The following is a 60948-nucleotide window of genomic DNA, read 5'->3' on the forward strand; positions in this document are numbered from 1 at the left end:
TGATTCAGCAACAGAACGTTACACAAGGTGACTTGGAGAATAAAACAGATTACTGAGAAATTAATATCTTACAAAACACTTTCCTACTGAACCACAGAAATCATGGCTCTCTTACTGTTCCATATATTTGCATGCTATCATGAGCTTAAAAGGATATTGTAAGATCCAAATATAGAGATATCTTAAGTGTTTGTTCTATTACTGACCACTATAGAGATGAGGGTTGCTAGCCTAAAACTAAAAAAATAGTGACTACAATTGGGCAAAGTGTGGGCTGTATAACAGAATAAAAACTAAACAAATGATTCCAAAGATTGAAGCAAAACTGTGGAGCACTAACAGCAATTTCTTCTTTGGGCCATTGTTCCCTGAATGCCTTCATGGGTTTACATTTCAGGCAGGGAAGAAAGCATGGCCAGGAAATCTTAGGAAAGCCCTGTGATCCCATTATTTTGCCCTTGGGCAAGGGAATTCAAGTGCAATCACTCTTTAGCTCCAATTTCTGATGTAGATTGGGAAAAGGAACTGGGGAGACTGGATTAGGAAGAGAACTTGGGCCAGGGAAGAGAGCAGGGCATATATCTCCAGGCATCTATCTCCAGGCTTCTATGGAGACAGCTGAGGAATCAGTCCAGTAGGTGGAAAAGCTTAACCTTCTCCATCTTCTATATTTCTTATGTAATCAAAGAGAGCTCTGCCATAGCATGTGCAGTCTTAAATGTCTTATTAACCAAAATAAAGTGAGACATTGCTTGCCAACTGTGTTTTTCCAATGTCCCTTGGCTCAGCTGTGCACCATCTGTCTTTAAATCATAAATATACTAATAGCATTTACCCTTTAAGACCCTAATCACCTAGGTTTGAATAACCCTCAGATCACAGGCTCATATTCAGCTCAAGTCCACTATCCAGACCAGGTGCAGCAAACAGAGATAAGCTTTGTAAGATTTTGTTGATGAGAATAGATTCTTCTGAGAGCAGAATCTAATTCAGATGGACTGGCTTTTAAGACATGGTGTACATTTTTTTATAACAGGAGTGTTCCCTACAATATATTTTTCCTAAATATTTATTCCATTAGCATTTAAATATTCAAGCAGTAAAGCTTCTGCTCTATTAACTGGGAAATAATTCTACAGAAATCACTACAAAATGAAACCAAAGTTGGATCATGATATTACTTTAGTTTTTATGTTTTACCTCATTTGCCATTTTGAAAAAAAATGTGCTCATACAAATATTAAAAATTTAGGAGACAGCTGAATAGCTTAATGGTTTTAATAATATTTTCTTTTTACAGAACTTCACCATCTACTGCAGCTCCAAGACATCTTCTGAAGAAAGCAGTAAAGAAAGAAAAATATGAGGTTGAAAAATATCAGAGAAAACCTCCTTGTTCTTTTATACCTCCCTGTCAGCAATTCTAGGACCTGTTTTAGCACAGCTCAACTTCTGACATGGTAACACTTCGTGTGCAATACACTGGTAGGGATATATGCATCTGCATAAGAGAGGAGAAACAAAGTAATATCCTCAAGAAAGGATACAGAACAAGCAGGAAAGCTGAGAAAAACTGAAATAAAAGGCCAAAAAGAAAGATTTGCCTTAGCAGAATGTACTCAAATATTTATATTCACTCCATTTGGAAAAGCAAATTGTATCCTCTTTATTGACAGTGAAGCAAGTGTGTCTTTTTTAGTATATGTGCCCACATGTCCTCTCTGTGATAGTGTAAGCAAAAAGACACAAAAACAGAAAAAGAGAGGCAAACTCAGGTCAATTATCTCTCAACTTTTCAAGCAAAACTCATTTTACCTGGTACCGTTGCAATTTCAACTGTCTTTCACAGTCCCTAAATTTGCTTTTAGTAGGAAACAGAGCATATTCTGCAAAGATCACTACCAAAGCTGCTGGACTGTATTATTTTACTCTTCCTAATAGTATTTCAAAGACAACAAATGTAGAAAATGACTGATGGATAAACATTCATAGAAGAGATGCAAAATTAGAGATTGTCTTGTACCTGTGATGGTTTGTTCAGATTTCCTGTATTCATTTTTAATGATACTTTATGCCCTCAGGGTGAGAAGTTCTGTTTATTGTGCAAATTTCTTAAAATTCCTTACCATTTTAAAAGTAGACTCTAATCTTTCCACCTCTGCAAAGGTATAGCAGATAATTATTCGGAACCCTCCAGATATATCCAGACTACTTTGAAACAAAAGTGGTGCCTGACAACAGAATTTCATTTGGGAACAGCAATTAGAATATTTAGCATTGCCTAGTCACACCAAAAGGAAGAAAATAAGGGATAATAAATGAGCAAAACCAAAACTTCAATTAAGATATTATATATTCTTTCTAGCAACTCACTAGAATTTCATTGATCAATCCTGAGAAAGTTAAGAATTTGCATCACATGAACTGTGGGTAGCAAGAAGCCAGTCGTGATTCTTACACGAGATTGTCACTCTCTGGTGTGCTCAGAGTTTTGCTTAAGAGTAATACCCAACACGACATGAGTACAGCAGAGAAACAGAAGTTCCACACACGTTACCAAAAGAGATGTGTGGAACTATTCATATATCGCCCATGAGGTTTCTAAATGATGTGCTAAGAACCACTCTGTGCTATTGTTCTTGACTGTTTGCCTGTTCTTGCAGTGTTTTGACGTTGTCCTCATAAGACAATGCAGTCAACCCTGATGATCCAGACCACTGGAGTAATTTGCGTAACTAAAGTAATTGGTTTTCAAATCACATCTGTGCTGCAGAGTAAAACATTTTCCTAAGTGAGGATCTGTGCAATCATCCATAAGGTCAAAGGGTCACAATACATGTGTTACTACCTCAGAGCAGGTCTGTTTGAGCACTGTGGACAAGTGCTGCTGCGTGCCAGATGGCACAAACACAACGCTGATGTGATGCTCTTCTCCGGCACACAACGGGAGCTTCGCGCTCTTTGAAGACACATGCCACTGATGTGAGCTAGTGCAAATCTGCCCCCTGCAGTCACCAGCCTCTTGCAAACATGGCCTTCATGTCTTTCCTCATGTTTTATATCAGCTGATCCTTGTCATCGTTCAGATATACAAAGGACATATGGTGCGGATCTCTGGCATGCAGGGACTTGGATTTGGCCAAATGGGAAACAAGCCATGAAGGACACAGAGAGAATGTTACTTTCATCACAAGCCAAGACTGTGGGAACTGTTCTAGACATTAGCAGACCTTTATGTAGAGGATTTTCAGCATGGAAGAAGATGCATAGCTTATTTCATGACAGCCAAAGTAAATAGTGCTAGCAGGACTCCCTTACTTCTCTATTTTCACACTAGACATCAGAAACATTTGCCAATGTGATGGTGACTGATATAAATTCAGTGCACAAAATACCATCTTCATTGCTATTCATTGGCAATATTTTAATTCTGCTGCTGACCCTCTTCTGTAGTGACCAGTCAGGACAAAGACTGTTTTACAATTCTTTTTTTTAGGTAAATCATATGAGGGGAAGTCAGGCCAATAAAAAACAAATACCAGAAAATGTTTTTAAAATACTAGGAATCTTTATTTTTACAAAATTATTGAACAGGAATTTTTAGTCATAGCCTGGTTTTCATCCTCAGATACTTTAAAGTCACAAGTATGGCAAGAATTCCTAGACGGTTTGCAGTTTGCATCACTCTGGAGAGACATTGTCTTTTCCATTTCTCTGTCCAGCAGTTATTCAGGACTCACATAACTACTCACAGTGAGTACAGCATTAGAGTGATGCTGGGAAAGTATGCAAGTATCTTAAATATTTTTAAATTAAAAATAAACATTCACTGTTTTCTGTCAAGTTCAGAAAAAGTTACATTACAAAAACAGTTCTCTCTGTCTGATCTCCTGTCCCATACACAGCCACTTAGAGGGAAAGCCAAAACTATGGGATGTCTCATTAGCTATTAACACAGTCATATAGCAAGGATAGTTGGCTTGTTCATGTCTGTCCCGTGTGTAGAAAGAAGCTGTCAAGAAACAAACTTAATAGTTTAGGGAATGAGGAAGGAGAACTGTCATTCAAAATAGTTTTTATAATTTATCCTGGAAGTACAAAGAAGTTTCTGACAGACATACCTTCACATCTGAAATTTCAGATTATCAAGGTTATCTCTATTTTATCAGTACAGCATAAAAAAATCTTAATTTTCTTGCAGGAAAATGTAGGCCCAAAATGTTTTACAGGGCTTCCTAATTACAGAGTACAGCCATTGCCAGTCTCCTGAAGTCTTATTTAGAAAGAAACAAGCAGAGTAAAAAGCATAGGCTTTAAGGTCAGAAAGGTTCATTAGATTATCTAAAATTTTGTGTTTCAGGCCAACACATCTTAATATGTTTAGCTACTTACTAAGCCTAATAATTTATGAATTATCCTAGTACATTTTTTTGAAAACCCTCCATTTTTAATTCTTTCCTAATGCTCGCAGAGAATTGAACATACCTCAATAGATTAACTTTTTTTCACATATCATTAGTGATTTAGGGCCATTCTAAATTTAAATCTGCATAACACCAGCTTCCAGCTTTTAGTCTTTATTGTACCTCTCCATACAAATTTATGAAGTCCCTTTGTGCCTTACTCTTGGGAAAGTAATTAAACATGGAAATCTATTCATTACTTGGTAGCCTTTAAAAACCATCTAGGCAGATGAAGCCCTTTAATTCTGTCATTCTAATGTATACTTTCCAGCTCCCAGACATTTGTATTCTGTCCCTGCTCTCTCTGCTTATGCAACAAATCTTGAAGCTGTACAGATAAACTACAGATATAGAGGTAAAAAGATACGTTAAACACTGTCATTCAACATATCACAAAGGTAGCACCACTTTTTTTTCTCTCAGGAAAAAAACTTCTTAGCACACATAATATGAACCTAGAACTCTTCCCAGGGTTTTCAGGAAGTAATTCTTCACTCTGCATTTATGGCCTATATTCCATATTTCTACATGTATAGCCTTAGTTTTACTAATATTAATGCAATATTAAAGCAGGCCTGTCTTATAAATCAGTCTGGGCATCAAATAATCCATACGATTATATTTTTGTGATTACTTAATATGGCTGTTACCAGCAATAACTTCCTGGTTCCAAATCATAAATCAAAAATATTTAATTAGCTTTAAAAGCATTAGTCGATGTGGAGCCCCTTTTCAACAACTCTCCCAATTAATAATGAGTTGTCATTAGCAGTTCATTTCAGATCAGCCTGTCAGCTGTTTGCAATCTGTCTACAAAGACAAAATGCAGATTATATAGAGTCTAGAAAGCAAAATAAAGGAGGAGATAGAGGAGATAGAGGAAATTATAAAGTTTATTAAAATAAGAAAAGAGCTCATCCTGCCTTCTTAAAAAGAAGCTGAACTGAATTCACCCAATAAAGCACATAAAACTCAGATGGATAAATGAGTCTACAGTTTGGGGGAAGAAATCTGAACAGTCTTGATTTCATGTTGGGCTCCTAATATAGTCATTGTCAGTTAGGATCTCATAGACTGCAAGGCAGTGAAGTGAATAGACATGCTCTCCTCCCACTTCTAATCTGTTTCTCCAGACTCTCAACCTGTTAAAACAAATTGCACTTCTCTGCTTATTTACATACTCAAGTTTGCTCTGGGAGGTGGTAAAAAAGTCGAGACTACATAATTCTTAGCAAAGGCTACAGCCATGGAAGCACTGTGATGCTTGAAACAAGAATACACTTTCCAAGACATGTGGGATCAGAATATCTTAGTTAAAACCTGTGCTGTTACTGGTTTTGCTGTGCCCATGCAAGTCTCAACATTTTCTTCCTGTTCTCCAGTTCCCCTCTTCCATATGATTAGATGTCAAAACATAAACCAAATTAATCTTTTATCAGTGGAATGCTAAATCTTATAGAGTGTGAGTCAGGTCTCAAGGTCACCTCCAAGACTTTTTCTTACCATTGCATTAATTTAGTTAACAAGTGACAGGAATTCTATTTAAGACTGACAGATTTACTGTACAGACAGCTTCTTCTAGTGGAAGTTTTCACTAGATTTCATCTTCTTTGAGATATTTTGCAAATATCATGTTGCCAGTTATTATTAGACCTTATGTTAATTTAGAAATAAAAATTCCATTTGACAAAAATATTATCATACTTGTACCTCCTTTGGCTCAAAGCTATCAATCATCATGATGAAGGGGATATAAGTTATGAGATTTCCATGGAGAAAAGAGTACTGGACCAGTGAGAGAATGTTATAACCCAGCTGTAGCAATAATTCCAAGCAGCTTTTAGGCAGTGAAGTCTTAATAAACTTAAACACTTGTTTAAGCCAGATTTATTGAAGCAGCTTCACATAATGTGGTTCTGGTTTAGGGTTTTCTATTCTGGGCAGAGCACCAACTGGAAAGAAGCCTTGGAATATGCACTTCCTAGTCCACTAGAGAGTCCTCTGAAAACATAATATACCTTTTTCTCTGCTCTTCCCTGTCTTCCCATCACATGTATTACTAATATTAAGTAATAAGGTAGTTCACTATTCTATAATGAAAAAGTAAAATTAAAAGTCCAAAATGATTGTGTTTTATTTACCAAAACAGGATGCATGTTACTAAGCCCACACCTGAGACATCATGTTTTTGACAGTTCCCATGTGAGAATTTGCCTTTGCCTTGGATATTTCTGAAAGCTCTTAGTGTTGTATATTTCACCTTTTTATTTAATAAGGAAAAAGATAAGTACACTCTAAATTTTCTATTTGCATATTTCATGATGCATTGTGTCACTCATGTTATCTTGAACTCTGTCTTTTTTGAAGCATAATTTGCCCTATATTTCTCCCTCCAGAATGGCTTATATTTAGATTTTGTACTTTAGTTGTTTCCAGGAGCTATTTTCATTTGCATGATCACTTTTTCATAGGTTTCTTTCTTCCTCCCTGACTTACTCAGAGGAGTTTTTCTATTGGTATCTATTTCATTTCTGTTTACAAATTTAAAGGCATATAAGATAATTTTGGGAGTTCTAATAATCATTCCTTCCTTTCAAACATAAGCCAGTCTGGATTCTTTCCAATAATAATTTATACACATGAAAACTAAAGATTATTCCTCTTGCAAAGAACATTATTCTTCACCATGTTGTGGGGTCTTCAGGATCTCTTTGAGACTAATAAGATGCTAGTTCAGTTCTAGTCCAATAAACTAAAAGCAATTTTTGAAAAGTGCTGCTTTGTATTGTGCTACTAAGTCTCCAAGTTTTTTTGCTGCTTCTCCAGAAATTAGTATTGTGATGAAAAGATACAGTGTGTGTTTCTTGTTAGTATATAAAGTGGATGAAAACTAAAACTGGAAAGAGAATTCTATCAAACTGTCTCTATTATTGATGCCATCAAGTTTTAATGAAAAATGACTGAAAAAAGTCTTAGTCCAAAGCCTTTTCTAAGCAAAGCAGTGACCGTGACTCTGACACTCTCCATTAGATTTGCATTGGGCTTGAGGAACTGTTATCCATGCTGGCCTGAGGATATCAGACAGTGAAGAGCAAGGCAGTTTTGTCAGAACTCTGATGCTCAGTTTGGTGTTAGCCTCCAGCCATGAGACTGTCCGGATTAACAGCAAGAATTCAAGCAGTATCATGGATACACTTATTTCATTTGGTAAAATGAAATATAATTCCATAAACTGAAAACATCCAGTCTCCCCAAGAGCAATTCAGCCCCAGAACAACTTAAAAACAGATTCCTGTTGTTCAAGTGAGAACAAAATATAATCTGATGGTTTATGTGCTGTGTCAGTCTGCTGTGTAGCCTGGGTCTGTGTGTACTGGATGTGTTCAAACCTCTAGAGTTCAGAAGCAGCCATTCAATATTTTTTCTCTGGTTATCACCTGTAAATAAACCATGAGCTTGGTTAATGTGCCCTGAAAGCTGTACAATTCATGTAACAGAGGTATAAGTTATTCTCAGGTTATGGGAAAGATGAAGGAACTCTTCAGGAGCAGGTAACATTTAAGACCCTTTTACCCCATCTTGAAAGCTTCAGTTTCTGATGTCATCAGTGTCATTTATTACTTTTCTTTGGGGTATATTAAAGGAAGAGACCTCTTAAGATGCAGAATTAACCTATTAGACAAAGGCAACTTTTAATTACCATAATTTAATAAACATAATTCAGTCCTCTAATAAAAAAAATGCTAAAAATTGCCATTAAATGACTCTCTCAGAATGTGACAGTGAAATTATTCAGGGTTTTATACTTTCAAAACATCATCCTGACATTTGTCCATAGTCAGCTCCTATGGAGCTTTTCAGACAGAGAATTACACCATGGAGTTAGTGATAGACACTGTATGGGTAAGGCAGTAAGGATGTGGAGATCATATGAGGAGAAATTATTCCTATTGAAAGCCCTAAATAGCTCAAGTCCACAGAAGTTTAGAGACACAAATTAAGGGTATTTCCATATAGCACTAACTGAGCACTCAAAGTGGCATTCAGGGATGTGTGAGTTATATAGATCCTCACATCTTCCAGTGGAAGCAGAGAGAACATGGTAAGGCAGGGGCATATTTATTGGTAGAAGCAGGGTTCAAAATGGAAAAGAAAGGAAAGGCTGTAGTTTTGTTTGCTTTCTTAGACCTTTCTTATGACCAAATGTAAAATATTCCCTTTATTTTGTAGAATTCCTCTCTAACGAAGCACAATCAAAAATTGACTAATTTTAAGTACTTTTTTTGATGATAACAAGTCACTTTGGATACCCAAGATGTAAAAACGTGTAAAATATTTCTACCAGAACTTAAGATACTGAGTGACAGGGAAACAATGAAAACAATAAATTGACCTGGATAATCACAAAGCAATGCATATGAGAAAAGTCATGTTACACTGTATGTACAAATATAATGATGGGTTTCAAGTTAACATTTCTGAGATGTGGAAGTGAAATATTTCCATGAAAACATAAATTCATTGTTCAGCTCTAACTAAAGTGAATGTTACTAGAAAAGAAATATCACACAGATTGGAAATATTTAATTTATGTACTATTTAGACAGCGAGTTCTAAGGGAGGCTAATGGCATAAATGGCATATTGCAGAGTGCATGACCCTCAGTGAATATTTCAAATAAAGAAAGATAACAGTTTTATTTGTAGTAAATGAGTAAGTAACTATTCCTTGAGCTTATTGCTTCATTCATAAAATGCAAAATTTACCATATTCAATGTAAAGATGGACAGCAATTCCAATGACAAGACTATTCCTTTTTCGAAGAAATATCTTTAATAAGAGGGAACAAATGTTTTCTGATACTGCAAGTAAGAAAATGAATCAACTGCTAAAGCAAGGAGTAGAATTATTGCACTTTCATAAATTACAGGGGTGATAAGGACAAATGAGCACCAAAGATAAATTAATTATACTCATTATATTGTGCAGTGTAATTACATTAATAAGACTCTACATGGACAGTAAAGGTATGCTGGTATATGCTGGTATAATGGTTTATATTTGATTTTATATTTTTTAAATACCTGTCTGTGAGCAGATGATAAGGCTTTCATATTTGTAGAGAGAGCAAGGAGGTAAGACTGGGTAGAAAGTTCAGCTATTGTATGATTGATGGAGGAGGAAAGAAATTAAATGTAGACCAGCATCAAATTTTAGCCTAGGCAATTCAAACTCATACTCCAGAGTATTAAGTGCTGCCTACCCTCACTCTTTTTATTTGTACCTCTCTTTTGCTTCTCTATAGCAATCTTTCCCAGCTCAGGCCCAGTGTGGGTAGCCCTTGATACTGGGATGGTGAGCAGTGGGATGTATTTCAGGCAGATACTTTCTTTCCCAGCATGGCAGCTATTCATCCTGGACTTCTGCACCCATCAGTTGTTGCAGCTCAGAGTGCCATTCCAAACCATCTTGTGCTGAATAGCTCTGACAGGTCTATAAGCAGCATCTCTATTTCTGCTGACCAGTGCAAACTACTGACCCAGGTGAAAAAGAGATCTCATGTAGGACAAGGAGGATCAGATGGGATGAAAAGAATGTCTGTGAGGTGCTGGTTTCATTGGCCATGTTGAAATAATTAGGATTTCTACATCTCCTATGCCTAGTGTATTTATCTATCTAATGTCTCAACTTTACCCATTTCCTCCTGTAGCTGAAAACCAACATGGCCATTAATAAAATCTTTTATATATAATTTGAACATATATTCATTTTGTTGTTTTACATCTCAGTTGTTGTCCCAACACTTTTGCTGGTCTTCACAATTGATGTCCAAGGTGAATCTTGCAGTTAATCTTTCCCACATTTTTGCTTATTCTCATTTTTGGTGTCTTCCATGGTATAATTTTCTTTTTAAAACTAATGTTTCATTCCATGCTAAAATTCCAGGTTCTGACACTTACAAGGTGTTCATACCATCAACTTATTTCCTGCGTGGAAAATATTGGGTTCCTATATGCAGTGTTGGGTTCTTCTAAATTTTTTTTTTAAAGCCCCTCTACAATGAGAGATCTCATAACAGGAAGAGTTCCTTATAAAACTCTTCTTGGCCGTCTTGCTCTCTGCTGTCAAATCTCCAAGTGATGCGTTTAGACAGCTGACACGGGAGTCATTTTCCACCTCACTGATCAACAAAAGTTCATCCTTTTCATGTGCACTTTCCTCACACTGTTTTACTCTGTGGCTTTAACCTGTCTGAGACGAGAATAAAGTCTCTGTCCTGCATTTGAATAGCACTCAAAGCACAGACTAGGAAAACTTTCACAGTGTTGTGATAAAAAATTAAGATGGTCTTAGCAATAAAGACAAAAAATTGAACTTTGGGTTGTAGTCTACATTCACACAAATCCAGGTTAAATTGTTGTTTGCCTTATGTTGTTTGCCTTCTCTCTGCAGTATGCCAGACCAACAACAGCATTTGTTGACAGTGGTTTTCTTTAGTAATTCAGAAGTTTTTTGAAAAAGGTGAACAAAGAACTTTCAGCAGAGTGAAAAACTGGGATGAGGCATTACTGTAGATTCTGCTCTGTCTCTATCCAATATTCTCCACCAGGACAGAAATTAGACAAAAATTTTGAGCATACAAGGACAACATGATAATGGCAAAAGCCATAATCAGAAGTATTTCTGAAGCCAAAATATATTTTGATTCAATTGCATGAGAAAAAAATGAAATAAAATCCGGAAGAGAAAATGGCCATGTGAAAATGTGACAAAACTACAGTTTACTTGAGTGTATCATATCCTCTCAGCTTCTATGGCATTTGGTTCTTTACTGTGTTTCCAAAAACCATCCTCTAGACCTGATTCCTGAAATGTAGGACCATTAAGATATCTTAAAACTTATGTGTCAGGTTAAACAGGAAAGTGACTCTGTTATACTACTTCATGATTTTTCTGCTACTAACTTTAGCATCCCTGCATCTAAAAATCACGATGGAGTATAGTGACAAACACGTGTAGAGGGGTGGTTTAAAAAAGTTGGGTGCATTTCCAGCTACTTAGAGCATGCTGTGCATCAAAAAGGAGCCAAACAGAAAGAAGGGATCCATGCCACAAATGTCTCAAAGAATAATTTGTTTCCAGAAAAAAAAAAAAAAAATAAATCTAAGCCATTTGATTTCTGGTAAAGAAGAACTATGGGGGTTTGTCCCTTTAATAATTGCATGATTTCTTTTTTTCCTTCATAAATATTTTAACTTGTCATACTAATCTCTGTTTTGCATCTTTGCAACATCTGTGGATCTTCTCTAAGATACGGACTTGATCACTTTTCAATGCAATAGAAATAATTTTTGTTTTTTCAAATGTGAAGCTCTTTATTTAGCACATTAGATTTGAGTTTAAAAATTTTATTAAACAACCCAAATTAGGTCTTCTCATTGGAATTTAGATAGTGCAAGAAGTAATTTTCAGAAAAAAAAAATCACAAATACTTGAATTCTTTTCAGTCCCTTGAAGAAATAAACAAGAAAATGTTTTTAGACTGAGAAGCTAGCAAACCAGAGTGGAAAAATCAGTGAGACTAATGACAAATGCTTTTCTTGGAGTCTGATTGCCTGCTCTGAGCCTCATCCTCTCTCCTCTGCTGAAGTGTTTTGGCCAATAATATTTCTGTGAAGTATGCGGCTCACAGAGATCTAAAGATATCCTTCTCACCATTCAATTCAAACCACTGATTATTGCTTTCAACATGGATTAAAAGGAGACTTGAAAACTTTGCTCTTACCAAAAGAACATGATTGCAGAAAGTTAGAAAAGCAATCCAGTTAACCACAAATACAGAGTACAGGACAACCTCCTAGCTAAGCCTATAGATGAAGTAAGTACTTCTAAAAGCTGTGGGTTGGACTGCTGAGAGCATCAGAGGACACTGCGTATCTTTGGCACAGTAATACACTGAACATATCAAAAGAAGGAAGAAAACCCCTTTGGATACAAGGCAGCTCTTTGCTATTTGATGAGGAAGCCCAGGGCAAAGTTTTCCTGCTATTCTCTAGTGGGAAAAGTGCTGGGCATAGAAGCAAAGGGGCCCATAAAGTCCACATTGAGGGAAAGGTTAGAGATAATATTTAATCTGAAGGGATTATCTCAAATGGAAATTAATCTCAGGAATTGTGATTTGAATATAGTAATCAATGTGTGTTGTCAATTACTCTCTGTCTGACTGTAAAACCCTCCTGGATACTAGGTTCTTTGTAAAGCAATCACATGAACTTTCAATAAAAGAGATGAGATAGCAAATGGATAGAAAATGTTACCAATACAATTTGATTTGAAATAAAAAATATATAGCAGTTGTGCCCTGGAGTCTTCCCAAATATTTAAGACTGATATATCACCAGCCAAATTTACACATGCATTGGATTGATGGTATTATGCATTAAAGCACTTTTTCTCCTGTTAGACTTTTTTATTATCCTCTTTGCATACTTGCAGATGTTTTCTGTTGTTCACACTATGGACATGATGCATTTTTGTTCACACCTTATTCAGCTGAAGAATAAATGGCTGAATAAAATTTACCTCATGAAAATGAAATGCTGTAAAATACTAAACCCACAAGTTTGAAGTTCTCAATGGAAGATTATTTCAAGTTCACCAGTAGATTAAATATACATATTAAGTAAGTGACCTCTTAATAAACTTAAATAACCCCTCCTGTAAAATAGTTTATTTTTATGTTCTTTATTCCACCAAAACTGCATTGCAGTTTTCCAGTCTTTATATTTACATTATTTGCAATTCTTTCCATAAGTGCCGGTACAAATGTAACTGATGAAAATCCAGAATAGTCATACAAATGTTCCTGAAAGCAAGGTGCATTTCTGAGCAAACTTTTTCTGATGCACAATAATACATATGTATATATTAACAAAGCTTCATAATATAAAATATCTTCCATGGCAAGTAAAACTTCTCCACTTACAGCTTATTCAGATTTCAGTTACACAGACTTCCGCATTTCAAGTTAGTGCAAATAATGAGAGTAAGAGCCTGAGCAGAACGATGTAAATACAACGGAACAAGAGAAACAGCAAAATTTTACCAACTCCCTGCATACAGTTATAACATTTAATCAGTATATCATTAGTATTCTTCATATACAATGTATTTAAATAATTGGCTTGTCTGAACTATAGGCAACAAATTTACAAAATAAAATAATGTTTCACACAAATATGGAATGTCGGACAAATATATGAAAATAAAACGCATCTAGTAACAAAACATTGTAAATCAAAAAGATAAAAGATGTCTTCTCCATTTTTGAAGATTTCAAGGCACTTTCTTGGCAAATCAGAATTCTCTCCTTGGTAGAAAGTCTGCAAGAGAAAAGGACATGCCATTTTATAACTAGTTTCAAACCAGAGAAGCAGACTGCTTAGCAAAATTCTGCTCATAAATCACAGTTTCCTGCAGATTGCATAAATCATAAGATTAACTTCAAGTGCCAGTGGGTCTTGCCCTCCTGTGAGCACTAATGAGTTTTGCTATGGCAAATCCTCAGCGTCGGTGCCAAGAGGTTTAACACGCAGAGGTCTGCACTGCTGCACCTTGCAGGGAAGTTCCCCTTGCACATAGCCACGTGCAGTTCTACATTCTGGGTTTCATCAAATCCTTTATTTCCATTTGCAGGGATCTGACTCAGGAAATGAAAATAATCCCACCCAAACCCCTAAGAGCCGTAAGGGCAGGATGTGCCCGGTATCCCTGCCAGGAGCCACCCCAGCGGCTGCCCGGGGTGCGGCGTCTCTCCATGGTGCTGAAGCGTCCCGAAGCGGGCAGACGGCTGGCTTGCCCCAAGAAAAAGTTCATTTCGAGGAGGGAAAGACCACGTCTTCTTTGTATAGCCGGATATTTACAGATGAGGAAGGAAAATATTTGCATAATAGCACCGCACCTCTTTTTTTTTTAATGAGGAAAAGACAGCCTATTTTAGTACTGGCAGGAAAAGGCTTAAAAAGAGCTTTCAGTTCTCCAAGTGAGAGAGCCTCCTTCTTCAAGGCAACCAAGAATCTCCAAGACTCTGTCAGATGTTAAAGTGAAGGAAAGTTTTCTTACAGGCAACAAGATCTATGGCCATGTCCTCTCTACACTAGTGTGAGGTGTAGGAAAACAGATCCCTTGTGCCAAAAGACGAAGAAGAAGGAATCAGAGAATCACGTCAGAAATGCAATGACATTCAGGGATGAATGTATGTAACGCCTTTGTTGCACTCCCAATTGACAGGAAAGAGAAAGAAACGCCACTCTTCACCCTTCTCAAGAAAATGTTTCTATTCCAAGAATCAGTGGATATGACTTAATATGAAAATTTGAGGATGTTTGATGGAAACTGTCCACTGTACTTAATGGAGGAATGGAGTGAGGGAGCACAGAGACAGCTGGGAAACTCTCAGATAATGGATTTACTTTTTCCTATAATTTTTTCTCTTTTCTTAACAAAGTAGAGAGAAACCCAGCCTAGATACAACTTTAAGTGAATGCAGTGCACACGAGCTGCTAGCAATGGTTACCATTTAAAACCTTTCTTCCCTATTTTTCATGTCTTCCAATGTATTTTTGGCAGGCAAATTAAAACACCTGGCTTTGCAAATCATAGCAACTTTTGATCCTTTTGTGTTTTAAAGATGGAAATAGACTGAGATAGATGCTTCTGTACTGTGGATATGTAGGCAGATCTTTGACTCATTCTCTTAAAAGAAAAAGAAACAAAATTTGGAACACCAGAAATCTCCCTGAATGCTCTGATACATGAATCCAGAGATGTTAATGGATACAGATAAAGGAAAAACAAAGACAAAAAAGGTAAAACTGCAGAAAGTAAGAGAGTGGGATGATTGTGAAAGCCGAGATTTAAAAGAAAATATTAAAAAGCAAACAGGAATTTAAGAACACCCTCCTTTTTTTTTTTTTTTTTTTTTTTTTTAATTTGGGCATTCAGAAAAGGGTTCCTGACTTGAGTCATGAAAAGGAGATGCAAGCAAAGTAATGAGATGCCTGATCAGTCTCTGGTTTGCTATCCTTGGTATATCCAAAACTATCTGCAACACCTGGAAATCAAGAGGCCAAAGGGACTGAAAATTGTTAAGAAGAAAGGAAGAGGAAGAAAGGAAGAGAAAGAAATTATGTCATTTCTTCTCATAACTGAAATATTGTCATATCCTTTAAAGCACAGCAACCAAAATGAATCCCACCTCCACGGAGAAATCAAATCAGCTAACACTGACTCATATCCTACTCTTTTCTTATTTTTGATTAGTATGAATTGAAGCCTTGATGCAGGAAGAAGTGACATACACAATTCCCCCAAGCTCCAAGCTTGCAGTATTTGTCAGAAGAAGGTGGTGAAAGGAAACCATCTTTAAAGGAATTTAAATAATTAAAATTCACTGAAACTATGCATTTTAGTGATTAATAATAACAACCGGTGTGTGTATTTACAATCAATCTTGAAATATAACCATCTTATTATTATTCAAACAACAGGGGAAAACAGCTCACTTGGAGATATTACTTTTGTCAGTGACAATACTGTGTAATTAACATTTGACATGCTATTCATAAATAAGAATGGATTGATTTCTTCCTCAGACTACTTAGTGAAACCTTTAGCTTTCCACATCTTTATGTTCAGTTTCCTTCCATCATCATGAAGTGGTTATTAACTTTTCAGAAATTCTCAGAAGACAATATGGGAATGAAAAGGAGTCTCAGAAATTAATTGAGAGGTGATCTATGAAGATTGCATTGGTAAACCTGAGACCAAGACATTCTGTTTCTTCCATGGATTAACAACAAAGTCCTCTGCAGAATGGCCTGAAATAAATGTGCTGATGATGCCCTTGGGCATTTTTATTTCACCAAGCAGACTCCTTCATGAAATTTTGAACAGCAAGAGGCCACCCACTGCATAATTATGGACTGCAGTGCCACAAGTGACTTGTAGGAAATTACAGTGGGGCTTGTCAGAGGTACTTGTGCTTCTGCATATCTCCAGGAGGAGCCAGTCAGTTCTGAAATGCCAAAGCTGCATGTTGATACACTCTGATAATACCATATTTTTGTATGCACACATGATAACAAGGTACAAGTGTGAAGTAAACTACTAGACCATTCAACAAATATGAAAATGAGTGGGGAAAATGATACTTACATAGCAAACATCCTAGGACTGTGTACACAAAGGACTCATTGCTAATCTTGTTAGCAATCTTGCACACCTTTTGTAATCTATAAAACAGAATTACCCACAGCAATAATGAATCTCAGTTGCCAGATATCCTTAAAAAAACTGCATAAAATTAAATGTAAAGTTTGTACTTGAATTTCAGACACTCTACACAGTGAAACTGTTATCTGATGGAAATTCATAAAATTATGTGTGCAAGATGCAATATTAGATTGTACCTTAGCATAATCAGTGCTCTAGAGGAAAAGTACAAGTGATGGAAGGAACTAAATTTCTACCAGGAAGTTTCCTACTGGGATGTGGAAGACCAGAAATTTAACTCATTAAATGGGAGGCTATTCCAACTATCAATATAACATAGTCAGAAGTCAGAACTAAATTTCTACCAGGAAGTTTCCTACTGGGATGTGGAAGACCAGAAATTTAACTCATTAAATGGGAGGCTATTCCAATTATCAAAATAACATAGTCAGAAGTCAGGCTGTTTAAAACATTTTATGGTTCCATTTAGTATTGATATTTAATTTCATATTTTTCACATTTAAGTAAAATTCTTAATCATCAGGTTGAAGATACTAATCTCCCACTTCAAATCCCCCTGTTGTGTGCCCTTGATTCAAATGACCACTTGGTTCAAGTGAACACTGAGTCACTGCCATCCTTTCTGATATTTGCTAACAAGAAATTCATAGGTGCTAATTTCTTCTCTTGATTGATAAGTATTTGAATAAAACAGTATAAATTGTGCCAAACAGTTAGAAAGCTATTTCTACCTGGGTTTCAGCTCCTCAGAAAATATTTGTACAGTGTATAACCATGTCAGAAGAAGAGGAAATAACTCATCCTCAGACATGATGACTAAGGTGTCCCTGACAGAAAACATCAAACCCCTCTAAAGACACAGGGAATGATCTTGGCTATGATCAGCCTGAGCAATCAAAAAGGTAGAGATAAATCTGAAGATCTGGCTTTTGCTTTTAGAACAGAACATTTCAGGTGAATGTAACTCATTGTCTGCTTTGGGTTTGCTTGATGCAAGGGGGAACAAAACTCTGCTGTGGTTTAAATCACCCTCTTTATTTTACAATTTACTTTGATAGTTGAACTAAAAAATAAGTTTTTCACACCATTCAAATTCACAGTCTTCTTTTTAACGCTAAGAAAAGCTATTTAATTAGAAGGAAAATATTACTGTGTCTCTATAGAAATAAAGTGAAACACTCAGGCAGTATGAGTCTAAATAATATTCACATGTTCTGGATCCATGTGCCAAGGAATACAACATGCAACATGGCATTTTTGTTGCACAGCATGTAATAGAAATATGCCTTGCTTACTCCTGTGTCTACTTAGAAAGCTGAATGTATATCTTATGAGGATCAGCCATGGATTCCTACATTCCAGCGTCTGATAAGCATAAAAGCAAATGGAGATGAGGGCTGCTCCATCTCCCTTCAAACACTAAATCCTCTGATGCGCTGAGCTATGGTGAGAGAGCATCTCAGCTGCTCACAAACAGTGCTTCTAAGTGATGCAGTCAGAAAGTGCCATTGTTTTTTCATGTTAAACTCTGAAAAGCTTCCAAAGCACCAAACTCTGCCCACAGTTTGTGCTTACACATCCATAATGAGATTCACCTTCTCTAATTAAAACGCATTGCTTATTTTCTACTGACTTTAATTGAATTGTCCATTGCACTAGAGAATGCTGAAATAACTTCTATTTAAAGAATTTCCATTTTGGTTTTAGGTTTTTGTTTGCATTTTTATCCACTTTATCCAAGAAAACGTCTATTTTTCAGTGTCTCTGACAAAACTATATTCAGGCTGTGTTAAAGCAAAGCTTCTGCAGTCTCAGAGAAGAAGGTTGTTTGAAGAGAACTGAAAGTATCAATAACAGAATGATGAACCAAATTATTTTATGTTGTTTAACAATGGGCTTGTAATAGAAAATTATACTCACAAGCTGAAATATACTAAACCCCAAAGATACAATTCTACAATTAAGCATTAAGAGAAGGTAAAGAATGGTTCACATTTCATCTTGCATAAGGAAAGCTAAAGAGAGCAAGAAGGAGAATATTTGCCCTCTGCATAAGCATGCCCTACTGATTTTTCTCAGTGTAGTTTTCATTTCATTTATTTCAGTATCACTTTGAAGGAACTCCATGATGCACAGCTGACAGCAAGTGCATTAATAGAAAATCTTTATATATTAGAAGACCTTGTGTATGTTGTTTAATGTAGTGCTAACAGCTATTTAAAAAAGCACCAGGACATCAAACACTTAATAGAAAAACTGTGTTGCTTTCAAGCAAATATCACAGCTAGCATTAGAAGGTACTTTGCTACTTACAGGTTGGTGTTGAGCAGTCCCTTGTGTTGTGATACAGTCGATGAAAGTGCTTGCTACACTCTGAGGAAAATGTGACTGGCCCTGTTTGAAAGTAAGGAGGAGTTAACAAGAGTGTCACTGCTCTGCAGCTTCAATGAATGACAACAACACATAGCACTAAGTACATTTTTTCTTGGCTCAAATTGCATTTAGTCTTTTATTAAACCTTAAAAAACTATGATGCAACACAAGTATAATAATGCTAGAGAAATAACAGAAAAAAATTCTGTTGCTGTGCCTTTATGCTCATAATATAAAAAAAAAAAAAAAAAGAAAAATTACACATTAAAATGAGAGGTTGGTTTGGCGTTCAAATTCCAGTAATTCAAAATTAGCAGTAAAATTTCTTATATGGTGGAAAATAGAATTTCATAGAATTTTATTTGTTCAGTAGTTGTCTGCAGTTTAATGTAGCAGGAGTAATGCACCTGGACTGAGGATGCTATTTGTAAAGACAAAAGCAACATTTAAAGAAAATATGAGTTTCTAACCCCTGGAAAGATGAAGTACTTTAATGTACTAATGCTTTTAATTTGCACATAGATGGTTTATGAAATTCTTAATATACAGTGTGGGTGTTGAGGGGAAAAAAATGACAGCTGAATAACATCTAGGAACCTGATCTCCTGATAAAATAACCCTAGTAAAAAAGCATACAATGTGCAGAATGCAGGGTGTGTTCCATCTTTGGCAAGGCAAATCCCTGCATGTCCAGGGTGCGGTGTGCTGCTCTCTTCTTTGGAATACAGTGCCATTGGTTTACACTCATATTTGATAAAAAGGTCTCCCTGCTTATGGCCAGGGGGTTGGAACTAGGTGATCATTAAGGTTCCTTACAATCCAGACCATTCTATGGTTCTATTTTTCTATAAAACATGGCTCAACTGTAAGAAGTCGCCAAAGACACTTCCAAAATTGCTGATGGCCCCAGGAAAGTATTACTGGTGACATTCAAGTTGAAAAGGAGAGCAAAAATACAGTATTTGCATCCCATAACCTGTTTAGCAGGACTATCACTGACATCTGGGTATGAGTATCCTGTGGTTTGGACATAAAACATTGACATATACTGATGTTAAGTGAATAAGACTAAATTTAAATCTAAATTTAGTACAAGTAGGAACCCTGAATAAGAATAGCTTGCTTCAAGAAATGCTACAAAATTATTCACATGAAGCAGACTTTGTTGGCCAACTTTCAGAGGAAGCTAGGAAGCATTTCTGGAAAAAAAAAAAAAACTTGTTTCATAACTTTAAAGATAGTTTATGGGCCTGGTAAAATATATCAAGCTAATTCCCTCTGGATAGTGAAGCCAAACTGCCATGAGCTCCAGAGAAGATTCCTCTCTATGACAGTGAACATACTTGAAGATTAGATTTATTTTACAGTAGTACATGGTTTTCAGTAGATTTTTTTCAGCCACAAATAAGATTTTCAACAAACTGGAAGAGCAGCCTTTGCAAGTCTGAACTGGAATATTGTTGCCATATTTTTTTATCTGAGTGAGTAATTAAGCTCAAGGAAAACTATGTAATTTGAAATTATCAAGCATATATGGAGACAACACTGGCTTTTGTCACTAAATAAATTCCATGTCCCTTCAGATAATATATGATTTTTTAGCTCTCTTCCCTGTCGTCAAAAATAGGCTGTTAATTTTATTGTGCCTTACAAAACACTCTGTGTCAGCTGGCTTTCCAAGCTAAATTGATAGATTACTTTATGACTCACAAGATTATTTATGATTTTTCCTATAGTCAAGGACTGTTACATATGGTTTTTATTCAGCTTTAAAATGTGTCTGTTATTCCTGGCATATGAGAATTGTGCAATAATTTTCCTAACCCTGAAACTGTAAAGATAATATACTATAAAGATAATGTTGATTTCAGCTTCTCTTTTTTTTTCACAACTTCATTAGTTTAGGATGTCCTAATTCTGAACTAGTGAGGACTGTAATCATACAGTTTAATTAATGAAGGCTGCTAGAAGATTATGATTAGAACAGAATGATAAAACCCAAAGTTCCACTGTATTTTAAGAAAATGTCTTTGATTACAGGATCTAGTAAAACTATGAAAAATAAAATCAAATATAAAATAAAAAATGCAGAAAGCTCCATCACTGAAGATCTTAAGATAGATTAAAAAAATAGTGAAAGAGAGGAAGAGAGAGAGAGAAAGAAGAAGGGAAGGGAAGGGAAGGGAAGGGAAGGGAAGGGAAGGGAAGGGAAGGGAAGGGAAGGGAAGGGAAGGGAAGGGAAGGGAAGGGAAGGGAAGGGAAGGGAAGGGAAGGGAAGGGAAGGGAAGGGAAGGGAAGGGAAGGGAAGGGAAGGGAAGGGAAGGGAAGGGAAGGGAAGGGAAGGGAAGGGAAGGGAAGGGAAGGGAAGGGAAGAAAGAAAGAAAAGAAAAGAAAGAAAGAAAGAAAATAAAGGAAAGAAATAAAGGAAAGAAAGAAAGAAAGAAAGAAAGAAAGAAAGAAAGAAAGAAAGAAAGAAAGAAAGAAAGAAAGAAAGAAAGAAAGAAAGAAAGAAAGAAAGAAAAGAAAGGAAAGAAAGAAAGAAAGAAAGAAAGAAAGAAAGAAAGAAAGAAAGAAAGAAAGAAAGAAAGAAAGAAAGAAAGAAAGAAAGAAAGAAAAGAAAGGAAAGAAAGAAAGAAAGAAAGAAAGAAAGAAAGAAAGAAAGAAAGAAAGAAAGAAAGAAAGAAAGAAAAGAAAGGAAAGAAATAAAGGAAAGAAAGAAAGAAAGAAAGAAAGAAAGAAAGAGAGAGAGAAAGAAAGAAAGAAAGAAGGAAAGAAGGAAAGAAAGTTTACTGTTGGCAGAAATTCTGAGCCAACAAATAAACTTTCAGTATTTTGGAGTGATCCTGCGTTCCTCATTAATTCCAGCTAATCTTACTCAAGTAATTTCAGCAATTTTGATGGCAACTACTCATGCAGAAAACGACTATTATTTTAATGGATAGGTCTAGAGACGATTTTTCAAGGGGGTTTTTTCCTCTTTTTCTTTTCTATGATTTACTACTGTCACAATAACTTCTGTAAAACTCATGGTTGTTTTTCCCTGGTTTTGAGTAATGAAACTCATTCTGTATTCATTACTTAGCTTCCCCAAATTCTTATGTTGAGCTTTTTATGGTAGCCTAAAGCATAAAGTTTCCAAAGCTAAAAATGAAAAAGAAATTGATTAAGTACTAACATAAACAAATCTCTCTTGTCTGTCCTTCCCAGGAGAGGACTATTCAGTGTTGCACTGTCACATGGCATAGTTTGAAGCTCTATGCTAATTTCTTTCTCATATGGACTGAAAATGATCATGTTCACAATTACTCTTGTTTACTGCAAGGGTGAAGGGCCAGCTGGCTCTGGCACATTTCCTGTAGATTCCGCTGGGTTTCAGTGAGCGACTGGCAGAAAGATCCTGAAAGTTGTGCTTATCCCAAGGGCTGGAATACACTTCCCCCATGCAAAAGAGACAACAAATACCTTCCTTTATTCTCAAGCACTGCCTGAAATTTCCAGCAAAGAGGAAATGAATAATTATTTCCAATTATCTTTTTCATGCTCTGATGTCCAACCATTTCTCCAGCTTTTAGTTTCAATACTTCAAATAACCCTGAAAATCACCATGAGATTTGCAATGTCATACTTTGAGACCTTCACTTTTCTGAGTTACAGAAAGCTGGAACTGGAGAGCAAAGAATAAGTGCAAGCACCTCGTCATTAGCAACTTTTACTGCATATATTCAGAGGGTACAATATTTTTCTCAGTAGTTACAATACAGTCCCAAAGTGCATTATAATCGTAATGTTGTAATCATCATAAACTTTCATACTTGAAACAGCAAGTTATTTTTATTTTTCTTTTACATTAATTTAGTTCTTCCTTGTTCTATCTGTTTCCACTATTAAAATAAGTATCCACATGCAGACATCATAAGACAGATGAAAAAATCTTCCCTGATTTGGTGAAAACTTAGTTGGCCACAAAGGTCTCTTTCTTAAAAATATGTGCAGTCCAATGAGAAGTTCTAAAATTAGTGAATGTGAAAATAAATATGGAAAGCACAATAGGAGGATAAAAGTTTAACAGTGACTTTTAAATAATGTTTTAACTTACCATATTTTCAAAGTTATTTTAGACCAGATAGTTCAGTTGATTATTCAATGAAATTAGAATTCTTCAAAACTGTTTACTTCTAAAATATGTACACTTAACTTCAGAAATGTTAGCCTCAGAAATGTTGAGCCTCAAAAAAATTAGTAGTGAGACATTTATAGGTACTTAGAGTATGCACATGTGGAAAATACAAGCAGCTGCCTTACCTGTAAAATGTTTTATGAACTTGTCTTTTAGACTGGAATCTCTTGGAAAAATTTCTGAGGAGAGAAGAAAAAAAAATTATATTTATGTAGCCTAGGAATTACAGTAAAAGCTCTGAAAGCATAATATGCCAAGATGTCTGATGTACAGAGACCAAATAGATTCCCAAATTAACTAGGATTAATTTTCATAGTTGTGGGGCTCTGGGTATTTAAACAACATTGTGAAGTATTTCAGGTAATTCCCAGATGAATACTATATGGTCATCCTACAACACACAATAATTTTCTGACACTAATTTCTGCACATCTTAGGTCTGAGTAGGGCTGTAAGCATAGAAAGACTGCAAATAATATAAAATATAATACTTACAAGTATGTAAGTACCTGAAGAAATTATGTAAAATACTTAGATAAATACAAATTAAATATTACTTTTTGGATTTTGAAATAACAAGTACCTGAAGAGAAAATTCCCCTACAAATCACCTAAAATAAACATGGATCATGCACATTTTCATTGGAATATTAGTAAAAAAATGGTCCTTCTCTCCTGTGAAAACTGCTGTGAATTTTAAAATATTCCCTTTCCATTTATGGCATTTTTTTCCCAGAAAGTACAAGTGAGTAGAAGGAGATAGTTAGTTTCCTTTCATACTATACGAAGATGTTGGTTATCTGTCAAGATAAATTCTTACCACTGGCTTTAGGCAGTTTCTCAGAGGTCACATGGGTGTATTTTTAGGCTGGGATTTTAAGATAAAATGTCCAAGTCTTACTGCAACTTATCAAGTTTGGGAAACCTAGTTTTCTTAAGATTCCTTAAATATATCAGTTTTGACTAATTTCTTTTCTCATTGCAGAAGAAATGCTATCCCTTCTCTAATAAACTTAGAATTTTACTGATAAGAAATGTCAGGTACTTTAAAATTGTACATAATGAAGATGATAAAAAGACAAAATAGGGAAACAATTGGTGTGAGTTTTAAATGAGATGTCTCAAGTGGACAAGTACTGATGAATAATCACTGTCTGGTGAAGGATAGGCTAGGAACTGACCGTTCTTGTTCAGACAAAGAATATTTAGATACAGACACTTGCAAAGCACACAGAATTTCCTGTGGGAACAGTAGCTGCTTTTTACCCCATGAAATTCTCTATTTGGCCCATAAAATTCTTTAGGAAAAGTCTGTTTACAGCCAAAATCTGACTCTTTAATGGCCAGAAGGTGAAACAGGAGGACAGGCTGATGCTCTGTCAAGGAGCTATGCACTGCAAGTATAAAATTGCAGCTGTAGCTGTGTTGGTTGTTCTTGAGAAGGAACACTCCAGTCTGCTTTCCACAAGTAAGCCACATGGCCCAGGGTTCACACCAGCCCAGCCCAGCCTGCTCCAACAGGGAAATCTGGGTCAGTTGTGTTGAAAAGCAGCCGAGTGCCGCTGCCTGCGCGCCTGCTGCTCCCCGCTCGGCTGCCGGCGCTCCGGGCAGCAATCCGCTTTTCAGCATGTGCCCATGCTTCAGCTCCCTGGCTCAACAGGACAGTCCATGTGCTGGGTAAAACACAATCACTGAGCCCCAGCCCGGCACAAAAACAGCCTGAGCTCATTTGTATGAGAATCACAGGCAGCACAGGTTACTGGAACACTTCTGGCTCTAATGGCACAGGCAACTCCCCCAGAACTATGAATTGCCCAACACAAGCACAGTCATTTTCTCCCCTCTTCCAGCAGCATAGCCAAGCCCTTCTGTCTGTACACAACTGCGAGTCTGAGGTCGCAAAAGACTTAGAATTTCAATCAAACTAATGAACATCTTCTTTGAAAAGGATATGTGTCACTGACTCCCGATCACACTGTGGCCAGAAGCAGGATATCAAGTCCATACATATTTCTGACAAGCTCTTCTATACATCAGCAAAAAATCATCATGAAAAAGTTCCTGAATTAGCTTTTTCTGGCTTCTAACAAGTTCTTAGTTGCTCCAGTCATATTTTATGCGTAATCTATCACCTATTAAGGTGTCCATTTTCACAAAAAAGGCTCATATCCTCACAATGCAAGTTAAATCCTTTGACATAATAATTTCAAAAAAAGAAAAGCAGAAGCATTAATATAATAAGATAAACTGGAAAAGTATTACTAAAATTAAAACACTTCAAAGTCACACTGTGAAAAACTAAAAAAAAAAAAGAGAAAAATGAAAAAATAAAATGTTTTATGTGTGAAACTACATAAATGGGAAATATTGCGTGGAGAGAGCTTACTCAATCCACTCAAGAGAGCTTACTCAATCTTGTATCAAGACCATATTACACAAATTATTAAAATATAGCCAGTATATATCCTATAGTAACATTGGTTTAATCAGCTGGGAGAACATTTAGACTGTGGCACTCTTGTGCCCAGGCTTACAGTCTGCACTGCTCACCACAGAGTACATCTGGGTTAAAAGGCACATGAGCTCTCGACTCTGTGTTCATTCTGGGCATAATCTCAGTTTATAATCATACATAATAATAGTTCTAGGACTTATTTCTTATTTACATTAGGACTTCTATGCATATCCTTAGATATTTACTCATCTTGGGCAAAATACTGCCACAGCACTGGACATGGGCAGCTATTAAATGGTGCTAAGATGGATTTGCTATTGGATCTTCTTTCCAAAATAGCAGAAATATTTATGGTAAACTCTAGGGACAAGACAAATTTAGAGAGTTTTCCAGCTCTGCTTCACAGACAGAATAGTTAAGTTTATAATGCAAATTTGGTTCTAAACCAATCCATACTGTTAGTTTTATCAAGCTATGACATTTCAGTGATCTCATGGCTTTAGATAAGAGGTGTATATATCTGCCTGAGTTTTATCCCAGCTGGGATAAATGTGATGATGGGGAGAGCTAGCCAGGTGTGGGCTAAGAATTAGTAAAGCAACACCTGATCCAGCCCCCCTCTCTCAAATTTTTATCAACATTCCAAAATTGATTTAACCACTGTTGTAAAGCTAATTCCCCAGAAGATAATTCTTTCAGCTGATATTCAGCACACAGCAGCTGATAGGAATGTTTAATTTTTCATTAATTTGGGTGAAATTACAAAACCTGGGAGATTAATAAACCTACAATCTGATCTCAGGTTTGTACTCAGCTTGCAACTTAAGACATAGTTGCTCCACCTTCTTGCTCCACCTTCAACAGGTCTTTTCACCTTTCTGTGCCTTCAGTTTCTCTGTGTTTTGTCTGTTCAGACTGCAAAGTTGTGACAGCACATGCTGATTTTTACCCTGTGTTTGCACTGTCTCCTGTATCATGTCACCATAATTGTGCCAGGAACAATCATGTCCTAATGGAAAAAAAAGAACTGTGATCACAGCCCTGAAATAAGCCAACTCCACACAACAGTTTGTTGACTTGGAACATAAAACCTCCACATCCTCAGGCAGAAAAAAATCAAGATCTCTATTTGTTTATGCTCCCAACAGACAACTTCTGTACATTTTTAGTTTATTCAGAGAATTAGTGTCAATTGGACAGCAAAAGTGCTCCACTGGTCAAGGCTGGGCCAATCAGAAATGGTGGTAACACCTTTGTGATAACATATTTAAGAAGAAAATAAAGAAGTTATTGTGCAGATGCAGCTACAGCCAGAGAAGAGCAGATTGAGAACATTGAGAGGAACAACTCTGCAGAAACCAAAGTCAGTGGAGGAGGAAGGGGAGAAAGTGCTCCATTGTGCTGAGCAATGCTGAGATTCCTCTGCAGCTGGTGGTGCAGACCATGGTGAGGCAGCTGTGCCCCTGCAGCCCATGGAAGTCCAGGGGGATGCAGAGATCCACCTGCAGCCTCTGGAGGAACCCCACACCAGAGCAGGTGGATGCCTGAAAGGAAGCTGTGAACCCGTGGTAGGCCCATGACAGAACAGAGTCGTGGCAAAGATCTGCAGACCCATGGAGGAAGAAGCCCATGCCAGCACAAGTTTCCTAGTAGGATTTGTGACCCCATGGGGACCCACCCTGGAGCAGCCTGCCCTTGAAGGATTGTACCCCATGAAAGAGTGGCCCACATAGCAGCAGTTTGTGGTTGATTGTTCCCCATGGGATGGGCTCCAGTTGGAGAAGTTCATGAAGAATTGTCTCCCATGGGAGGGATACCATGCTGGAACAGCAGCAGAAACAGCATGCAATGAACTGACCTAAAACCCATTCCATCTTCCTCTGCCACTGAGGGGGAAGAGCTAGAGCTGAGAAGAAATGAGGGGTGGGGAAAGGTGTTTATAAGGTCTCACATTACTTCTCTTTATACTGCTCTGATTCTGTAAATAGTAAATTCAATTAGTATCTCTAATTCCAGCCTGTTTTGCCCACACCAGTATTTGGTGACCGATCTCTCCAGGTCCTTATCTCAACTCATCAATCTTCATTATATTTTCTCTCGCCTGTCCAGTTGCAGAGGGGAGTGAGAGAGTGGCATTGGTGGGTGTTTAGCATCCAGCCAGAGTTGTGCACCATTGTGCATTTTCTTGTTTTTTATCTGTGAAATGGCAGAAAACTATCAGCAGTAAGATGCAGCTGACTCTTCTATTATAAACCCAGATGCAGGCTTCCAAAACATTTTGGCATGAAAACAGTGTGTGGGTTTTGGTTTTTTGTTTTGTTTTTTAGGAAGAACATTTCATGTCATGAAGCTGCTTAAAATGCAGTATATTTTAGCAGAGTTTTAAATAAATGTGAAACATTTTAAAGGACAATACTCTCCAAAGTTTTGACTTATACAAAGGCTCTATTGGTTCAGAGTATACAAATAAATCTTGCAACAGCTGAAACTTCATGCTCCCAAAAATATTTGGAACACTGTCAGCAAAACTGTCTCAAGTACTTACACAGATACATCACATTTACTTGGATGGAGCTTTTCTTTTCTACATATTCTCCACCTTGCCTAAAGATGGCAACTCTTGCCTACTGCAACAATACAAGATGAAATACTTCTAGGAGGAGGTTTGCATACTTTCAAAAATGTCAAGATGGTTTACTTAACACAAAAAATAAAATCTTTGGTAATAAAAATTACAATAAAATCTTACAAATGTAAATTTGTAAAGAATTTTATAAGTTCACAGAAGAATTGAAGAAACAGATATGGAATTCAACGAAAACATGATAATAATAGTCAAGTAAAATGATATGCTAGGAAGATGGGTGACTAGAATGACATTGTAATGCCAAGATGAAAGTATCTTCAGCATAGCTGTCCCAAATATAAGTGAAACACTAGAAAAACAGTGCTTAAATATATATATATATATATTAAAAAACTTAATGTCCCAAAACATCCTTTCTCTGCATTCAATCTACACACATAACTATTCCTACAACTTTTAGATATAGATGTACTGCCTCAGTTCAACAAAAGATTAAAAAGAGTTTTGCTCAAAATAGAAAACAGTTTGAAGAGGAAAGATAAGGCATCCTAGTGGAGAAAAAATTGTTAGTGTTCACTTGATAAGAATTCAGTGAGGTGTGGAGTAAAACATGGGCATTATTTGTGAGAATCACAGATAAAATACCCTGTGAATAATTTGAGCATGAAGTGCGTGCTTAGAGCTCTCACCTGGTATAACTGCTAGAGGTAGACAGAAACAGTGGTCACCACTGTGGGCAGCTGTGACAGGGAGTGGATCCCAATCCCTGCCTGGGGCACTTTCCACACTGAGGTTTCACAGTGTTCGAGAGAGCAGCTCCTAGCACAGCCCTCAGCAGCAGATAATGTTAAGCATGGTTGAATCAATTAGCATATACTTCTTTCTTCAGTACCCCAACCAATTAAAAGGTCTTAATTCCCTCCTTTCACTATTACACTTCAGCTGTGACCAGATTACACAAAACTCCTACTTCTGGGCTCAGGGCTGGACAAAGTCCTTACCTGAAAAACTGGGGACTTCCAGCAGCTTTGGGTAGACTGAAGATGCTATATTTTCTATGCTATGCCATTGTTACTGGAATGATATTATTTTTTGTTCTGTACACAATAGACATATTAGTATAGATTGAAATGTTTTACTGATTCCTCATGTGGTGTCTGAAACAACAGAGAAACAGAGTATGCACTTTGTTGAAAATACGTGACACTTTTATTCCCTACTAAGGGACCACCAATTGATTCTGAGGTCCTTAAGAACACTCAAAATCCTTAGGATGAATTTGTGGTTGTATTACAACTCAGTTCAAAGACTAACAGATTTAATGCTTTTCCTATTGCAGTCTCCCATAGAGAGGGGAAAAAACCCTTTGTGCAAAAAGGAGCAACTCCTTCCATCATTATCAATCATAAATCATTAAAAACTTTATATTATTTGTGTTAGAAATAGCTTCCATATGAGAAAATATCTTCTTAAATTATGTATATTAATTCTCTTAGACTACTCATCTGCAGTTTCTACTACATAAACTACATTTCTGTTTTTGTTTTGTTCTTTTTCTTCCAGTTTTCCACAATTAAAAGTTTAACAATCATTTCTAATTATCTCTAGTAATTTGTTTGTTTATATACCTCCACCCCAACTCTTTCCTTCACTAGATCTGCAATTCATTCCTTTAGATGAGGGAAAATATCTATTTCTGTGTGCAGTATTCCGAGAAGTCTGTGTTACTACTCCTGTTAAGTAAAACACACAGTTCCCACTTACTGAATACTTTTGTTTTGAGACTTTGATGTGTGCATACTGAGCATAGATGGAAAATGAGTCAATGTTCCAGACAGACACATTCCTTTTTGGATGTAATATTGCTGTTGTAATTCAAAACTTACCAGATTCCTCCAAGTGCTGTGTAATGAAGATTACAATAACTTAGCAATTTTTTTTCACTTTCTGTCACTTTCTACTCTAGGAAGTGAAGAATTATCTAGTATCTCAGTATTTTCTGGGGAAGAAAAAGCCTCAGATAAATCCCCAAATCAACATGGCTTGGATTCACAGAGGTAAGAGTGTCTGCTAAAGAGAAAATCAGGAATTGATATATTACTGCATACCACTGCCATCTACTGAATGTAGAATATGCTGAAAGTATTTATGCACACCTTCCTGCTCTGTGAGCAGAATTTACCAGGCTTCCCATTATCCAGTCTAATGGGAGCCCTTTCAGTTCCCACAACACAAAGTATACTCCAGAGCTTAAGGATTACACATAGAGTGCAATTAAGAATTCATAACTGACTTGGTCAATTTATCCTCTCAAAGAGTAGATATAAACACTATTCCAATCTCTTTGGACTTCTTTGCTGTCCATAAAATTTTTGTTTGGCATTACAACTTTATTTATACAGAAAATTGGAAGTCACATTGTGATACATTATAATACTTCATTAGTCAAGTCCTAAAATGCTAGTTCTGCTCCCATGTATAAGAGATGCTTCCATATTTAATTACTTTTCAAGGCTTGAAAAAGTACTTCTAAGGACACTTAAACTAATGACTTAACATTTACTTGCCTTGGTATACATTCCAGTAATATTTTTCTGATGTGAACATGGCAAATAATATTCCTCTTAAATGCAGATTAATTGATATATCTTCAAATTCTCACAACTTTAGTTACAAACACAATATAAAATTGTAAGGTTTTATTCTGGAACATTCACCAGAAACTTGAGTAATTAAGTGGGCTTTGACATCAGGCACTTTAGAGTTACAATGGACTGACCTCAGAGAAAAAATCTACCAGGGTCTGCTTTCATAATGGCTGATGAAGTTTACTATGTCAGCCACATTGTCAAGAGTATTACATTAAAAAAATCTGTGTTGTTATTAACTCTGCTAAAGATGTGTATAAAACGAAGCACTAGCTTCCAAAATCACAGTCTGGCATTTAGTCACGGTTTCTATTTTTGTCGTCTCTTCGCTCTAGAGTCAACCATTCACTCTTATCCCAGAACATCTACTCACATATGTCCCATCTCTCTTAGTCACCCTTGCAAGTCTTATCTATATCAGCTGCTCCCTTAAAACCAGGAGGATTAATATCCACAGGGCATTCAGGAGCATAACTGCAATCAATTTTGGTTCTACTAAAACCGCAGTACTGCAAATACTGAGCATTTAAAAAAATGCACAAATTATTGTACAATGGGATTCCTAAAACTGACAAAAAACCCCAAAACAGATAAGGACACCTAAAAAGGGTAGTAAAATGTGAAAATAAGTCCATTAAAAACATTCAAAGAGCAAAGGCATACAGATTTCCTAGTTCTGCATGCTTAGTTTTTTGTCTGTAGATCTGTATTTATATGTCCTCATAAAATTTGTTTGATGGATTGACACATTCACACTACAGATGTAAATAGATTTGAAGCATTTCAAATTTCTCCTTATTCACTTTTTGCTTGGAATGGAATATTCATTATTTCTTTTAAGATTTCTAAAAATAGGCTTGAAATTTAATTTGAAGTGCTGCCTTTTTACAGTGACCAGTCAAATTCTACTCTCACTGATGGTCGTATACTCCCTCTCATTCATGAACACCTCGTTCATGCAATTGCAAGAGACTAATGGAAGCCATTTTTTACTCAGTAGTTTTCAGCTTTATTGTTATTGCAGAGATTTCGGCTGAATCTCAAGAAAACACATGACAAATGTGGGATAAACTTCAGTTGGATTTATAGAATTTATTTGAGCAATGGGGCAGTAAACTTCAGGAACACTGTAAAAAAAACTATGGAAAATTCTCTACATAATATAATATAAATAGTAACACAAAAGACATGACTTGGATCTTTCTTTAAGAATAAAGGGGTATTTATTTATCTCTAATAACTGATAAATGGGAAGAGAAGTCTTACATTAGCTAGGCACATTCCATTTATTTGAAAAGTTTATTAACAACATTCTTGGATGTTCTTCCTGAAATAGGTGATCGTTGGATTCAATAAATCCAATAGGCTTCAGCCAAATTATTCTAAATGTGAAATACCAATTTTAATTTATTTACCAACTTATGCTCTGTCATCCCCATTGGATCACGGCCTATGAGCACCTAAGACAGATAATTTCCCTTTAAATCTCTACTACTACCTCTCTCCTGGAGTCCTTCTGATTACACACTACATCTTACCTAAAAATGATACAAGCTTGTAAACCATGAACCAAAATGTGTTCTTAAACCTTGAGAAGAATTGCATTTATTTGCCACAGTGTTTTATCCCTAAATCCTCCACTGTTTGTTTACTGCAAGTCACTAAATGGAGTCAGTTTCTAAATTAATTCAGGTTTACATACTACCACATGCTAAGGTGTACTTGGGATTAGAAATTAAATATCTCAAGCTCCTTGCCACATTTCTAGCAAATCTGTAAGTAGCATCCTACTGATTCAGTGCTTGTCTTTATGAAAAATCTGCCCAGTATTTGGGACCCTTTTGGATGTTTCAAACTGTAAAACATCACTGTTTTTAGGAAAAGCAAATGAACTTTGGTGTACATCATGAGACAGATAACTTTTAAAGCAATCCATTTTTTTCAAGTTTCTCTTTCTGAAGCACCAGAGCCATAATTGTGCTGCTGTCTCAGAAGGCGTTATGTGCTCATTTCTATTCTAAATTTATATTCTAAATTTGTGCTCATTTGTATTCTAAATTTTCTTCACTGCTGCAGTTTTTTCCTCCATTCATCTGTGGTAGAAAATGAATGAAGTATTTTTTGAGAAAGCATGACCTTCAGTTCTGTAATCCTTGTACCTCTGTATTAAACATCACAGGACATACTGAGAGCAGATTATCCTGGCCAGGGATGCTGTGCTATTGCAGCCTTGCAAGCACAGTCCATCCGCAGCACAATGTGGGATGGACTGTGGGAAACCCGCCTTCTCTCATGCAAGTGCAGGAAGAAGTGACACAAAGTCTTCTGAGAGAAACTTTTGTCTCCAGATTTTCCTACGTTTCAGGTGAAGCCAATTTTTCAATAAAAGCTTTCACAAAATCAGATCAGTAAGAGTAAACAAAGCAAACACATACTGATTTTACTTGACTTTGCTTTTTCATTGTATTATACTGCTAACTGGAAAGAATACAGATACCCTATCCTTTCCCAGCTTTCTGACTTGAACTCCCAGGACCATCTTTGAGATACCACAATTGTTCATGTGGTCTCAGTTTCCCACTCTCTGTGAGCCACATCACCATATCATTCAAGAGTAAAAGCACCTGTGACAGTGCTATGGCAGAGACTGGAAAATTCATCCAGATGGAAGAGAACAAAAGTAGGATAAACAGGCATAGGAATATTTGGTGTTCATCTTGTATCACTTGGAGCACTTTCAGTGGCTACAAAATACCTTCCTACTTTTACTCATACTGAGGTCAATCCTTCAGAAGCTGTGGAGGACAACTGTATTTAACCAAGGTTCTTCAGTAGCCTTAGAAGCAGAAAAGGTTGACTTGCAGTCAAGAGAGAATGATACAGATCTGTTTACATCCATGCTAAGGACCCAGACAGACACTTCCCCCGATCTTCCCTGTCCTTGCCTTACTCTTGCATAGCCATTGCCTTTTGCCTTGTCCCCTCCATTGCGTTCTGCTTGGCCTCCACACCTTGTCTGGACTCTGCTAGCTGTGAGTGGGAGGAGAGAGTGACAGGAATAGTTAGCAATCACTGCTATGAAGACAACTAGCAGCATGAGCAGTAATTCCAAGGAGGCCTTCCCACCTCAGCAGAGCAATGACTATTTACGGCCTGAAAGGGCTTGCCAGCCACCAGTTCAACATCCTCTTAAGGGCAACAGATTATCCCTAGAGTTGGCTCCTCCAAGGCTGGGCACTGAACTGTGGGAAGGACATAACCTGGAGCTGGAGGGAGCTAACTCACTCGAGCTACAGAAGAAACATTTGATTGTGTCTGAAGTGTCAGGATAGGTGGGCTTGGAATGGGGAGGATAGTTTCTCCTGCTGTGAACTATTCACGTTTTTCAACACTGGGAATATTATGTTCCTCCTCTTCCCCTCAAACTTTGATTTTTCTTTGATTAATTCACTATTTTTGAAGGAAACATAATTGCTCGCTAAGTGCTTAGACACCGAACTTCCATTTCTCAGAAAAAGAAATCACAGCTCAATTCTGGTTAAAAGACTGCTGTAATGGTATTATCATCATCACAAACGTGAACAAGCTGAGCCCTAGCTGCCATATGAATGCAGAAACCAGCACATAAGAACTGCCCTATCTAAATGAGAATATTTTCTCAAGCACCTTCCAAGTATGTCCAATACGATACTAGTTTCTCTATGCTCTGTTCCTTTATAAAGTATCAGTTACATGCTGTACCAAGTAATTTGTCATCCAGACAGAATTTGTACAAATATATGTCAGTCAATAAATTGGTTGTAGAAGTTTCCAAATATTTTTTTTTTCTGTCACACATCTACCAGTATTTCACCTTGTCATTAGTACTATGTGAAGGATCTTAGCCAGATAATGGAAATGTGTTTCAATTGTTCATGTGAAGCCTTCTTCCAAAACAATCCCACTATTCCTGAATGTAAGATTGTCTGTCAGCTCCAGTAATTTAATTTTGGTTGTAAATAAAAATTCCTTTCAAGTTTTCAGGTGCTAGTGTCCTTCTTTGGATATTTTCCTTACACCTATAAACCTTCATGGTTAAATATGTTTGGTTTTTTTAAATTTTAATAGATAATTTAAAAATACTAAAGGAAGCATTCATTAGTGTAAGATTAAAAGTGGTGTGATTTAAAACATTTTCTCCTTTTATTCATAAAAGTAACAAACACCTCTTAGATTTTCATTACAAATTCATTACAAGGAAAAAAAAAATCACTATGAAGTTATAAGTCTTTCAAAACTACAGTTCCTCAAGGGGATATTTATAAGGTAATGTCCTTCAGTTGGAGCACAGGTCTAAGTCCAAGACTGGAAGAGCTGTAATGCAAGATTACAATAAAAGGAGGAAAATAAGAGTACATCTCAATGTATCTGTTTGAGACTGGCAACTGTCCAAACCCACTGTCTAAACCAGGAGTTCCATTTGTCATGCTTAGTGACAGAATCCATTGTTTGAATGTCAAATTTTAGAATAAAAACCAAGAGCAACTAAGGAAATGGGTTCTGTTTAGAGTCTTAGCTTATGTTTACAGCAATAAACCACAAAGCAGTTGTGTAGAAGCAGGTCTCTGGATTCCCGGCTGGTACAATTAATCTAGGAGCTGGTGTACTCTCAAAGAACGCATTTTTGAGGACAGAAAAATGCTGGAAGGAGAGTATGCCCTGATTCTGTTCTCCTTGATTTCCACAGGAGCAAAACCAGGTCTTCAATCTGTGTGTAATTCACATGATCTACTTAGCTAAACAATTAAGTCACAGCTCTGACATCTGATATTTATTTTAAGTTCTTTGAGCCAGATTCTCTTTTCTGAGCCAACACTTTTTTCTGTTCTGGTGGCATAGAGGCTATAACAACCATGGATTTTCCCAGCTGGAGATTCTACCAACATGAGTAAGTCTTTACCTGTCTGGCAAAATCAGCTTTCATGTAATTTCCTCCTCTATTTCACCCTCTGCATCTTTACCATACTCTTATGAGAAGGAGTAAATTACTAGGCCTGGGCTACATTCCTCAATACCATGCTTCAGATATCCTTAGCCTGTATACTTGCCTCTTCCAATTAAACCTATATGGTTAATTTGAAATAATCCTTAGGCTATTGTAACTGAGGTAAAAACATAATCTGCTCTGGTGCTTCTTCTGTGGTATTTCAGAAGATATACAACTGAGTATCCTTCCAAGGTATGTTACCAGTGAGATACCTCAGAAACTCTAAACCCATGTACTGTGGGTCACTTCCATCTGTGCAGGCCATGCTTATTAATTTAATCATAGTGCAAGGTCATCCCTAAAGAGCCTCAGTCCAAGCATGCCAACCTCTTAACTCCCATCTCCACTCTTAGAGAGCACAGGCTGTGTGAAAGGATAATCTGAAGGCAGGTTCAACTGAAAAATCCCACACAATCTGAATAGTGTTTTTCAACCATTGCCTCAGTGGGGAACTTTATGGCTCCTTCTACATTATTGAAGGGGATGCATGCAATGAGAAGAACTTTAGGCGAGACTAGTTTAATGGAGATGACAAAGATCAGGATGCAGTTTAACCCTGCACTTATTTGAGTCTACTTTAACCAACAATGCAGTGTGGAATTGACCTGCTGGGAAATGTGAATGCTTACAGTGGGACTGTCTCCTATGTGTGCTGCAGGAAGTAATGGAACAATTCTAAGACATTGAGAAGGGACCACCAATTATTCAAACTTCATCCATACCTTTGAATATGTTCAGGCTGTCAAGGAATTGGCCAAGGATCTGGGTCCAATCTCAAAATGCACTCACATCCTAATCCCTTATGCCTGTGCTCTTTTTTGATTAACTATGTTCTGGAGCTCTCCACAAGTATATGCTGGTACATAGTGTAGGTCACAGCTCTTCCCCAGTGCCTCACAGTGATTTCAGTGTCATAAACAGATATTTTTACATTAGCGACTCTGCCTCGGGTAGCTGAAGAGTTGCCAGTTTTGGAGGGAACTGGAAAGTGGTAGCAAACAGGTTTATCAAAAAGAAGGAAAAAAAAAAGGAATAAGTATAGAAAGTGTGTTTTCTAAGAAGAAATTAAGGTCTGCTTGGGCATCTCACTTATTTTGTTTTATGCCCTTTAGCTACCATATAGCTGTGCCCAGCTCCTGGGGAGAATTCTATTCTAAGGCGTGAGTTCCAATGAACACTTACAGTGTTCACCAAACTGCTATCTGCCACATTTATCTTCCAAACACAATATAATGGTCAAAAAAGTGGGCTCAGAGCTTCATGTGCAGAGATTTTTGGTGAAGGAAATGAGTCAACTTGGGAGGCAAACAACATTAAAAAGAGCAACATTTAGAATGCAGCAGCCTCTTTTGATTCAATGATTTTTAATCAGCCACTTTCCAATAATTCATTAAGACTTGAACAAAGAGATTGAAGCATTGGCTTCTTCTAGGGCTTCAGCCAAGTGTAATGAAATTATACCAGGATATATTTACAAGGTTGGATATCTTGAACTCAGCTGTAATTATGTTTATTAGTAATTCTTCAATAGCTGCTCAGAAAGCATATTTATATTAGTTAGTCCTTGCCTGTGGAGACCCTTATATTAGCTTGGCAAAAGAACATTAAGAAGGATGGTTTTCTTTTTTTCCCCTTTCAGCAAATCCCTTTTTACATCCGAAAATGCTGTGGGATCAAGAAATAAGCCAAGTGTAGTGTAGATGGGTACTTTTCTGCTTTTACTATTAGTGATCACTTTAGAAAATGGTTAAAACTAGAATGGATAAAGATCTAGATTAACATATTCTGTTAAGTTTTCATTTGAAATATAAAAAGTTATTTAACAACTATACTTTGCAACATGAGATTCTTATCTTATATTGCAAATATACATTGCAATTGTGCTGGAACAGCACCACATACATACCACATACACACTGTACACAGTACAGGTAAGCACTATGTGCAAATTTCATCTTTTTTGTTTTCTCCTCTGCCAGAGATGTGAACATGTAAAACACTAAAATACATATTTATTTTGAAAAGAAAAAAAAATCTCCAAACTATTACAGATCTGATGTATGAGTTTAAGTAAAAGATTCCTATTTTTAAAAGAAAACTAATAAACAGGAAAGCATATCCCTCAAACTATTGAAATGAGAAAATGTAGGGTATTATGAAACACTTTCTATTTTGAATATTAAGCTGCAAATATGTATTTCCCCCTTTCCAAGAGGAAAGGTGTATTACAATGCTAATTGTTTATTAAACTTACAAGGATAATTCACTGAAAATAACAAGGCATATAGAAAAGACTGGTCAAACTATTCAAGGCATTATTTACTAGAGCTATTTTTCCCTATTCAAGCGTTTCTTTTCTGTAACAGAAAACCAATTTTCATTAATTTGTCTATTAGCTACTTGGAATCATTAAACAGTCAAGATATTTCAGATGATATTTCAGATGAATCCAGAGACTCCAAATTATGCCTGGAAAGTTATTGGAGGGCTCCTGACTGAAGGCAAAACCACTCTTAGAATAAGATACAGACATTATATATCTGTAAGTATTAAGAGGAAATTCACTTTGTGCAATTCTGCAGGACTCTATGCAAAGCACTCTGTTTTAGCTACCATGGCTGCTAATAAATGTAGATTCTGGAATATTTGCATAAATTAAACACAAGAACAGCTGCAATACATCAAAAGGAATATATGAACTAGTTGAATTGACTGAATGAAAACTGATGACATGTGCTTAACTGCATACAAGCCAAACTCAGCACTGACAAACATAGGCAAACTCTGTTGGTGTGAAAGGAAATGGAACCGAGTTTGCCAGAGCTTAATTAGACCCTGCTCTTTTTTCTAAATATGAATAGGCTCCAGGTTGATTGCTGTGCAAATGGTAATGTTTAACTGTACTTTACATTTCCTGTGCTTATTTTAGAAATGTTTCTATTTCTTTCTGAATTAGAACAGATACAGAACTGTCAGATATGGATTAACAATACACCATTTCTGCGTTATAGATACTTTATTCTAAAATACTACTTTAAAGATACTCCCAGTGATCATATGTCAGGTTTACGCTCAGGCTAAGGTCATTTTACCCTATCATAGTTACATAAGGAGACCACTTATAAAGCATAACTAAGATCATAATATTTTATGTGAGTGTTACATATAAATGAATCAAAGATAGCAAGCGACTTAGACATACTAATATTGGAGGTTTGATCTTCATAAACTGGTGTAATATACATACAAACACACATTTCAGTGGGCCAAAAGGTGCTGATCATAAAAGAGCTAACCTGAAACCAAAAAGCAGAAAGCACTTTCTATAGTTTGTGACTGAGCAAAGTTTGTGACATTTCCCTGGGTTTTTAGTACCACTGTCACTGTTATAATATTCTGGCATCTGAGATAGAGTGTAACTGAAAAGAAAGTGCTCCTCTTAATACTTGAGAAGTTTTCTATTTATTCTAAGATATCATATTTGCAATACTAATCTCCAGATTCTCTCCTTCTCTCACTTCTTGTTCTGACAGGAAAGAAACAACTATCCCAGCCAAAAGCAAAGACGGCTTTTCTGGAGGTGCTGCTCAATTCTGGGACAGTGGACTTCAGTAAAAATGATTTCTAAAGCCCTGACTGCACCTTACATAAGTGATCCTCCATATTCCCATGCAGCTGAATCACACATCCACACATGGAGTGACACCATGTAGGTAATGTAGAGCCACCCTGTTCATGAGAAGTAGATCTGAGTGGAAATTTGTTATACCTTTGCCAGTCTTATCCATACAAATTATTTATTTTGTAGTAATCTCTTTTCTGAAAGAATGAAAATTGCCTGATACCTAGAAAAGTAACTTGGTACTGAATAAAGGGGGAAATCTGTATATGTTATCTTCACATACAAACCTAGCATTTGATCATACAATAATGGGAAGCCCAAGTTGTGGTATTTTGCTAATTTACTGATGACCAAGAGGTCCATTCAAACTTTAGGTGCATAGGATCAAATGCAAGCAATTAGTCTGCTCTAGATTGCCTTCTCACCCAGAAGATTTTGTGGCCCAGAAGACCACAAGAAACCCTCTTATTAGTATGTCTCAGCCATAACTCTTTGTTTACTGTGTAAAAGACAAGTTCTGAAAATCTTTTTCCTAAATTTCCTAAACTGAAATTTCCATGACAGCAAAGAAATCTCTTATGTGTTAGGCATGCTATGTCATTAACAGACTAAGAAGTAATTACTCTATCATGATTAGAGTAATAACATCACAGCTATCTCCTTACTTATTTTAATCCAATGGGATTTAAGGGGTTTACTAATCCAGGGCATACATCCACTACTGCTACATATACTGACAAGCGTGCATTTTCTAACACTTCATTTCAAAGTCATCATAAACAGCGCAGGTTAAGGAAGAAAAATTATCTGACTGTTTCCCAGTAGGGTTTTATTTTGCTTTTCATTTTATTTTACAGGCTTGAGTAAAAAAGGAGAAAATAATTTGAGTAGCAAAGCCTAATTAGATTTGTGCTATGTCACTGAGGATGCTGTCTAAAATCTGCAAGGAACATGACAATAATTGCTTTGCTGATGTAACTTTAAATATTTTTCTTTAAGCCAAAGACATAGATTTCAAACCATGTAGTAAGATAACACGTATTAAAATGCAATTGAACCAACTTACTGGAATTGAGAAAGAAAAGCTTAATAGACTTTAAAAAACAACAACAAGAAACTTACAAAATAAAAAGTTTAAATATTCTTAGCATTCAAAATCGTGCCTTTACCATAATTGGTTTTTGCTTGGCTACATACATTTTAACTGTGTCTTTAAAAACAAAGTATTAAGATCAAAGAGTATCCACAATTTGTAACTCCAAACAGTATTTTTCACTGGTGTTAAAGCCTATATTAAACAAACTCCTTTTTAAGCACTGTTTTGGTAAAATCAGTGGAGCACTGCACATCAATGATATTTTTGCACAAACAGACATAATAAAACAGAGCATAATATCAAAATGGCCACTAATCTATCAAATGCTTGGATCCTTCATGTGTTAAATCTTGTTTATAACCTAAAGAATTGTGCCCTCAGTATGTAATCAATAGTCAATTAAACCCCTCACTAGAGCAACTGTTTTCTAATTGGCTGACATTAAAAACCCACAAAACTTGAGTAAATAGCCTCTAGGACTTACACAAAAGTAGTAACCTCTAATTCACAAATGACAAAATGAAGCACTCATCCTTAAATTGAATAGAAAAGCCTAACCAACAACCACCAAAACCAAACATAAGCAAACAATTGAGCTTCTTTTTTTTTTTTCAGTACAATGTCATGTGAATGCATGCAATGAAAAAGAACATACTTACTATGACCATCAAAGTATGCTTATTTGGTATGTTTTAAAACAATCCTTAAAATTATTAATATTGGATAAAGTTCCATTTCAGTTTTGGGGTATTTTTACTTCTGTGAGATGTACTGGATAAAACTCTGAAAATGTTATTTTTCTAGAAAAAAGGTGTTAATGTTTTCCCCTTCCAGAAACTACTTTGAAGTCACTTAGAGAGATCTTCTTTAAAAATAAAATTATCTCAATGCAGACAGTGGCCTTACATATACTTTAGGCATTGAACCAGTCACCCTTTTCTCTCAGCACTCTTTCAGTGGCTCTTCTGGTAGATAGTGCATCCTTCTCAAATATCTCATTGATTATGAAGTTTTGCTTATAGCTTTCCACAGTGACAACTACTTTGCAATTATTTTTATGCTGTGTTAAGCATTTTGGAAAACATAAGCCTTTATAATTCTCATTGGTAACTTAAATCACATGTGGGTCTAAAACATCACATCATTCTCATGCACATTGCCCTCAAACCTTATTAATTAAAAGAGGAGTCTCTGTGCCTAGCTGTATGGATGGGTGTATAATTCTCTTTTTATATCTTTTTCCCTGTATACATACTTGCTTTAAAAGCAATATCATATCCACACTTGAAGCAGTGTACTTTTAAGACTAGAGTCTATCAAACAATAAATGTATTACAAAGCCTTATACCTGTGTACTGCCATTCTCCCACCTCTCAGAGGCTTTCTCTGGCAGACTAACACCTGAAATAACAAACCACAAAAACACAGAGACCTGCCATTCTTTCTTGATAGAAAAATCAAATGTTCATAATGTAAAGGAAAAAACACTCAATATATATACATTAGCTCTTCAGTTTGTTAACAGGCTCAAGGCCAAGTCAGACTAATACAATATTCAGGCTGCTCCTCAATTACAGATGGTAAAGCATGCAGATCTACTTTGAAACAAAACTTTTGGTTTTTTTGCTATTCACTTTGTTGCAGATTGGAGAAGTCCTGGTGTACTTCAGAGCCAGTACTGGCATAATACAGTGAAAATTGTGACATTCACTTTTATAAGGCCAGAGGTGAACAAATTAGTAATTGGGTGTCTTGTCTGCTAAATACAAGTTTTATAAAAATACTTAATAGGACTAAAACAAAACCGAGAAGATCACCTCATATTGATCAAAGCAATATGTCGACAAAAAGGCTTTTCTGTATGCTGGCATCCTATCTTGCTCCTGGGACAGCACAGTGCACTTTGAAATATTTGCTGCTCAGGGTTCAACAAGCCCTCTCCCTTCTTGTGCCAGGACAGCACAAGGTCTCAGATATCGAGTGCCCTTCACTGGGATTAATGTGTGTGAGATCAAAGCCCCTTGGAGACCACTTCATCTGAAGGACTACTCTGGTACTTCACTGTATTTTAGGTCTCCTGGTATGCAACAACTGTGTCTTACCTTTGCTCACTCCCTGATCAGCTCTCAGGGTTGGTCCATATATTCTCCAACACGATGTGGAAGGCTTCTGTATAATCCTAGATTTCAGATTATTTCTGTTCAGTGGCCTGGCTCTACTGTCTGGCAGTTATGTTTGCCAAACACAGAGTATTGCTGTTAAAAGTCATATTGCACAATACACCTAAAAACCCAAGCAGGTAGGGACAGGAATGTAGCAGTGGTGTGACAGATGGCAAAGCCATCATAACCATTATTTGTCCAAGCACTGTGCAGAACTGAAGGAATCTCTGCAGTGTTTGGGACTTCCTTTCATCAAAGGAAATGAAAATCTATCCCACCCACTTGTATTTTTTGGGTGGAACTGACACCTAACCATGGTAAAAGCAGAGATAATGGTTCTTTCCACTGGACCCTCTGTAATTTTTATTAGCTCTTATCTTCTTCTAAGTCTCCTGAATGCCCAGCAATTCCTATTAACATAATACAGTAAAAAAAAGTGCTAGCTTATTAACAGGAATAATAACTGGATAAGACTTAAGTATTAGAAAGAACACTGTGTTATGTCATACCATACATTTTAATTTCTTAGAGACAAAGTTTGCATTCCTCAGTGGTCTCCTTTTTTTATTCCAGACCTGTATTTACATTCACTGAAGAAGTTTAGTATTAGGCACAGCAGGTCTTTCAGAATTAGGGACTTCCAGCTGTAATTATCAATACAATTACAGAAGGAAAAAGAACAAAACTTTTCTTATGCCTCACTTAGGATACACGGGTTTGATTTAACCATAAACTAAAATAAACCTCAAACATGTTTTTCAAATTTAATTCATAATGAATAATGGTTAAACTAGCACTATGTCACAGGACAACATACAGTTTTCTGCTGCTGATGTGTAAGAAATTTTGGCATAAAACTGAACTTGTAAGTGCAACCTCAAAGTTTAAATATTTTGAGGGCCAAATTCTCTTCTCTGATATGTTATTCTAAATTTGAAGTAGATATGCTCAGGAGGCTAATTTGAACATACTCATAAACTCAGAGCAATATTTATCTTCATTCCTTCATGCTTGAAAAATGGCTACTCAAAATGTTTTAAAATGTCTTGTTGGTCTCCCAGGACAAAAGGGAAATTTCAGCCCACTCATGCTTGTAAGTTCCTTTCTCCACTGTGGTGGGCAATATGTAAGGAAAGAATAGTCAAAGCATCTTTTTTTATTTCTCAAGATTCTTTAAATCTAATTACATGGAAGCTATTCTGGTTTTGAGGAAAGTCTTTGGATAAATGTAACAAAAAAAATTGAAGAAGAATGACAAACTATTCTAGTTCCCCTGACGTGATATCCAAAAATAACCTGAAGCTGAATCTTCTCTTTGTGAAAATACAGGTTTTCTTCATAAAAAAGCTGACCACAGTTAAGCATCAGAAGCCGGCAATAGTAATAAAAAAGATTATCCATTGAAGAGCTTTCATCACTAAGATTAAAAAACTTTAAGACACTTAGTGAAAAATATAAAATCACACCCAAGCATAAAAACTTCATGGAAATCAGGCAAGTAAAGGATGTTATGACAGAAATTTTAATCCCACTGGATATAATAACTCTGAGGAATGACTTGTATTTTTAGTGACATCCTACCATCCTACCAGGAATCCTAGAAAAAATGAAGATTGCTTTTTGGTTAGTTGGAATTTCTTCTAAAGTGTTCAGAGTAAGTGCTTATTCTCATTAATCAAGTCACCAAGAAAAACAGGGACAGATCTGTGTGAGATAAGACTTTTGAACATACAGGGATAAAAGAGATAAGAAGTTAAGACAGCCAAAGTGTTTGTGAAACCGGTATTTCTGTTGCATATGTAAGCATCCTGGGTCATACAAGAGCCATGATACAAATTACTCTAATGGTTAAGAAGCACATGACATGGAATATAACTCTGGTTATTAAGGGGCAAGAAAGACCTAAACAGTCCTTTGCAGGCAGGTCACAGCATCACACTGTCCCAAACAGCTGAGCAGGTTTGAGTGTCCACTCTATTTCAAGCATGCCCCTTTGCTCTGTGACAAAATCACAGGAAGCAGACACAAGTCATATTCCCATGGCATAGCTCTGGCCCAGGAGCTGTCCATGAAGCACCTGCGAGCCACATCCACACAGGGTAGCACAGAACAGAACCTCTCTTGCTTTCATATCCCCTTTATGCATCTGAACTGAGTGGTGCATGCACGATGTCTGACAGGTACATGTTTCACTCTTCTTTTTCCTGCCTCATCAAAGACGCCCTGCAGGTGCTTGTGCTTTTCAACTACAGCCTGAGCTAAATGAGCAGGACCCCATCAATATAAAGAGGAGGTCCCATCATCTCTCAGACCTCACCCCTGGACATGTGCTGTAGCCACCTGCCCCATGCTGCCCCTAGAATTCACCCAGTGGTACTCCAGGTCAGCTTTTTCACTCTACAAATAGTTAACCAAGCCCCTGAATGAAATAAAAGAAAGGTGAGTCTGGAGGTGCAACTCGGTGAGTGGCTAGAGTAAAGCTGGAGAGAGTCCTGAGAGTGAGGGAATGAGAGAACAGGAGGGAAGCATATTTCAGTCCTCCTGCTATTCAACTCATTGATAATACAGAGTAGCATCCTAAGAAAAGAAAAAAAGGCAAAGAGAAAAAACACAGAAATTGTCTTGCATTCTCTGTTCTGTATACAGCACTATTCCGGGTGGTTTTTGTTTCAAACAAAAGAAGTAAATAGGTGCTCAATCATCTTTTAAATCAGACACTTGGGCTTGATTTTCAGCAGCTACAGACAATCAAAATACATAACTCCAGTTTCAAACACTTGGCTGAGTACTCAACTGAATGCAACAAGCTGTTCTGTTCAGCTGATGATCAGGTACTACCAGCTGGAGTAAAAAACTGCCATTAATGTGGTGGTGAGAGGAGTTATAAAGAAGAGTTAATTACTTGTAAGAAAAACCTTGTCACAGTCCTCTATCCTAGAAAAGAAGTACACACCATCATGACAAGTACTAACTTGTATCCTTGGTATTGGTAACAAAAAATGAGATTAATATAAAAATGTAACTATTATTTACACTTTAGATCTGCTCTTTCTTTGCTGGAGAGACAGCTACCTTTGTGGCTGCCCCTAAGACACTGTACCTATGCAGGGATGACTGGAGAATTTCTCTAAGGACGTTCAGTTGTTCGTTTTGTGTGCAACATAGTTACTAAAAGTAATAACTAACGGAAAACACAATCTTGCTGTGTGTAATACTGATGGGTTTAAAAAAATTCCCTTTCAAAGTTATATAAATATTATGAAGTATGTATACTGTCTATACTTAAATAGAATTATTTAGTTAAGAGCAAACATCTCCAATGGGAGAGACTGTTGTCCAAACAAGAATTTTTTTCCTCAAACCACTTGATAATAGTAATTCTTGCAATAATTATTGCATAGTATAAACCTAATTCTCAGGTTTATACTACTCTATCTTTCATTCTCTTGAAAAGAAGAATGCAAGACTTCATGTACTCTGCCTTGAAAAAGCATTTTACTTCTTTTCTTGAGCTGTGGTCTTGTCCACAGCACATAAAGAATTCAAGCCACAGCAAATAAACAGTTATGATCAGTTATATTGATAACCTGCAACATGTTCTCCAGTCACCACACAAATCTGTGGCAATCTGGTTTGGGCTGGTTTTCCATAGCTACCAGAGACTTTAGAGTCTGAAAAAGCAATATCTGGAAGCTCACTAGGGCAATACAACCCCTTATGGATGTGCATTTCAATACCTGGAGCAGATCAGGCTGAGAAGTTTCCATGGCCAGAACATTCTTTATTTTTTGATGGATACATTTTATCCCAGTTTCCTTAGAATGTGCAGCAATCTCCCTGCACAAGTGCCACCCTACCAATCTGTTAGTCACCTATTAACTTCTCAATTTGTCAGCCAACCTCAAGTTTTTTCGAAAGTGGAGCTTGATTTCATTTAAATCAGGCTACTGAACAGAAAAGAGTAAGTCTACCAGTGAGACTTGGGGAGGGCTGCATCTCAGCTTCACCCATTACCAGCCATCAGCCACAAGGGCGCTCTCCAGGGACACAAATTCCTAAGAAACCAAACTTCCTTGGGTTTCCTCAGTTTGGTTTCTCTCCAGCAAGTTCTGTGGCAGGCAACAAGAGAAAAATATTAGTGGGCCACAGCCAGGGATAATCACTAGATTCTCCCTTTTTTGCGGCACTGCACCATCCTAACCCACACAAACCTCTCAGGCAGCTCTACTCCAGGAGGACATGCTTTTGCAGGGCCCTGCATCAAGCCTAGCAGTGTCAGTCTCCTGGCCAAGGGCAGTGTGACTATCACCAGGCAGCTGTGCTTGGTCCTGAACTGTCCCTGCCGTCACTGCCAGGCCTGGCCCGTGCCAGCGCTGCAGTGCTCCCTGCCCCAGTCTGAGCATCCTCGAAAGGTGAAATAAGCCCCATGCCCATCTCGGTCTGGATCTTCTGCACCTGCCCTGCAAAACTAGAGAAATGCATCACATGGGAGCCAGCAAAGTTGGACAGGAAGTTTAAAGGAGTACATCCAGAGATCTGTTGCCCAGATTGGTCATTTATCCTCTTTGTTCAGATTAGAGCATCAGTCCTAAGACTAGGGAGAAATGGGGCTCCCCAGTTCTGCGCTGCAGTATAGGGAAGCTGGAAGTCTTGCTCTGAGGAGCTTGCTCTGAGGAGCTTGCTCTGAAATCAGTGGTGGTCGCAGCTGACCTGGCCGAAGGTCCCGAAGCCTCAGTGACCCTCTCCTCCCTTCCGTCTCGGATAACCCCGCAGCTCCAGCCGGGGAGCGGGGCTGCCCTCAGCGGGGCTTGAACTCATCGAAGGCAGAGCCCCCGCCGTGGCAGCCCCGGGGCGATGGGAGAGCATCCCCGAGATTTCCGCTCGCCCGCTCCCTCCCGCAGCGGGATGCGCCGGCAAAGGAGCCGTCGGGCTTGGCCGCTGGAGGAAGCGGCCGGGACGGGATCCGGAGGGGGCTGCACCGCCGGGTCCCTGCGCGGGGCAGCGCGGGTCTCTTACCTCCGTGCCGGGCGGCGGCGACGAGCCGCGGCGGCGGCGGGGCGGCGGCGGCGGCGGCGCGGGGGTCTGGCGGCGGGGCACCGCCGGCGCTGTACCGCCGGGAGATCACCCGGTCCCTCCGCGGCGGCCGAGGCGGCAGCGGGCGGCCGTCGTCGCCCAGGGCTTGGAGGAGGATGTCGAGGAGCGCCCCCCGCTCGGCTCCGGCGGCGGGCACGTCCCTGCCCTCGGCGCCCGGCGGCGGCGGGGCCGAGGCCAGCAGCAGGAGCACGATGGCGGGCAGCGCCTGCCGCTTCTTCGCTCCTCGCATCTCTGCGGCGCTGGGAGGAGGCAGAGAGCGAAGGCGGTCAGCGCCGGGCTCGGCCCGCACCCCACCCGCCCGCCCCCCATGCCGCGCCCGGGGCACCCCCGCCCGCCGCTCCGCACGCCGGGGCGGGCGCGGCCCGCGGAGCGCCGGCGGAGGGGCGCGGAGCGGGGACCCGACGGGCCCCGTGCGGTGCCGCCGCGCTCGCCCGGCTCCACGGAGGCTGCGTTTAATAGACACGGATTAGGGGAAGGTTTTTAACCTCGCCGCACATGTTCGCGGTACAGGGTTTTGCAGGGGATTTGCTCGGCTCCCTTTGCCCCTGGAGTCCCCGCGCCCGCGGGTGCTCCGGGTTCTGCCGGCGGAGCGGGGCGGCGCGGGAGCCCCCGCGATGGGCCAGCCTCGTCCGGCCCGGGCGGTGCCACACCGGGGGTTCGGGGAGCGAGCACGGACGGCAGTCGGATGGAGTTCAGTGAGGGGCTGGTTACATTGGAGGTGCCGCAAATCGGGGTAGAAAGGGCGAAAACAATTACCACAGTCTGGGGCTTCCAGAGCAGCCCGTAATGCCCTAAGTAAGCTATTCTAATTATAGACAACGGGTAGGATTAAGAGGGAGGGAGGGAAATTCTGTTATTTACAAACTGTTTCCTAGCTGGCCTGCCTTGCAAATCTTCTTGGGCGAAGGAGTTAATCGGAGCCTCAAGGGAGCCGGCTTTCCCCGACGGCTCCGGGCTCTCCCTCCCTCCCTGCCGTGCCGGGGCGCACCCGGGGAGGAACCGGGGAGCGACCCGCGGTTCGCTGCCGGGGCAGCGCCACCTCGTTCTGCGCCAAGATCCCCTCCGGAGAGCCGGCTGGCGGCCGCTTACCTTCAGGCAGAGGCGAGTCCGGCTGGGTGCGTGCGGGCTGGGGAGCGAGGTCCTGTGCCGCCGTGGCAGAGCCCGTGTCCCCGCGGAGGCTCCGCCGGGCGCGGAGTGGGGCGCTCGGTGCTGCGCCCGGAGATGGGGGATGCGCCCTTCAGGGCCATGCGCTTCTCTTATATAGTCCACACCGGCGTACTCATTTGAGTACTATCGACTTTAGGTGGGTGGCAGTCGATGGAGACACCTTTGGTAATCACTCTTGGGCTCAGAGAGGGTCTTTTCTGACAAACTTCCTCCTCCCCGTTTGTCCCCCGGTGGATGGCAACTGAAAGCTGCGTTTGAAGTGACTCTGATCTATTTGTGAAATTAGATTTCCCTGAAGATTGGGGAACGCTTACTAATAAAGCTGCCGGCTCAAGAGATTAAAATGTGCTTTAACTTAGCGGGATTCCCTTGGGAGTACAACAAGGAAACTATTTAATTCCCCTCTTTTTTATTGAACTAAGAAGCCATGAGTAAAGTCTGAAGTGTGTATAAATTTGGTTCTGTTTTGATGTCAAGGAAAGTGGTAGTCTGTCTTTGGCAGGTGAATTCACAAACTATGAACCCTGTAAAAGTTTGCTTCTTCAAAACAGTTTTTTTAATTTTTGATAATGACAGTTAATGAAAAACACAAAAAAAGGTAGTGACCTAATGAAACCGTTAAACCCGCAGCTTAAAAACCTTGCCTCCTAAAGCTCTAAATACATCAGCCAAAAACTAGCAATTAAAATCTCAACTTTCAGAGAGCAATTGTTTGCAGGTTGTCTTGACAAAATGAAAAGCAATAAACATTTTTCAAATCATACCAGACAATATTTTCTGTTGGTATTTTTGTTGCAAATATAACTCTTTGTCATAAGTTGCCACTTAGATATTTACTTAATAAGAGTGGGACAAAAAAGAAAAAAAGATTTGAGATGTCCTATAAGATGTGAAAATGGGGAGTTTAGATTTGAAGGAGATTTAAACTATTCTGAATCTGTCTGGCGCACAACATTTCCCTACAAACTTTGTCTATTTTCCCAAACTCCTTCATTCATACCCTTCTCTGGGTGTCTCAGGCAGCACACACTTTTGGCTGTATCTCACAGGGACTATAATTGCTGGTGATGGGAACCAGCTTCTTCCCTACATCATCCTCTGCTTGGGCCGTCCTCACTCACCTTTGGGGGTGTGATCCCACAAAGATCAGAGATCAAACCATATATTTAACTAATAAAGGCTTACAAAGGGTTTTATCACACTGATTTTTTTTTTAGAGGTCGGTGTACTGCACAAGATACACTGATCTGACCTGTGGATTCTCAGGATAACTGAAGCAAGGTGCCATTCTTTCTTGCTAGGTTATTTCCTGCTTTTGCATCTTTATTGGGTGCATATAAGGAGTTTACTTTTGTCAGTCGGAGGGTTAAGTTCAGTGAAGACAGAAAGGAGAGCACTAATCCACTGAGAAATAAAGCATCATATTAATTAACCAGCTGCAAAATAACTACAATTTTTTCTCTCCATTTGCTCATTTGTTTGTATTATTTTTTTCTTCTTTTCTTTTGCCCTCAGAGACATCACAGAATGGAACTGAATTTTTCTATGGAACCTACCAAGTATTGGCTTGACTGGAGCTCCTCTGCCCCAACTTCATTACTAGAAGATTTACATCTAGCCCTAGAAGCAGGTCACAATGGAAGTAAATCCATGCAGCACTGTTAAGACAGAATAATTTTGCTGCTCATAAAAACCCCGAAGTCTTTATTGGATGTCTGTTTGAAGCAGATGGCAGAATGCTCATAAAGATTAAAAGCAGTATTGCAAAAGGCAAGCAAATAGTCCCTCTTTTCTCACCCACATCCCCAGAAAAGATCTAGGGAGTCTGCAGACTAGCATGGCTGGCTATGTAATCTTGATGGACAACATCCTGGGGCTGCCAGCTTGGAAATTTCTAACCTTTTCAGCAAAGATTCTCAAATATGTCACCCCCACGCAGCGGGTTCCTAAGATAAAAAGGCTGCTACAAGTACTAAGGACATTAAATTTTGTTCTTTAATGTAAATGTTGATTATTTAGAGTTTTGAAGCTTTGTATTGGAACCCAGCTAGGCCCTTTACCGTTATGAGCCACCCAATTTTACCCTTTTCCTTTAGGTCTGCTGTAACTTGTTTCTCTCCTTTGGAAGAGCTGTATCCTTTCCTTGGATGGACATTATACCCACCCAGAGTGCAATGAACTGTATTACAATTAGTTTTAAGTTAGACAAAATAAGCAGGTAGGTTACTTAATTTATTCTCCTTTTTTATGTTATCTTTTGCTATTTTCAAAAGAATAATCAAGAAGTCAAGAAAACAAGAAAATGTGCATCCCTGCTGAGCAGCTTGAGAGGCAGATCTATCAGCCCTTTAAGTTACTGCAAAGATTTTCATTCACTTCTGTAGGAGTTGGGACAAGCCTTAAAATGAAAAGAACCAATTAGAACCATAGCACATCTTAATCACAAGTTTTAAGTAGCTTTTTTAGATTCTTTCTATGTTCAAGAACCTTAAAGTCTTGTGTAAAAACAAAACAAAAAGATTTCTTTTCTATTATTGTGCAAAGCCTTGTCTCCTTTTAAGTTGTTTTGATATTTGAATTCATCAGAGAGCAGTTGAAAGAAGGAAGACCAGACTGCATCCAGAGGATGATGTTTTACTAATCCTAGGCAATTCTGGCAGGATGAAACCCCATTCTCATTGTCTCTTTTGTTAGTAGCTCTAGCGTTTCTCTTCATCATTATATGGAGAAAGAATCTCAGCATGAGATTTACATCAAAGAGACTATCTTAATGCTTCACTCAGTATCTTATTTAGAACAGAAAACCTGTTAGTAGTGAGCCTAAATAAGTCTGGCTATTTGCTTTCTGTAGCTAACAGACTTAAACAGGTACAACACATTATTTTTCCCACTACATGTTCTTTTTATTTTCTGCTGTGCCTTAGCCACAAGTATGTCTGTTTGAAGTTAAAAGCAAACTAGTTATGTTGAATATCATAGGGCTGCCAGAGACTCAGAGAGATGATCTAGTGCTTTCCCTCACTGAAGGCAGAGACAACTGTATCTATGTCATCAGGGCTCAGCAAAAAACTTTTAATTTCTCCCATTAAGCTCAACACTTCATCACAAATCCATTAAATGATAAATTGGTAAATGTGGGTTTAGAAGTGACATTTTACCTAGGGATTTACACTGAAATATAAAAATTATCTAAATGTATTCCCAAAGCACACACTCAAATAAAAGACAGGCTAAAGTGATTTAAAATTTAGGCGTCTTGCTGTCTCTACGTAAATCTGTCAGCCAAAGACTTCCATGGCCACTCATCTAAATCAAGAAGAAAAACAGAGAAAACCTATTTCTGTTGAAGTTCATGGGAATTTTCCTGTTGACTTTGTTGAGCAGGGATTTAATGCAGAGTTGTTACTAAAGGAGAGGTGAAGAAGTGAGAAATCACCTCAAAAATATGAATGTATTAACCAAGGCAGTAAACTGTAGATGGCTGTTGTAATTTCTGATAAGTAACAGACGATAACAGCTGTTTTCAGATCACAGCATTTCCTTAAAGTCAGAGTTTTTACACAGCCATATACATATGTGCCTGTTGAGGCTCAGTGCAGAGGACTTGATCAAATGGCCTTTTGAATACTTTTTGCAGTCCTTTGTTTCTATGAAACTATAGGGTTTTCTGTGAGTGGCTTTTAAGGCACAGGTCATGCTAATGAACTGTCTGATGGGAAGACCATACAGCTAAAGAAGCAAAACAGTGTCACTAAAAGAAATGTGAGAATCAGTGTGCTGTATTTATATCTTCAATGAAAACTTAGTACATCTCATAACTTGATATTATTTTTGAACATTTTTGGTAGAAGTAGCACAGCAGAGAATTGTGACATGTTCTTAATTGAATTTTAGATAGTGTCTTCCAGTGGTTATTCTGTACAATAAAGATTTAAGATTTTTTTTTTATGATGATCATATAAAGATTATCATCTTTCTCATTAAAGAATAAGTTTTATTATTGCAAACATATTGAAAGCATTTTTAGCTACAAAGCTGAAATTATATTTACTGACCTTATTGTTAAGAAATTCTAAAATGAAGTCACCTTTAAGGTTTGGAGGGTATTTTGCACCTTCAATTACAATATAATGAATCATTTTTTTCAGGCCCTTTGTCTTCCTTGTGCTCTGGAAGGCCAAGCTGGAAACAAAGTTTCTGACATAGAGACTTCAAATAATAACCTGAAAACTAACCTACAAGTTATTTAGCAAGAAGCAAAGAGGATCTAAGAAGAACACTTAGGAGACAAGTTTTCTAGGACTATGAAATAAGTTCTATATTACTTTATTTTTCCTGAAACAGTTTCAGTAGTGAAGGTTTTGTTACTGCACTAACTGACTGTCTGCAGCTGGAACTGTTCAGCTGAAGGTGGCACATGGGATAAACTACAAAATCTGAGCCTATAGATGTTATTTCACAAGATTCTGATGCAAATAGTTTTTCTCTTAGCCTAACTGATATTGAGAACTTAATAGCAAGAAATGAACATGACTTGCCTTTTAAATTGTTCCCTGGACAAAATCTTCTACAAGATTTTCAAAGAAGAAAAATAAAAATATTTTAAAACTTGGAAAGATTTTTCCAGGACCTGAGAGCTGTGTGCTGAGGACAGCTGGTCTCAAGGGCTGAGAAATAATATGTCTGGTTAAAGGGCCCTTTGAGTTGCTTGCAGTTCTTCACAAATGCTGGAACATGGAAAGTATGAAGGCAATTACTTGTTATTACCATTACTCTGAAGATTGACAGTTTAGCTTATTTTTAGAAAATATCCAATAGTGGCTTGGTTTGTTTTCACCTTTTGGTTTTGGCTATAACTACATTTAATAAGGACAAACAGATGCTCCACTACAAGAATCCTGCTGCAGGCACCTGCTGTTATCTGACCTCAGAACACCAAAAATAGATACCAAATTGTCCCACTGGTTTAAGTCTTTTTCTTTTGAATCCAGATCCTCAGCTCTGTCAGATGCACTGCAAAAGACAAAAGTTCTTTTTCTGAGGTAATGACAGCTTATTACACCTGTCATTATAGCAGCTAAAAGCATTTATTTGGAGATGCAGCAGGTTTAAATTAAATCTCTTGCCTGACAGAGAAAACATCTTCACCATTATGCCCCTTGTGACAGCAAATTCATGACAACAACTTCCTGACAGCACCAAAAAGCTGACTGGTGACCAGAAAAACTGTGCAGGTGACATGGCTTCTTTGAAGGGATCCATCTGACCAACATGAGGACCGCTATCCAAACTTTTCATGTCAACAACACCCGAGATTGACATTTTCAGGGCTTGGCAACAAAGGCAGTGTCAAGAATTTACATTCAAATAATGGAGTCACTGATTCAGAAAAAAGATGTGTAATTTCATCTTGCAGTGAGAGCCTTCATCACGGGAACCTGAACCTATGGTTTTTTGGGTGTGGAAAAATTCAAGGGCAACCTTCAACATAAACAATCACTCCAGGTGTGCTGCAGCAGAGTGGTCTGAGTTTAGAGCTCACTGACTTCCACTGCTGAAGTAATCAATTTTTTAAAAAGAATAAGAAAATTTGGATGTAAGTGTTGTGTCAATGATGAAAGAGAAGGCTTGAAAAGTTTTAGAAAAAATGAACTGTACGAATCACCCCAAATGAAAAAGTCTTCCAGCGTAGGTTCATTTTACTTCCAAAGCAGAAGTTAAGACATTTGATGCCATTCCCTACACTAAAGATATTTTCTGATTATTTATTACATTAAGGATAGATTTCCACAGTGGTCTCCTGGATTCCTTGCTGATTTTTTGCCTGATTTCTCATCAGAATGGCAAACTTTCCAGACCTGCTGCATATTGATGGTTTTAATGGAAAAGATTTCTAAGAAGCATTTGTCTTTGTGCCACTTGACAGTTTAAACAAGAACTTTTAAAGTTAACATGGTCTGAATTCAGTGGATTAACTGGTTCTCAGAGGAGCCTTACACTAAAAATGTTAGTGGGTAATGTTTATTTGAATAAAACGTACATCAGTGTTGATTTGGTAAGACATCTGCAGCAGGAATTGATTTTTAGACTGGAAAGAGATAAAGAAAATTGATCTCAGTTTTTCAGGCCAATATGGGCATTGAGACTGAAGTGACACAATCAATCAGAACACAGCCACATGCAGAGAGAGAAGCTCTCTAAGGGTGGATTCCTGCCTGAAAAAGAGTTGGCCAAGCAATGCTGCTGATGTCCAGAAAGAATCTCAAATAATACGGTTTCTTACTGGTGAGACTGCTGATCAGATTTTGTACTTTTAATCATCAATTCAGACCTCAGGAAGAATAACAAAATCTGAAGAAAAATAAGGAATATGATTTTAAGTTTGGAAAAGAAATACTTTAATTAAAAGACTCGAGTTTATTAGAAAGAACTTAGAGCCTGGTCTAAAAATACCTACTCAGAAAACAAAAATTTGATGCTAGGAATCTCTTTAATGTAGGAACATGAATTTGTAAAAGACCACCTGGGTCATTTGGTCCACATACCTGAAGCTCTAAGAGTGCAATAACGACCTACTTCAGACAGAGCATAAAACATGCCCTCCACATGCCCCTATAGACTTCAGATGACACAGTATTATTAAATAGTCTAGAGCAAATTTAAAATGCCTGTGACAGGCCAGAAGTCTATAATGTCTGAAGGCACTCCAGGAAAAATATCCAGAACAATGCCAGAGCCTTAGGGCCTTGAAGGATTTTTAGAATAAAACAACCTGAGGAAGCAGATCATCCCCCTTGCTATGAATGTCAGAATTCTTCTGCCTACCTGACCTAGAGGAAAAATGTCATTATGACTCCAGCCCTGGTGACTGACTTAAAGCTGAACCTGTGATTATGATACACAGCCAAGCAGCTGAGAATTTTATAAATTACTAATGGATCTTTTTGACATATTGTCTCCAGCTGCAAAAAATCTCCAGTGACTCAAAGGGAAGGGAAAAATACCAATCTGTTCCTCCTCTCTGCCTCCTGAGGCAGAGAAGGCATCTAAGGGACACCTAAGGAATAGTTCCTATTTCACCAGGTGCCAACATGGGATTAAAGCTGTAGGTGAACAGTGTTCCTGTAAATTCTAAATTCACTTGGATATAGTCATTGTAATTTTTTGGAGACTACTTCTAGGTATGGAACTCTTCTGGTAGTCGGGGCAGTGGGACCAATGGCTTTATTTTCTCCCTCCCCCTTCCTACCCCCCAGATTTCTTATTAATCTAAATAATGGTTCAAATTAATAATTGATCATAGATTTTCTTTATTCCTTAAGATGTCCATCCTTTGATAAAAGTTATCTTGTAAAAACTCTACCATTGGCAGAGAAAAATCACCTTATGAAAAGTTATGTAAAGTGTCTTTAGATCATATAAATAAAAGAAATAAACTGTTTTCTGAAATAAATGTTTATTCTGAAAATAAAATGTTTATTCTGAAATAAACTAATAATTGTTAGCATCACATTTGAAATGCTTTTAAGGACCTTGCCATATCCCTGATCCCAACTAAAGCTTTTGATAGTCATAAGAGGAACTAATAAATTACACATTATGTAATTACATATGGGGTTTTTTTCCTGATAAGATACAAAAGAACAAGCATTTAATTTTGCTTCCTTTCTACTGTGTTGCAAGACTGGACTGTTGAAGAGTTCTTCAGCTCCAAAATCATATGAAAAAAATAAAATAACTAGTTCTTCCTAACTCTCTTCAGTTTGGACTTTTATGTCCTCTTTTCTATTGCCCTTCCTGGCATGCTACTCCTAAATCTTAAAACATCATTTAACCTGTTCCTTCAACTGCTTCAGTTTCTCCTTGGTATACATTTTTTGATCCTGCCTTCCTCTTTTCAGCCATCCATCCCCCACACTATTTTTTTTTTTATTTTCATTTAAAATGACATATGACATTACAGCTGAAATATCAAATGTGTTCACTCATGCAAGTTTTTTACAGGTGCCTCATATTTCTAACAAACAAAAAGCCATTTACTAAGTTCTTTGTTACCAAGGAAAGAAAGAAGAAACCATACTAAACACATCAAAAATCTCTGCAAAACATTAAATTTTGCCCTGATCTATGACAACTTAATAAAGAAGCTCAGGAACACTTTTAATGCTTTTTAATTATTTCATATTAATAATAATTTGAATTGTGGTGGTGGCTGTGTATTTTTTTCTGTGGAGTTCTTTTTCCAAATTGACTTGGACATTTTTAAAAGAATAAAGATTGACTGACAGAAAGTCAAGCTGTGTTAATTACACGGTGTATTGTTGGAGACTATTTTCAGCCTAGTTGAAACTAATATTAAAACTGGAAGTTGTGCTGAGGTTGTACATTCCTTATTCTGAATTACTGCATCTTTTGATATAAACCCTGGCAGTGACACCCTATGGGAGTGAAGCTGTGCCTACCTAATAGCTTCCACTGGATCTCTTTCTGTTCACCACTGAAGGGCCTCCACAATTCAAGCAATACTCTTGATACCAGTGTCATCTCTCTATCATAATGGGACCACTTCTGATATAGAAAGAACCAAAAGGAGCAGAAAATAAAGGAAAAGCCGAAGTATCTATTGATCCTTTCCCATCATGGACAGGATTAATATGAAGCACACCATGACCACAGAGTCACAGAATAACCTGAGTTAGAAAAAATAGAAGCTGAAATGGCTCAAGTAACCATTTTGAGATTAAATTAGTTTCTAATGGCTGGTTCCCCCACCAGGCCCACTGTATAGCTCACAATTCCTCTTGGAAAGAATATGAAGAAGCAGATACCATGGAGATGTCAGTGAATTGCTGGTAGCAAAGGAGAGCAGGAGTGCCTCTTTCAGAAGCTTTACTGTCTTATAATGTTCATACATTTGTGGTCCAGATGAGACTGTGGTGCCCTCTGCCCATCTCAACAATGTTTCAGTGCATAGGACATTTCAACCATTTTGAAAAATGTATAACAGTTAAAGATAGTCTCAAATTTTTCTAAATATAAAAGACCAAGTCAGAGCAATTCATTGGTGCATGGAGAGCAAAAGGAAATAAAGACTTCTGTGAGGGATGTCGTGTTCTTCTGTTCTCCTTCCCAGGTCAAGATAGAATTGCCTTAGCAGGAGATGGTCCCAGGACTGTATTCACTACTGCTCCATCTCTACTGTCTCATCTCCTTCCACAATTCTCATTTCATTATCATTGCAAGAATTTGAAAATGCTGCTGAGCAAACTGCACTGGCCTCCTCACATGCAGCCTACTCACCTGGTAGGCAGCACCAAGACATGCAAAACCCAACAGAAAGCTAGGCAAAGACTATATTTCCAAAGCCCTTTCTTTCTTACACTTCTAAATTTAAAAAGCCCTATTAAATAAATTTTTATCTGCCAGCTGTGATGTTTAGACAATTTATAAAACACCGTGAAAAATGTGTTACTGAAGCTAGTGGATCTAAGATAAGCAGATCTCCTTGGACCAGACAAAGACCCTTAGCTGGTTGAGGAGAAAGAGTAAGATTAGGGATAGCCTGCCACACTGCCTGCCTGCAACATATGGACCTTTACTAAATCTGATTTCAGTAAGTTTAACTTATTTGGATGTAAGCCCTGATAAATATTTGAAGAGAACTTTAGAGTAAAAACAAATAAACAAACCAACCTTTTTTTTGCTTTGTATGACAAAGTATCAGCTCTGTAAGGCAGAAAAATAAATACTGCAAACAATACTGTAAAAGAAAGGAGAATATGGATGTCTCTGACAAATGGCTCCACTGACAGAGTCTAAGTACTCCCACTTGGTTGTCTGAAACAGCTATCTATCTAAAGTACGTTTTACATGTACTTTAATCCCTAGCCTAATTTTCCTTCAGTAAAGGATTACTGAAACAACAAAATGATGGAAAACTAAACAACGACTTCATCATCCCATTAGGTGCCATTCCCTTCTTCAGTTCTATTCATCTCACCTTTGTCTCTATAATCTCTTTTTATATTATCAGGTTCATTGGTAGAGACCTGTTTTGCTTTCTATGGAAGGCTTCTTTTCTACTATTATTATTAACAATAATAACACTGAATGAGTCAAGGAGAGAATTTAACTAGGGAAGATAACAAGCTAGTGGAGGAGGTAGAACAGAATTTGAAAAAAAATGTTGAGTGAGTGCAGTGAGCAGCAGTGATGCAGGGAGGAGGAAAGATGCAGGGCACAGAAGGGTTAAAAGAGGAGCAAAAGAAAGTCTGAGTCAATGCAGAGTAGGAGGAGGTGATTAAGAAGAAATCAAAAAGTTGAATGTGAAAAGGAAGCAAGACTTTTCTTAGAGTGAAACTAGAAGGGCAGGGAGAAAGAAATGGAAAGACAGAACAGGCTGAATAGGCTGAATGAAGGAAGTTCTGCTCCACACCTTTTTTATAAGTGAATAAACTGAAATAAATTGAGAAGGAATAAAGGAATTGGAATATATGAGGTAGACATGAAGAAAATAATATTGGGCTGTGGTAGGAAAGGAAATTATGAAAAACAAAAATCATATGTTTGACATATGAAGAGGAAGAAGCTGAGGTATTGGTTTAAATATTATATTCACTATATTTTCCTAGAAAATGAAGGTCTTTTCACAAGGGGAGTTAATTAAGAATTGAACATCTGAAAATAGGATTTAAAAACCCAAGCAAACAACTTTTATAAACTGAGGGAGAGGTGTTTACAAGAGAAACATCACTTCAAACATAATAATTTATGGAGAAGGAGCACTGTCAAAATGTCACCAAATACATACCTGAAACAGATACAGACAAATCAGATTCTTTCCATGTTCTCTTCTCAAATATGAATTGTGCAAAATAGATTCTATGTATGTTAGTATGTTAGTCGGACTTTATGTAATTTGCTAGCTGAAAAAAATCCCAAAGCAAAACATTTTCTCTGGCATTATAGAGGAATTTGGTTTGCTTCTGAGGTAAATGAAAGATAATGAAGTTGGCTTTGCTTTTGCATAACCAGGGGTGATGCTCCTTTAGATATCCTCTTCTCATGCTGAGCTTTCATAAATTGGCTCTGGGCATTTCTGAAGCATGACACACTTACGGCTTTATGTCTAAAAGCTGAAGACACTGGCTCATCAGGGTTTCCCCCCAGCTTCTTCCCATTCTCTGAGATCATTCCTAACTTTCTGAAATTCCCTGATTGTCCATATCTTGAAATACCTGAGTGTCTTTTACTATTGTCAGCTTTCAGGACCCCTGTGGCCCTTTTTCAGTTTTTCTTGAGCCCTATTTGAATACAGTTATGGTACATTGGCACATCCTGGAAGTGTGCTGAGCACACATCAAGTCCACATTTGAGAAGAGCACTCCTGCCTGCCACAAAAAACTACTTGTTTTACTGAGGAAAATTTTTGTCCCTGAAGGATTCTGCTCCATGAGAGACTATGAATTAAACAGCACATAGGAATCCTGCAGGAGTCCATAAAAAATTCAACAGAAATAATACAATTTCCTTATACAAGGCTCCAGCCAGCTGGCAGTGGGGTAGAGAGGTTGCCATAATCCTGCACTTGCTCCTTTGTGGGAAGAAAAGGAGCTTGGCAGCTAGCAAATCAAGAGAGACATTAAAAGGATCTCATTCCCATGAAAAGTGCCAGGTTTCTAACTTTTCATCCATATCCAGGACGAAATATACACATGTGTGTACCTAAGTTCATGCATAAGCAAAAAAAAAAAAAAAAAAGCCATATAAATACATATGTCTGCA

At 37.8% G+C, this 60948-nt stretch overlaps 1 protein-coding gene across 3 annotated transcripts; it reads right to left on the bottom strand.

Moving 5' to 3' along the window:
• Nucleotides 1-13172: 13172 nt before the first annotated feature.
• ALKAL1 (ALK and LTK ligand 1) lies at nt 13173-56744 on the bottom strand. 3 transcript variants are annotated; one of them, XM_021555737.3, is made up of 6 exons: nt 49087-56738; nt 47920-48236; nt 23433-23486; nt 19071-19151; nt 16680-16756; nt 13173-13846 (listed from the first exon to the last, which is right to left on the bottom strand). In XM_021555737.3, exons 2-5 carry the CDS (start codon nt 48224-48226, stop codon nt 16692-16694), a joined length of 507 nt encoding a protein of 168 aa, XP_021411412.2. In that variant the 5' UTR covers nt 48227-48236; nt 49087-56738; the 3' UTR covers nt 13173-13846; nt 16680-16691. The 3 variants fall into 3 exon arrangements, 2 of the variants coding, with proteins under 2 accessions (XP_021411412.2, XP_085428234.1); XM_085572108.1 differs by lacking the exon at nt 16680-16756 and having other exon boundaries at nt 49087-56744; XR_014952902.1 differs by lacking the exon at nt 16680-16756 and having other exon boundaries at nt 23433-48236; nt 49087-56744.
• Between the last annotated feature and the right edge of the window lie 4204 nt (nt 56745-60948).

The sequence above is a fragment of the Lonchura striata genome, chromosome 2 (genome assembly GCF_050655825.1).
Source record: "Lonchura striata isolate lonStrDom1 chromosome 2, ASM5065582v1, whole genome shotgun sequence".
Classification (NCBI taxonomy): Eukaryota; Metazoa; Chordata; class Aves; order Passeriformes; family Estrildidae; genus Lonchura; species Lonchura striata.

Bases quoted from the DNA above. Each gene is read 5' to 3' on its own strand.
- ALKAL1 (XM_021555737.3), bottom strand. From the start codon at position 48,226: ATGCGAGGAGCGAAGAAGCGGCAGGCGCTGCCCGCCATCGTGCTCCTG. The intron at 19,152-23,432 runs GTAAGGCAGCTG...ACTTTCAAACAG, and splicing joins GTTCATAAAACATTTTACAG to GGCCAGTCACATTTTCCTCA. The intron at 16,757-19,070 runs GTAAGTAGCAAA...TCTGTTTTATAG, and splicing joins GGACTGCTCAACACCAACCT to ATTACAAAAGGTGTGCAAGA.